The 55,395-nt window shown below is 42.1% G+C and overlaps 2 protein-coding genes across 2 annotated transcripts; both read right to left on the reverse strand.

Annotated features, from left to right (window-relative positions):
* Positions 1 to 962: 962 nt before the first annotated feature.
* Positions 963 to 33,106, reverse strand: LOC117812519 (14-3-3 protein epsilon). Its single transcript, XM_034683341.1, has 6 exons — positions 32,790 to 33,106; positions 17,287 to 17,486; positions 11,786 to 11,892; positions 8,671 to 8,877; positions 7,756 to 7,892; positions 963 to 2,067 (listed from the first exon to the last, which is right to left on the reverse strand). Exons 1-6 carry the CDS (start codon positions 32,851 to 32,853, stop codon positions 2,015 to 2,017), a joined length of 768 nt encoding a protein of 255 aa, XP_034539232.1. The 5' UTR covers positions 32,854 to 33,106; the 3' UTR covers positions 963 to 2,014.
* Positions 33,107 to 35,710: 2,604 nt separating this feature from the next.
* Positions 35,711 to 54,561, reverse strand: LOC117813113 (adapter molecule crk-like). The gene is made up of 3 exons (XM_034684208.1): positions 53,999 to 54,561; positions 49,234 to 49,835; positions 35,711 to 41,081 (listed from the first exon to the last, which is right to left on the reverse strand). Exons 1-3 carry the CDS (start codon positions 54,216 to 54,218, stop codon positions 40,947 to 40,949), a joined length of 957 nt encoding a protein of 318 aa, XP_034540099.1. The 5' UTR covers positions 54,219 to 54,561; the 3' UTR covers positions 35,711 to 40,946.
* Positions 54,562 to 55,395: the final 834 nt, after the last annotated feature.

Raw genomic sequence — 55,395 nt, forward strand, 5'->3', positions numbered from 1 at the left:
TGTTAGCTGGTCCTTTTGTGGCAGGGCTGAAATGCAGTGGAAATGTGTTTTTGGTGTTAAAGTTCATTTTCAAGGCAAAGAGGGACTTTGCAATTATTTGCAGTTGAGCTGATCACTCCTCATAACATTCTGGAGTATATGCAAATTGCCATTATAAAAAATGAAACAGCAGACTTTGTGAAAATTAATAGTTGTGTCATTCTCAAAACTTTTGGCCATGACTGTATGCACCAACGGAGCAGTGCTCTGAATTTCATTGTTTGCAAGTCACGCAATGACAATACAGGCATTCTATTCTATTCTCTGGACGTTAAAACAGAGAGCTCTCTGAGTGTTTCAAAGTAAACTAAAGACTCACCTTTTTAATCTGGCTTTTAATTTGGAGTAATTAATTTTTACCCTAGAATGCATAATTATAATCAATATATTAATATTTATTGATCCTATCTTATCCATTTATTTATTGTATTTATCTGATCCTTTTAACTTTAAGTGATTTTTAATTTTGCTGAAGTATTTCATTTATGATTATTTTATTTTACCTCTTGCTGTTGTTTTCTGTCTCAGTTCTATTGTAAAGCACTTTGAGCTGCATGCTTGTATGTATGAAAGCTGCTAAATAAATAATGTTGAGTTGACTATTATTAGTCAAAGTCACAGCTGACACTTTTCAACAAAACTGTGCATTCTAGGTGGGTTGTTCCTTTAACTTAAACCTATATAAGTTAGATACTTATGGAAATGATCACATTCTCTTTAAGACTATTCAACACCTTTAAACTCTGTGATTTCATAGTTATCTGAGCTTTTCTGGAGTCAAAGGATTTGAGTTCTTCGCAGAGTCACTGCGTCACGTCTCCCCTACAGAGGGAGTCAGTTCTGCTGCAGGCCTGCACTGCCCTCTGCTGGTTCACCACACATTCAAACACACTTCAAGGAAAAAAGACCAAACCTCAGACGTGTTGATTCAACATTTCTCAATTTGAAGTTTAATGTTAATTCCATGCTGTGTTTCAGTAAGAATACAGATGGTACTTGTGGCTCCGGTGAGAACATCCAGTAGTACAAATCAGATTCACGTTACACATACTGAACAGAAGGAAGAGAGGACGAAGAAGAGAGAGGAGTCAGAAAGAGTGGAGACGAGGAAACCTGAAAGAATCAGGGGAGTAAAGATACAGCAGGCCTCTATTTCCCAAACTGTGTGTTTCTTATAGTGCCAATGCAGAAACTGCATCACGTTACAATCAAAGAGTGTGGAGCATTCCCCTCCCACGCACACACGCGCACGCCTCGTCTGCTAAAAAGCCTTTACTTGACTATCTGCCGTTAGCTAAAGCTCTACAGCCTCGCAGCAACAATACTTGGTCCGAGAGTGGACAAGGATAGAGGTCAGAGCGATGCTCGGAGAGGGGGGACATTCTGCTTGTTGTCGACTGTATTTAAAAAAAGAAACACCGATGATGTGTGCAAGGAGCAGGTTTTTGTAACCACAAAGTAAAGAGGGCACTTAGTTCTTCTTAAAAGCTTTTACACATCCCTTTTAAGCCTCCCATCACTGCTCCATTTCCTCTATTCGCAAACTGAAATGTTTCCGACTGACTAAAGTATGGACGAGAAACTGTTCATAAACACACATACACAGGAAAAACAGCAAAGAATCCTCTTTAAATAAACTCTTGCATATGTGTGTGTTACAAATACAGGCGAGCGTACTTGGCAACGGATGATACAGCAAAGTAAAGCGAAATAAAAACAGTAAAAGAGAGGACAGGGACCTTAAAGGGTACAGGCTTGCAAAATAAAGGTAAAACCCCAGGAGGAGTGGAGGAGAAGACCCGGGAGAGGACGTGCATACGAGGAGGAGAGATGGAGGAAGAGGAAGAGAGTGGGCTGCAGGAGAAGCCCAGCTGAGAACTGTGGCTGGGGACAGGAGAGAAACCATGGAGGAGGAAGAAGAGGAGGAGGAGGAGGAGGAGGAAGAAGAGGAGGGCTTGTCTCGAGTTGTTCGGTCTCACTGGGTCTCTTCCTCCGCATCTTGCAGTGCTTCTTTGTTCTGTTCTTCACCTGAGAAAACAACAAGAACAGGGAACAATTAGAGAGGTAGATATGAGGAAGAGGAGCTGGATGACAGATGAAGCGATCTCCGAGGAGCGCCAAGGTGCCAGCTCCAATTATCAGAGGAGCGCCACACGTCTCTGCTGCTGTTAGAACGCGGAGCGGGTTATTCAGGGCTGATGGAGTCAAGAGATGCAGCTGTCGGTCACGAAAAGGAAAAATGTATCTGCAACTTTTCAGAAAATGAACTGAGACAAAGAGAGCCACATGTCAACCCGTGCTCTGGGTCTACCTCTCTAATCTGTGCCTGCTGATTTGCAATCTGTGGGCGAGGTGTCGTAAATTTTGGGCTCTCTTTTATTAACGTCTTACGGAGCCAAGTCAAACACAACACAGCATCATCCGTTAGAGGAACCACAGAGGCTGTTAACACTAAACGTTTGTATTAGTGTTTTAAAGGAGGACTCACAAAGAGCAGACTAAAAGACTTCATCTCTGACCGTGAGAGTCCAACATCAGTGTGTTCTCTATTAAATGACAAACACTCTGTTAGACCAACAGTCTTCTATCTATGACTTGTGAATGTGAACTAATCATTGGAGAGAGAGTATGTTTGGTGTTTTAATGGAGAGTTGCAGATTCATTTTCTCTGAAGTAACTTATCGTTTCAGCTCTTCAGTGTCAGAACATGCAGTCGTGTTCAGAGAGTTTCTGGGCCAGTGATCATGTGACGTCTCAAACTGCATGCTGGTGTGTTTGATTCACTTGATTTACAGAAGTTGTCTCTGTGCTCTTCCTTTACCCACATCCTGAAAGTCTATTTAATGAAGTGTATGAAGTTAATAGTTAATGCAGAGTTGACTCAGTGTCAGACTAACGACTCTGCTTTGAGCTGCTAGGTTTTCAGTTTTCTTCAGTGCCGCTCTCGCTCATTTGAGCTGTGTTTACATTCCACTCCAAACGTCTTTAAGACCCGCCTACCTCTCACCCTGCAACATGATTGGCTGTTCAATGTAGGGGTGACCCCGACTAAGGATTTGCTTAGTCGAATCTGATTCGTCAGATTTTGCCCATAGTTGACGAATAGTAGAATGTTTGTTGTTTTTCCTTATTGACCCAAAGTCTGCATGATGGTGACCGCATGACAATATTACACATAACCATTTACAATTAAAGCTGGGGTTGGTAGTCTTGGAAAACTGGCATGAATTGAATGTAGCATGTCTTCAGGACTCCGTTTTTTGTGTGGTCCGGTAATCCTTGATCTCACAGCCCTCTTCATGAAGCTGCTCCTCATCTTCATCACTATTTCTAGGATCAACTGAAGTTTTATTTCCTGACATTTTGAGCTGCTATGAACGTAGAAAGATTTAAAGGCCAGCTGAGGTACGTCTGCTCCACAGGTCCCGCTAAATGGTCCACCTTTAATTACCAGGGGAGATTTAATTACCACTTTAAGGAGATTTAACACTTCCAGAGCTGTTCTCAGAATTACATTAAATAAGTTTATATTTATATCAAAATAGGATATATGAGACACTATTTTTAAGGGAAACAGGAAAATAATGTAAAATTAGACATTGAGCACCCCCATGGTTTGAATGGAATGATCCACGTTTCATATGCAAATGTTCGACTATGAGATTGGCAGTCGACTAAGGCTCGTTAGAACGAATCGTCGAATATTCGACTATTTGGGGTCACCCCTAGTTCAATGCAGTCTTCTTCTGTCTAATGTTAGGTGGGAACTAGCGTTTAAGGCTCACTAGCGGCACCCTTTGAAATTTATAACCAACATTTGTCATATTTATATTAAGAAAAATGATATGGTGACATCACATATCCATTATTGTATTATTCATTCCGGTCAATATGACTCATTTCAAATGTAATATTAGTCATAAGTCTTAAAGATATTTCACTGTCAGAGCAAAGTCATGGGCGTGTCACAACTCAGGACGGTGCTGACAGTCATGTTTTAAAAATAAAGAGGAGGTCTGTATCTCAGTGTCAGCACAGATCCTGGTCTGCAGGTGCTCTGTCGGCAGGTACAGAGATGTGGAAAAGATGAGAGCTGTCGAATGCTGATGTATGTTTATTTCAGAGACCGCAGGGTTTACCACAGACCGTGTCAACATGCAGTCCAGTGAGCACCAGTTAATTCACAACAGCCCCAGTCAGATTTAGTAAAAGGGTAAAACGCCTCGGGAACTTGTGCGACGGGTTGCTTAGAAGAGTTACCATAGAGACAGCACAGCCATCCGTGTAATGAAGAATTAAGAGGCAGGACTAACAAAAGGCTGCAGAATCCATCATGATTAAAATAGAGAGCGTAACAGTGCTCATTAGCACCGCTAAGGCAGGCTGGGATGTGAGAAAGCTACAGGTGACGGAGACGCAGCAGCAGGAGTGTCACATGTAGCTCGTCTGGAATAATCACACTTCAGCAGGCTGCGTTCACAGGTTTAAACTGTGCTTTACACACACACATACATACACACACACACTAACACACACAGACACACACACACACACAAACAGCTGAGTTCATGGTGCTGACGTGCACTGTGGAGGAGCAGGGTGTACACAAGAGCTCAGTCAGAGTCCAAGGCTGCAGTGACTCAGAGACGGTTAATGATGACATCATTAACTCTTATCTGATGACTGAAGGTAAACCACGTACCAATCAGGAGTCTTATTTCAAGCTCCTGTTCTAACGGTTCTCCTTTCATCTTTAGTTCTTTATAAATCATATTAAATGTTTATGCTTCTCTCTCAACATTTGTCATGATGCTTTTCATCTCCTTACCTTAAACCCTTCTCTCATCCCTCCCTACGTCAACCCCTTTTTATCCCTCCCTACCATGACCCCTTCTCATCCCTCCTGATCGGAAAACCTCTCTTCCTACCCTACCTCAACTTTACTCATCCTTCCCTACCATGACCCCTTCTAATCCCTCCTTATCTGAAAACATCTCATCCTTACCAACTTCAACTTCACTCATCCTTCCCTGACTTAACCCTTTCTCATCCTACCCTACCTCCACTTCACTCATCCTTCCCTACCATGACCCTTTCTAATCCCTCCTTATCTGCAAACCTATCTTCCTACCCTACCTCAACTTTACTCATCCTTCCCTACCTTGGCCCCTTCTCATCCCTCCTTATCTGAAAACATCTCATCCTACTCTACCTCCACTTCACTCATCCTTCCCTACCTTGGCCCCTTCACATCCTACCCTACATCAACTTCACTCAACCTTCCCTACCATGAACCCCTCTCATCCTTCCCTACCTTGACCTCTTCTCATACCTCTTTTTCTGAAACCTCTCTTCCTACCCTAACTCAACTTTACTTATCCTTCCCTACCTTGACCCCTTCTCATCCTTCCCTACATTGATCCCTTCTCATCCTACCCCACCTTGACCACTTTTCATCCTTCCCTACCTTGACACCTTCTCATCCCTCCTTTTCTGAAAACCTCTCTTCCTACCCTACCTAGACTTTTCTCATCCTTTCCTACCCTGACCCCTTCTCATCCTTCCATCTTGCCCTCTTCTCTACCATGACCCCTTCCCATCCCTCCTTATGTGAAAACCTCTCATCATACCCTACCTCAACTTACTCATCCTTCTCTACCTTGATCCCTTCTCATCCCTCCCCTATGTGTATACCTTTCTCACCTTTACCTTCCTTAACCTCTTCTCTCATCTATCCCTACTTTGACTTCCTCTTACCTCACTTTACCTTGACCTCCTCTCATCCTTCCCTTCCTCAGTCCCCTCTCATCTTACTCCACCTCTCCCCCTACTCTTGTCTTTAAGTTGTGTTGCTGAAATGTACTATACACATGAAATACATTCAACATCATGTTGTCTCTCTACTGGTCGTGTTGTATTGGCAGTTCACAAACGTCCTGAAACACTACCATGCTCTCAAAAAGACAACATGTCCAGAGGATAAGCTTTGTGCAGACAGAGATTGTAAAGGTTTAACCGATTGGAATATTGCTAAAAAATTGTGTTGAGGTTAAAAGACTTGGGTCATGAGACAAAGGATTAGATTTTGAAGGATGAGGAGAAAAAATAAATCCCGTCTTTCGTTGTTTGTTGAGTTTAGAAAGAACATTAACACAACCTTAAAAGAAAGACTTTCACCACCTTGCGAACACCGTGCAGACATAAAAACACACAGCACACCGGTTGGATTTGTGCAGAGACGAGGTGAGGACCAGGTGAGAAACTAATCTCAGCTGTGTGATCCTGCTGAGGGCAAACAGCAAACATCTTCTCCAACCAAACACATTCAACAAAGCTGGAGTCTGTGCTGTGAGGAGGTTAGGGTGGTGAGACAGGTTGACAGAGAGAATGACTTACAACAAAGACCTCTAGAATGGAGGAAGAGTGAAGGAAGAGGGCGGTCCTTAAGACTCTAGAGAGGGACGAGGAAGAGATGATTAGAGCAGTGAGTGAGAGCCTGAGAGAGAAGCCAGGGAGGGAAACCACTGTGATGATGGAGAGTTACAGAGAATATTAGTCATTTGTTCCAAGTTATCGAGACATGCTCAGATTTTCATCATCCTACACACAGTCAGTCCGAATCAGTGACCTCTCAGAGGTTACTTACACACCCTTACCAAGCGCCTATAAGAATCACTGTCAAACTAACGGCGTTTCCGGCCAGAGGAACTTTACCCGGTGGACCCAGGGTCTAAATTTAGTTTAGGGGTAGTTAATCTCCCCCCTGAAAAGCCCCTGCTTGGAGGGTAGTACTTTTCAAAGGTTACGGGACTTTTGGGGGGCAGAGCCTCCAATGCTGAACGTGTCTGATTGGTAGATTAACCGCAGTGTTTTTATTCCGCCCGCCATCCACAATAACATCACACACATCTGTGATTCACTTGATTTCTCTTTCTTTCATTAGTTTTTATTTGTTCTATGTTTCTCCCGGTGTTACAGTTTTAAAAGTGACCCTGTAAACGGGAGACCTTCAGCTGAACGTGTCAGTGTTTGTGGAGTTTACACAGCTGTTGAAACACAGAGGGAGTTCCTGGGAGATATTTAATGATTGTCTAAAGACTTTTAAGAGGGATGCATCCGGCTGAGAGTCTACAGTTAACAGGGTTGCTGTTTAAACCAAAACACCGTCCGATCTCGGCTTTAAAATCCTTTTGAACTCAAAAAGCTGTGGCAGTGTTGAAACATCTTTGCTACTCGCGCTTATCTCCTCTCACGTGTTGATTCAGTGAATCCATCTGTGATGAAATATAGCACCATCTAAAACAGCACCAGCTGAGTCTCTTCATGCTAACAGGCTAACTGTTGTGTTGCTTATAATGATACCTGCCTGTCCGTCTGCTTCTATGGTGTCATCTGTGATGAATGGCATTCCTCTTTGTTTTACTGCCCTCTACTGGTCTGGTGGTGTAGTACATTTACTTTTTTTTCTCCTCCATACGTCACTGGCCTGATTTACACAATCTACCCGGGGCTTCAGTCCGCGGTCGAAATGGAGACAACAATGGGGGCACAGGAACCTTTTAGTTCAGGGGAAAGTAGTTCTGGGGGCTAAAAGGCCCCGGAACCCTTGGTCCAAATGCACCTCAAGAGTATTTCTGCCTGAATGCTGATTCCTTAAAGCAATGATCAGAGGCTACAACAGAAAGGGGATATAGCTATGAGGAAAGGCTCTCTCACCATCTCCCTGCACATCTGAGGTCCATAGTGTCAAGTTGTCACGTAGCAACTGCATGATAAGTGTTGAGTCCTTATAGCTCTCCTCACTCAGCGTGTCCAGTTCTGCAATGGCGTTGTCAAACGCCAGCTTCGCCAAACTGTCAGCAGAGAGGACACAAAGTTACTCACACAGTTAACAGTAGAACATTCATAGTCAGCTGTACGACACAACGTTTAAACTCATCTGATTTGTCTGTTTTGATTCTGTTAATGTCACTCCACTCCAGGGGCAGAGAGCTGTACGTCAGGATGGAAATTAGCAATCTGTTCCCTTTTAGGACTATTTTGAAGTTGATGTATTCCTGAGAATCATTAGACAACATCCTGCAGAATTGTCAGCCAACAGCTGGGGGACACAGTCTCCTTTGATGTGGATTGAGCAACAGTTAGACGGGTAGTTCTTTAAAACATGTGGATGGTCTTTTTTTTTTTAACCAAGCACTTTCCATTAGCTGATTCTGATTTCTGTCCAGCTTTTGTATGCTCTTTTTGAAGTGTTGTATTGTTATTTTTTATGCAAAATCTCTATCCTATCACCAGTGTTGCTCTAAAGTACTCTAAAGTGATCTAACCAGCTCATGAGGGGCTATTTCTTAAGTTTTCACTTATGTAGTTTTAAAGGTGAGTCACCCTCAGTCCTCCTGTGTGTTTAGTTCTGTTGCCCCTCAGATAAATGTCTTGTTTGTTCCCTCTCCTAAATTCCTATCTATGCTCCCTGTAACTGGGTGACCTTTCCTGTCTCTCGTCTGGCACTGGGCAGAAGTGCACAGTCACTCTATCAGGTCTTTCCCTTTAAAACAGCTCCCGTTTTAAAGTAGACGTGTCTGCGATGAGACCAAACAAGCTGAATATGTAACAGAAGTTGGTCACACCTACCCGCATGCACGGTCTGGCGAATTGAGGATTTCATAATAGAAAACTGAAAAGTTAAGGGCCAGTCCCAGGCGGATGGGGTGCGTTGGAGGGAGTTCGATCATGGCGATGTCGCTAGCAGCTTTGTATGCAACCAAACTGTTCTCTGCTGCCTCCTTCCTGTCGTTGCCTGTGGCGAACTCTGCCAGGTACCTGTGGTAATCTCCCTTCCTGAACACAGGACACAACATGTTAGGACAAAAGTATCACAAACATTACAGAGGGGGTTCACATGACAATGATAAGTCAAATAAAACACGACAACATACAGATGATTAGGATTTCAACCTTCACAATCTAAGCATCCCTTCATAGAGATCATGGATAAAAGAGTGTTTTTATATCAGCTCAGTTCATTAAATCAACAACAAACAAGAGGAGTTACTTTATAAATAAGAGGCTTTCACTAGATCCTCATTATTTTATTATAGCTCTGTGATAATGTGGTTTTTAATGCTGGGCCATAAAAAGGGATCTTAAGGGTCGCTGTGTAATGGAGGCGAGACAGTCTGCTAAAGCAGGACTGAGCCCGCTGAGGAGGAGTCCCGTATATCAAGCTGAGAACGACCAGAGGCAGAACAGCATCGACTGTCTGAGTGCACAGAGTCAAGTAAATAAAGAGGAACCCTGCTGCCTGCTGTAGAAGTCAAAAGAGGAGCAGAGCCATCATGAGAGAGCGTCAGTTATATGCACAGAAAGATTTGAGTTGTAATAATTGAAGCATTTCTTAATTATTATTAGTATTATTATTATTGAATAGGCCTGTGGTGTGAGGGTTCCCTTTGAATCATCATGCACAATCCAGTTAATGAGTTGATGCATTATTTCTGTAAGAAATCTTTCTGCCTTTAATTTTAATTACAAACAGATTTTTTGGTACATTTTTTGTACATAAATAACCTTTTCTGTTTGGTTCTCTGTGCAGTTTGTAAACAGAAAACCAGAAAAAGACCACATGTTGGGTGTCCAGGAGTTCATTTATTGATTCTGTAGTATTAAACAGGTGTTGATATTGTTTGATTTTTACAAGAGGTGCATGTTGGTTTAAGTTCTGGTCTTGTGAAAACCCTTGGTGGAGGTTTTTTCTTTGTTTTTGGCACTTAAAGGATTTTTTTCGTATTAGCGAGCTTCTCTTTGGTCAGTCTTTAACATGCCGGCTTGAATGACTTTCACTCCTGAGCCATTAAACATAAACTTCATGGTTAATTTCAAACATTCAACTGTAGGGATGTCCCGATCAGCTTTTTGGCCATCAATCCTAATCCGATTTGTTTATTTTAAATATTTGCCGATACCTAGACCCGATCCGATACTTGTGTTTTCTTAGATAACAGCTGCACAAAAGATAAGGGAGTTGAGCTGCACACTGTTTTTTTCTCCTTTAACCAAAATAAGAAATAAAAAAAATAACTAAAATATGTTTACTCCATTTAACTTAATCCAGCTGGTATTGTTGTAAAACTCATAATCTGTTTAATAAGCTCTGCTGTATAAGACCAAGAAACTGGTGTGCTTCATTACAGCACGCTTAAATCCCAGGGTGCTCTGAACGCAACTCTCACGAGACAGTACGTGATTTACAACGGCAGCATCCGGCTGTGAGACGGAAATATTGGGAGTGACAGCAAGATCAAACACACCCGGTTGCATGCCACAAGCTAGGTATAGAGAACAGCAGCTGCCGCTAGCCACAAGGATGCTAATGCTAATGTAACAGACTGTCCTGTTTTTGGTTTATGTTTTGACCTTTTTGAACCGTATGTCCCTGCAGAGTTACCGTAGGGTGCGTAGAGCAGATGCTTTTTTCTGTGCCGTGTTTGGCGGTGCACATGTGAGTTCTACAATAAAATCTAAATCATGTCTTGAGTTCTACATCTATGTCCCATTTATTATTTTCTCATTGTGTACGAGTGTAGTGTAGTGTTGCAGTCAAGACCACATTAACCGATACCAACACATGTCCGGGACCAGAGTGCAACAAGACCGAGACAAGACCAAGACCATATATATCAATTAAATCATCATGATGAGAGTTAACAAAATAAAAGACTTCTGTTTATTTCATATACGTTTGCTTTAAATACAATTGACAGCAACAAACAAGGTTTGGTTTGGTCTTTGTTACCTTTCTTTTGACGCTCTGAGAGAGACTTTTGACTCCATCAGTTTCATTTTGGTCATCGTTAGTTTAACTTTCGCTTTAGATCTCAGGAGAGGTAGGAGGTTGTAGCGATAGCTGAGCAGGATTATTTTGTCAAGCCTCTTTTTGCTCATTAGTTGTGTGCATTCTCTATTTTCTAATATTTGTAGTGTTTTTATCTGATGGGTTATAGGTGTCGACTGTGGTAATCCTGTGGTAGGTATTTATCTGTGCCCTTCTCTCAGTGTGCCTCCAGAGTTTTTTTATTCAGCGTCTATTTATTACTTAATTAAAGTCTTAACAGACACCTCTGGTCACAGGCACACAGTCTCTCCTCCTGTCATCTGTCTCCATTCATTAACACTTTAGTGCAGGGAGCAGATCACTCACTGTAGCACCGTGAAAATTGTGGCTATAACAGGTGAGGAAAAAATGAATGAATTGAGGGGGGGGGGGGGGGGGGGGGGTTCTGTCTTATCAGAGTAATGACAGGGACACAGAGTGCATCAGTGGTGGTCTCGACCAGTCTTTATATAAGATACGGAGTCCGCCAAGTCCGAGACCGAGTAAAAAGCTTTCGATTCCAAGACCTTAAATAAGCAGTCTCGAGACCAAGACCGGTCTCGAGTACTAGTGTAGTGAACTCACAACGCTCAATTACACTAATGCATTAGCCCTCAGCTGCAAATTGTGTTCAGTGGAAGCGGGTGTAAATAATTGGATGAGATGATCAGCTCGTTTGACGATCACCGATCAATTAAAAAAGGTCCAGATCGGCTCAGATCTGATAGTTGAGATCAGGATTGGGACATCCCTATTTAACAGTTGTTAAAGGAAATGGATTAGTCCAAAAAAAACCATGCAGCATTTAATTTGGCTGCATACTTTAGAACAGAGTAAAACTATAATTGAAATGAACAGGAAACTTCAGATACATACATTTTGTAGTAGAAAACCTTTGACTCTCCTGTCACTGCAGCTAAAATGAGGTGCTTGTCCAGTACATCCAGAATGTCGTTGCAGATTGATTTCAGCTCTTTCTCAACCTGCAGAACAAAAAGAGACACAAACAGTTCTGTCAGGTACATGTGGGCTCATGGAAGACCTCAGAGGGGAGGGGTCTAATGTTTAAAGCTTATTCAGCTGAGGATGGATGTCAGTGTTAAGACTGCTGCTAACTAATTAACATGAATGTCAATATTTCCTCTATTTCTGTCCCAGTATTGATCGTCCCTCAAATATTCTGTCTACCCCACAGAAACCACAGTGAGGAGTTGGCAGAGGTGCGCAGGGCAGCTTCTGGGTCGGTCTCTGTGGAAGCATTTGTCACAGAGGGGATGTCTGGGTTCGGTGTGACAGGGTCTGTGTCAGCTGTCAAAAGTCTGGCATTTCAACATCACCATGTGGAAACATGTCCTGCAAACACAGCAGCTCTCTGAGGAGCCTTCACTAAGTCTGGAGTCAGGGGCAGAGGAAACTGGCACCTCTTCAGTTCTTTAAAAGCCTCACAGAAAAGTAGACTAAGATATAATAAGTTAACCTTTGTTTCAGAAAAACTTATTTCCAGTATTTCAATATAAATAAAACTTGGTTTGTATAATACTGAGGAGGACCCACTGTCTGCGATAGAGACCTCTACTGAACCAGCATAAGAGGCGTTAAATGTTAGGGATGTAACGGTTCAAGGTGTGCGCATGTTCAGTCAACTATACAATTCATCGCTCCCCCCAGTCAGACAATTCTTTTTGGGTGAAACAAGTCATCAATGCTTTTTGTAATGTAGGTTTGAAATGTTGGTCAAATGTTGTCTAACTATAGCGCTACCACCCGCCACTACAGGGCTGTAGCTCCGGGTAATGACAACTTATAATTAGGGGTAGGATTTGCTGGTTGACTCACGATACAGTACCATACGACACGCGATACTTGGCCCACGATAACTTCAATATCACAATACAGTGATAATCGATACATTGCAAAAGAGTGATGTAACAATATATCACGATATCCAGTAAAGCAAATTATAAAATCTGCTCATTGAAAGTTAAAATGCAGGATTCATGTATTTATTCACTTCACTCTGGTTTCACTGAGATGAAACAATGTTCATGTTTTAGTCTGTAAATGAAATTTAGAGCTTCATAACAACTGTTGGTGTAAAGATGACATTTCTTTATTCACCGTGACGTCAGCTAGATCTTTTCAGTCAGCATTCAGCATCTCAGCCGGTCTCAGAGCTGAAACAGCTTCATCTCTTTTCTGATTTAAGATCAGTTAGCACGTTGTAGCTCTTTTTCTACCACTGTCTGACATCGGACTGCCTTCTTCTGCAGCCTGTTGCGTGGGTAAGTTCAAACGTAGCTAAGCTGAACATAATTTCTCATTTAGGATGGAGTTTACACTCTACTATTGTTTTGGTCGTTGCACCAGCTGAGATAGTTCCAAAGTGAGCTGGAGTTACAACTTAATTCTTACACTTAGCTCTGAGTAGGTGTAAAGTCCTCTGTAGAGTACCGATTGACATGAAGCGTCTTTTTGAAAGGTGGGATGATTTGGAGGTTGAGGAGATACAGAGGGTTTGCCCAGCTAAAGTACGTCTGCAATGCGTTATACACAAGAGATTACATCCTTTGGAGCACAAATCTTGGTCATCATATTTTTCCAGAGTATTAACATATGCTGTGACACTTTATCAAGGTTTACATAACTTTTGCTTTTATTCTGCGACAGTAACGGCAGTTTGCGGAAATGTGTCTTTCAGCTGTTAGTCAGTTCAGAGAAGATCAGGCACAAAAGATAAAAATATAACAACCATAGACTGTAAATAAAAATGGACAGCGTTGCTTTGCCTCTTCCCATTATACGGTTCTGAAGCCAAAAAATCCCACTCCTGGGCGCAGCCATTGTGCAGACAGAGCCTGTGAAGCCACTGTAACAAGTCCCGCCCTACAGCGTAGCGTCACAAGACGCTGTGTGTCCTTTGAAGTTTCGTTCTACGGCGGCTGTGAATCAAAGGAAACCAGGGAGTAAAACCCCGTTTTTTAAACTCTAATAACTAACGAAAAATAAACTTTTCAGGAAAAAGAGGCCTTGAACACAAAACAGTCAAATAAGAACGACATGTCACCACAGCATACGGATGTGAGAAACATTCGTGCAACGTGTATTTATTTTTTACAGTTGGACTGCTCCCCCATTCAAATGAATGGAGAGACAAATTTTTTGACCTATACTGCAGCCAGCCACCAGGGGGCAGACACTCCTCTGAAAGCTTCACCACCAGCCGAGGGAGCTGTTCCCTTGGTAACAACCCCTGCATCAAAATTGTTCCTTTCCTCTGATTGGCTGCTGGAAGTGTAAACGTTTTATCTGCAACAATGTTTTGGTTAGTTTGGGGGAAACTAACTAGTTTCATTGTGTGGTTAAGTGTGGACTTTGCACCCTAATGTAGGACACAACTTACACACAGCTGGTGTTTAGCTGTTGTGAACTTCTTCAGCGGTCAATAAACTACTGTTCATGTTAATCTCATTCATGCAATTAGGGCCATCTTATGGGGTCATTAAGTAGTGATGCGGTGAGTCAGATTGACGGGGAAATCAAGTGCTATATTCAGTCCCTCATATTGATACTTTTACACACAGGTCAGGACGACGTTATATTGCCATATTGATATTTTGTCCCAGCCCTACTCTTAATTCTCTGCTGCCTGGATGTTGATCAAGAAAATGGAGACAAAAATGTATGCGTTCAAAGTGTTTCCTTACCTTTAGTCTAATCTAGTTGTCTGAATTCAAATTCTTGTTTACACAACTAAGAAATCAGTTAAAATGGAACTTTTTTTTAATGGTACCTTGAGACTACACATAAGTGGTACACTGCATCTGCCTTTGATTGCTCTGGTTTGTGTTGTCTCACATACGTAGCTGAATAGAGGCGTACAGACAGGGCGGCTCTTCTCACAGACGATGTATCTGTGGGGATGCTCATACAGCCAACTTCTTTTCATTTGATACGTTTTTTAGCTGTTTTAATTTACTCCTGTAACTTAAAAATATCGCAGAAGTACCTTAGCATCCTTTCAAAATAAAAGTACTTTTGTTGTCCTCAGTGCAAAGCTGCAAAACCCTGAAACTAAAAGCACCCCAAAGATCAGGTTCATGGCATCTCTTCTCTAAAGAACACCCTTATTCCCATTGTGAATCACATGGTATCTGAAGCCAACAGCTAAGGCTAGTCAGTATGCTAATCATTACTCAGCATGAAAATCTCTGGATCTGTAACGATGCAGTCTGGCATTAAATGTCATTAAAGCCAAGTCCAGGACAAACAGAAGATGAAGCAGAAAGTCTCTGCACAGTACCAATATGTGGGGACAAAATAACAACCTTCACATATTGGACTGAGGGAGACATCTATTATCCTACATTAAGTCTTGTGAAATGTCTTCACTCAGTCTACGCCTTGGTGCTACCATCGGCGGGGAGCTGGCTGCAACAGAAGGGAAGAAAAATGGATTTAAAGCTGACTCATGGCTGCTGCTGCTGCCTACCTCATTATTTCACTCAGACGAGTGCTGGTGGGCTGTGAAATCTCACCATTTCCTCTCAAAGTGGAGAGGTCAGTGGAGGAGAGTTTGACAAAGTGCTGCCAAAAAAGACAAGAGCATCTCTGGCGATCTGCCCGCTGGATGAGGAAATTAGATTTCCTAAAGAATGAAACGGCCGCACCTCTCCGTGAAGTAGACACAAAACAAGGTAGCAACTTCAGACGTGTCCACCTCATCTAATGGAGGTTTTATTCTCATCACAATGACGAGTTCAGAACTTCTGCATAAAAACCCTCCGATGTTTGATCTCTGACCAAAGTAACATTTGGTCTGATTCCCCTCTAAATGAAAGCAGAGAGAAATCAGTGCATCGCCCAAAAATAACATTGCACTGTTAATGTTGAAATCTGTTTCAGACATCACACACGGATCACAGCTTGGTGACACCACTTCACTTCTTTGGCCTGGAGAGTGAAGAGGCAGAAAAAGGACGAGAGTTCAAAGCGTTTAACTCATTGCAGATTTCTACAGAAGGGAACGTGAACTTTTCTACATGCTTCTCCATCCAAAATAAATAACACAAACAGAAACACACACCAACAAGTTCACAAAGAAGACAACAGGATGGAGATTCATTTAAATTGGTAGGTGTAGTTCTGGTCTCAAGACTAAAATTTGAAAGTGGTATCAAAAAAATGAATGAAACAGTCAAAAGAAACCTGAAATACCTGAATTACTTGAATTAGGCATCATATACCAATCAAAGCAGCACAGCTTTATATGCATGTAATGATTATTGCACGTGTCTTATTGTGTCCCAGTGTGGAGCTGATTCCCCTAACCTGTACCCTGCTGCATCTCTGTTTAACCAAGCATTAAAGATAATGGATATAAAACCCAGGAGATGGCATCACTGCTACAAACTGAAGCAGTTTCATCTGCTCAGCTTTGATAAAGCTTATAGTTAGAGCTGGATCAGGCTTGGACCAGCTCTTAGTTATGCTGCTATAGGCTTAGACTGCCGGGGGAACTGACACACTGGGATCCTATCTCACCCCCTTCCTCCCAACCCACCTCATCACTTACTTTAACTCTCCCTGTCCCATTAAAGTTACTAACCATAGACCTTTCTGGAGTCCCTGAGCTCCATTGTCTCGTAGGTTCCTCTGAGCTGCCGTAGACGTCCTCCAGCTGATATGGACGTGCTGGACTCCAGCGGCAACAGCTACTACTACTCGTCTCATCACTATCACCGCTCCCTCTCTCTTATTCTCCTCTATCCCTCTTTCCAGACCAAACTCAGTCGAGGCAGATGTCTAACATGAGTCTGGTTCTGCTCGAGGTTTCTGCCTGTTAAAGGAAGTCTGTCCTCTCTGCTGTAACTAGCTAAATACAGCGAGGTGCAATGCTCATGGTGGATTAAGGTGGGGTAAGACTGAGTCTTATCCTGTCTTGGTGGTGGGTCTCTGTTCATCTTCTTTTATGTTTTCCACACTTGTTTTTGTATGCATGTTATTCTAGGTTATCTTGGTATCTTTCTATCTTCCTCTATCTTACTAAAAGCCTAAGGAGGGAATGGACTTGGAAACTAGCAGTAGCTTTAAACTCTATAAGCAGCAGTTACTGCAGCTGTTTGTAACAGGCAGAAGTTGTGTAATCTGCATTGTCCCTCAAATAAACTATATCAATAAAATAACAAATAAACATACCGAATGGAAACCTTGATGATAATTAACATTTTATTAATGTTCATCTATTGTTAGGTTCAAAGTTGAGCTCTCAAATAATTCATTTATGTGTTGCAACCAAATCTCGGCATAGAGGAGTGTGCAAAGATGAACTCAGTTAAAAATGTACTCAGCAGGTTTTTGTGATAACAACAGTGTCTGACCGTTTTCCTGTATTCTCGGATCATCTTTAGTTTGTCCTCTCCTCCTTTGTTTTCTTCTTTCTGTTCGAGGCTGCTGATTATCCTCCAGGAGGCTCGTCTGGCTCCGATCACGTTCTTGTACGCTACAGACAGCAGGTTCCTCTCCTCCACCGTCAGCTCCACGTCCATACTGGCCACCTTCTTCATCGACTCCACCATTTCTGAGGGAGACACGTGGAGACAAACGGAGTGAGGCCCAGCTTCTCATACCCATCACAACCAGCAGCACAAACATCAACACTGTGCGGGGAGAGATCTGATGCTGTACAGCACAGTGTGAGAAAATAACTATCTCGCTTTACTGACTGAAGGGCTCATCAGACGTTATTGTGTACGTTTTCTTTTCATCACAAATCCACTGACAAGTTTAAATAAGTAACTGATATTTCATTACTCACAATCAAATCTTTACAACCATCAGGTTATAAAATATGAAATGTGTTAAGCTGTTATTGTTCATGTTCTACATACATTTAAACAGAATTGTGCAACAAGAATCTGCTTCCTGTGTGCTTTTATCATATATATCAGTGGTGTCCAAACTTTTTTCAAAGAGGGCCACTTTTGATTTTGTCAGAATGCCTCAGGGCCAGCGGCTCCTACTGAGACTTAGGGATCATAAAAGTTATATATGAAATCTCCATTTGATAACAATTATTTTAATTTTTTTCTCAATAAATCAGTAACTAGGTAGTCCTCAGTTCTCCACAAGCCATGTATACATTAGTAAACTTTATCTTCTGGAGGAAAATGCTCGGGCAGTGTGAGAAAAATATTGTATCATTATTTTTCTATGGCAGGATCATGATCTGGATTTCATCACACTTCTTTTTCATGTTGTTTTTAAGACTTTTCTGACCAGCAGAAATGATTTTAAAAACAAAATAATTAGTTTCCTGAATTCTGTTAAGTTTAGTTTTATGCACGAAATTTAGCCTTTTCTGCACAATTCCATAATTCTCAGAGCTTTCCCTTTATACAAGTAGTCCATATGAAGCTTTTTGATATGTTTCCGGATTAACTTTAGTTTTGTGTGTGCGCTTGAAAGAAACTACAAATGTACAGATGATTCAGAATGTGATTCATGCTATAATTAACACATTTTAATATGGAAGCTTGGGGCCATAAATAAATGGACCTTGGGCCGCAATTGGCCCCTGGGCCGTACTTTGGACACCCCTGATATATATCATCATGACATCATCAACAAAACAATGAAGGGACCTTGGAACAAACATCTTCTGCTTCTAACAACTGAAGTATCTTGCTTTTATATAGGGCTGGGCAATTATTACGATAATGATAATTATTGTGATATAACTTTTCTCGATATAAATAACAAATGTTCAATACAAATTTGATATAAATAAACATGTAATTACACCCCCACACCACTGGAAAGGGGGGCGCTAATGAGCCTTAAACGATAGTTGCCACCCAACATTAGACAGGAGAAGAAGACGGCGTTGAACAGCTAATCATGTCGCAGGGTGAGAGGTAGGCGGGGCTTAAAGACGTCCGGAGCAGAATGTAAAAACAGCTGAAACAAGCGACACGGAAGAAAATTCAAAACCTCCTAACTCAAAGCAGAGTCGTTAGTCTGACACTGTGTCGACTCTGCATTAACTATTAACTTCATACACTTCATTAAATCTACTTTCAGGATGTGGGTAAAGGAAGAGCACAGAGACTACTTCTGCTGTGAACACGTTTAATGTCCACCATGACCGTAGAATAACAGAAAACTGAACAAGCATGATGCATTCACTGCACTGTGGGAAACAACATCACTCTCCAGTCCCTCCAGGAAGTTGCGATTTCGCGATCGCAACTATCAACGCAAATTCAACCAATCAGCGCGATTTTTTCGCGGCCTTGCAATTTTATACAATCAGCGCAACTTTCCCGCAAATTTGACCAATTACCTCAATCTCAGCCCCTGCACGTCATCGGTTTTGTCATCAATTTGACTTCATTGGAACATAAACACAAGTCCTCACTTGATCGGCACTTTTCAACAACAAAACACACACGGGGAACGGGTGAAAAGAGGGGACAGCAGGCAGGACAAGTGACCATGACAACGTTGTTACAGATTGAGGGGCTCAGTGTTCGCTTGGTCTCTACCTGCAGCAGGTGAGCTTTATGAACCAGCTCTCCTCACCTCCATGCATCTGTCTCATCTTCATACATGATTTTTACCCCCGGTGTGTGTTAGTGACAAAGACACAACCGGGGGACGTCTGTTTAATATTTGAGGTTTGACGTTTTTGCCGCCATTACTGTAAAAAGCTCCACGTCTACAGCTTGATTTATTCCAGTTTGGTGAAACATCAGACACATTCAGTAAGTTTTGATAAACTCATAGTCATCAAAGATGCAGATTCATTTCAGAGTGCGTGAACTGACTGTCAAGTGCCTGTCTCCCTGCGAGGTGCATTCAGGGACCGTAGTAAATGTGAAATACAGCCCTTTAATGGCATTTTTCTGTGAAACAAGAGAATCAAAATACAGTCAGTGGCCACATCAATAATGTTTTCTAAAAACAACTATAATTTAGCATATTTACTTCCCCCTGAGGTGTTATTGGGGGGAAAAAAGCAAAAAAAAAAAAACGCAACTTTCACGGCAATTTTTTCAAAAAGCTGTTGCAAAATCAGGCTTTTTGGGCCGCAACAATCACAAAAAAATCCAGCGAAATCCTGGAGGGACTGACTCTCCCTGTAACCCTTAGTAATCTTAAAGGGGAGAGCACAACTCAAAACAATACTCTATAAACTGACACACAGAATACAGTTTGATACATCTTTGTTGTAAATTTAAATCAAATTATGGAAATAATCTCAACCTGAGGAAAATAAGAATCTACAAACTAAAACTTCACAAAAAACTATTAAAGACCTGCTTCCTGTTAGCACCGTCAGAAATGATTCAAGAAGCTCATCAGTAAACTAAATCCAGATACAAACTAACAAACTGTCTTCAACTTTAACTCAGGAGCAAAAATCTTAAATTTAAATCAAATCATGATTTGATATTTATTGTGATAATTATCGATATCGACTGATGTGAAATATTTTATCATGATAACAATTTTCAACAATCGCCCAGCTCTACTTTTATATATGTATTTTCTTCATTTAAAACAGGCTCATGTTGAAAAACGTCTCTGCTTTTTACTGCTGACATTTCACAAACACCCAGAAGACACGACCAGTCAAATATGTCAGAGATCAGAGAGGCTTCCTTCAGCTGCAGAGATGTACTGTACAAACAACACTCACACATATCACAAGCTCTGAGCTAGGTCTGACAGGCGACAGCATTCTTTACCTCTGACTGGATCGAGAGGTTTGCTGTCTGCATCCTCACAGCAAAGATCAGGAACTCTGCATGCTGCACCAGGATTCATATCTGCAGCATGTTTAATTAAACTAAATACACAGACTGCTCCAACAAGGTATCAAACTACCACCACTCAACCTTTCCAGCGATGATGGACTACTGAATTAGCCTCCAATTGCTCTGATTGGACCGTTTACTTCAAGCAGAGTCGGGTTTTCACCGTTTGACATTTTGTAGATTAAACTATAATCGACATATTGATCGACAGTTAATACACCAAATCTCTGTCGTAGACGGCCTGCTGCTGTGGACGTGCCGGACTCCTGCTGCTACAACTACTACAATCCATCTCACCACTGTCATCTCTCCCTCTCTTCATCTCTCTCGATCCCTCTCTCCAACACGGTCTCAGTAGATGTGTGTCTAACATGAGTCTGGTCCTGCTGGAGGTTTCTGCCTGTTAAAGGAAGTTTGTCCTTGCCACTCTAACTTTCTAAATGTTGCAAAGTGCTCTGCTCATGGTGGATTAAGATGAGATCAGACTGAGTCCTGTCTGTAAGATGGGACTGGATCTGATCCTGTCTTGATGTTGGGTCTTTGTTAATAATAGAACATAGAGGACGGTCTAGACCTGCTCTGTTTGGAAAGAGTCTGAGGAGAACGTTTGTTGGGATTCGGGGCTTTATAAATAAAGATTGATTGATTGAAGAAAATTAAAAATGTAAACTCAAGGATGCACAGAGGGCGGGGCAAAATGGTCTATTGTAGATAGTTGCACACTAAACTTGATTTTAGATTTAAATATATTTTTCTTACTTTCTTAAAGAAAAAATGAATCATAACTGCGTAATGACTTTCCATCTCTGGTATTTATTTCTCTTATTTAAAATATTGGACAAATTTGATTTATTTCACATTTTGTAATTTTCATGAATTCAATTTCTAATTACCAATTTATTACAGTTTTTTTTTCTGTACTAGCGCTCCTATTGTCCTTTTCTCTTCCTTTATCCAGTAGGGATGGACATCTCAAGCCTAAATACTATTGGATAATCATTGGCATCTATTCGACTATTATTCAAATAAATGCACTTTTAAAATGAGAAAATATAGATAGATTTTTACAAAGTGAATGAATATTTGAATATACGAAAATCACTGCCCATCCCTACTATCCAGTCTGTTTCTTTGCATGGCCCAACATTGCCTCTAGAAGAGATCTGAAAATGTTATTTCATAATTTGGTTGAATATTTAGAACAGTCTCAGTTTAAGGACGTATATGAATCCTCTGTCTTCAGAGTTAGTAAGCACACTGTCCTTCCATTAAAGCTTTGAGATCACAGTGAGGAGCCTTTAAAAGCTTCTGTCATCCACAGCATGTTACTGATGGAGTGTCTGGGCCTCTGCCCAACAATACCTCCTCTAATGCACAGATTCACCTCCTATGGTCACGTATAGAGCGATTCCAGGAACCGTTCAAGGGTAGCCGACCAGAGTGCTCAGCTAGAGCCAATGTGACATCTATCTTATGCTTTTAAATCCCTCGTGGTCAAGGTGAAGCAGTGGGACAGGAAGTGGAGAGTAAATACAGAATCCAGAGATTGATCGGCTATGAGGATTCAAAAAACCCTTTTCATGGAGTCTGACATGAAACAGACATTACGGAGCCTCTTCAATCAAGCAACAAGGATCAGCTCAAGGAGGCACGCAGTGGCATACACACTACAATACAAGCTGAATGTGAAATGTCACACGAATGAAAGGAACAATGCTACATAACCTATAAACTACAGACCGGTCACACCTCCTGTGTTAAAGCTAGCCCGGAGGTAAGAGCTGAGTGTCAATCATCTGGCTTTTACCTTGCAGACAGGGTGGTGTTATCTGCAGAGGCCAATAGCAGGGCTGGATGCAGCCCGCTGGAGAAACCTGATACACGCTGGTTGAAAGCCAGGAGGAGCACTATGCTGCTCTGATCACTTCACCCTGCAGCCCAACCTGCTCTCAAATAAACCGCATGACCTCTTTGTGGCTTTTTACACTTTTTCTCAGCATTACAAAGTTTACAGTAATAAAGCAACCAATCACATTCACTACTCTGCGTCCAGAGGAACTTAACTGGGCACAGTGGTTATTATTTAAAGTGGCTGAGATGCTGGGAATCAGGCACGCGCTTCCAGTTGTTAAAACTAAACATGGTTGCTGAGTAGTTAAGATACTGTGCACTTAAATCTCAGAGCAATGAGAAGATCAAACTGTTTGACAGTTTTAAAGCTGCGACCAAATAAAGTTAGACATGAATGGGTTTTTATGTTTTCCAGTTCACAGGATTTCAGTCTCATATTAAAGTGCCACTCATCAATAAACACGGTCGATGTAATAAGTTGCTTCTTCATCAACCTTTATGCATCCATTCATTCATTAGGGATGTGGCACAAACAGGAAAACATACAGTGTGCACTGCAGGGGGTGCATATATACATAGACGACCTACATGTCCTATTTAAGGGGAACAATATCTGCATCCTCAGCTCCATCTGCAGAGTAAAGCCTGATTTATACTTCTGCTTCTAATCTGCGGCGTAGCCTACGCCGGGGGTCTGCGTAGCTCACGTACCTATGCAGAGGCTGACGTGCACCTCTTCCAAAATGTAACTACCCGTAGAATCTACGCGGACCACAAGCCCTGTGCTCTGCTGCATTGTGTTTCCCGTATTTACAGCACATCAGGGATCCCAGCTCATCGGCCGTGTATTTAATCCCCTCCTCTATTCTTCATGTAATCATGTCTGTATGATAAACAGCAACATGTATCAGCTGTAGATTAACATAACACGCTCTGAATCGATGTGGAAAAGTAAAAGGAGATTGTAGTGGGGCCGGAAACAGGTGACCAGCTATCAGAGAGACCACACTGAACTGAATGCTGCGCATCACGGACACGCAAGTATGTGGTGCTCATGTCCGTGTCAGCCCCTGCTGCGTAGGGGCGACGCAGAAGTATAACTCAGCCTTTGATGCCAATAAATAATTTGTTTTATCAAGTTAGATTAACTTAGACCACAACACATGATACGTGGGGGTCTAAAATGTATTTCCTGTATTTACGTGTGCTATTATGCACCGATTCATGGCTTTTCATTGATCAATTCCTGATGTGTCTGGCACTAACTCATATTTAGCACCAGTAAAGGATAATGTATAGTGAATGGGTGATTATACTACAATATACAATCTCTTCAGAGCAGACAAGATCCTGACGCAAAGCAGAGTCTGCTCTGTAGTAAGGATGGGCAATGATTTTTGAATATTCGTTCACTTTGTAAAAAAATCAAAGACTTACTTTAAATATTTTCTCACCTTTCTTTTAAAAGTACAACTTTTCATCGTTTTATCCGGTGCCTGGTTGTAATACGGTATTCCCACCAGACGGTGGCTGCAGAGCGTGTTAAAGCTGTTTGCTAACCGCATTAAATAACAGAAGAAGAATGCTAACTGCTTTAAACAGCAAAAGAAGAAGAAAACATTCGCAACAGTCACAGCGATTTTCTTAGTTTCTGAACCTCACACTACTACACACGTATTTCCAGAGACTGAGCATATGGGGGGGGGGGGTTATTCGATTATTCAACTGATGATGAATAGTATTTTGGCTTGAAATGCCCATCCCTAGGTAGTACGACTAGTTATTGCCACATTGTCAACAGGAAGAGGTGAAATTATACACGTTATAGATTCGTCACACTCTGTGGATTGATTGTTTGGAACAATCAGAATCAAGTATTCAACACAGTCATGGGATTAGTAAGAAAGCAGGCCAATAAACCTGATCAATCTAACTGTAATCATTAATGAAACAATAATAATGTGTATGTTTCTTTAAATTGTGCTAGATGCAGGTTACGACTAATAACTAAATGTCAAGAAGAAGAATGTCTCATGATTGGTTGTCAGTGTTGACCTGAGAACCATTACTTCATTTCAGCACAGTTCCCTCCATCATATCACAGTTGCACGTCCGTCTCTTCCACCTCTCACCATCATTGCGACACTTTTAGTCTCTGGTGTTGTGTTGACTGTAAACGCTCATGTTGCCATAACGCTATAGTAGCTTTTCATTGCACCGCCATGATTCTCACTTTGTTTACTGACAACTGTTTTGCCTGTAATTGTGGCGATGGTTGCACGGGTCATTAAACCTTTAGCATCTGTGTCACTTTCCACTGTCACCATGGAGACAAGGCCGGTCATTGTGGTTTAGAGCAGAGTGCAGGACGGACCGGGGTCATGGAGGGGGATTGTAAGATGTTAAAGTAGCAGGTTGTGATTTTCTCTCTCTCTCATCATTCACATTATTCTAAGCCTAAGGTGCATTTCTACCAAGAGTTCCGGGGTCTTGTAGCCCCCAGAACTACTTTACCCTGAATTAAAAGGTTCCTGTGCCCACATTGTTGTCTGCGTTTCGACCGCGGGCTGAAGTCCTGGGTAGATTGTGCAAATCAGGCCAGTGACGTATGGAGAAAAAAAAATATATTAAATAATATTTTGAAATCCTAATACAAAACTAAACTAGTTTGCATTCCCAGGAACTCCTTCTGTGTAAACTCCACAAACTACTACACCCCCCCAAGCAGGGTCTTTTCAGGGGGGAGATTATCTACCCCTGAACTAATTTAGACCCTAGTTCCTCCGGTCGAAGCACAGGTAGTTCAGGGGTAAAGTCCCTGCGGTCGAAAAAACACCTCTAAACTGTAGTTAGTGACGGTGGTAGCAGATTCTGAGGTGTGTTGACCGGATGTTTCTGGACAAAGTGCACTCTGGGAGTTGTAGTTTTAATACACACAGGCCTCTTGCTTCAGTTTTTTTAATCAGAGAACCAGAAGGGAGCTGTGAATCTTTCATATGATGCTGACCTCAGCTGTAGAAGACCTTGAACTGTGAATAATGTTAAATTGTCTTTAGGCAAAATGAATGAGACTTTCACACCCTGAGCCAGGGATGCCTAAAATAGCTCCTTCTACCGAGCAGCTCCTGAACCCTCTTATGGAAACCAACTCCTTGGGTTGCTACAAAAGAACGCTACAGCCTGTCTTCAGAGCTGCTCCCTGTGAGGTCTACGCTATAAACAGCTTCGCTCTGCACCGGGAGAAAACTGTTCACTGAGCATCAATGACTGATATATGATCATCATACTGCTGCTACAGATTTGTATGCAACTAATGATTACTTCATGGCTGGTTAATCAGATGCATTCAGAATAACAAGAAAACTGATATCTTTGAGTTGTTTACAAAAAAACAAGGCGTTTTAGCACATCATCTTTGTCTTTTCTTTTCTGTCACTGAGGAGGAAACTAAACTACACAATATTAGGCATACGAGTAGCTGGAACCAATGAGTTAAGTGTAGAGTGTAGTCTGGATAGCTCATTTCTTGATTGGCACACACTGTACGGGGGTGAATTTTTTTCATAATGCGGCAATTTAGAAGATATTGAGATTTGAGTTTTCCCATTATGAGGCACAGCTGACTTGACTGAATACTGTAGCTGTTTGCTAGGAGGCTCAAAGCCCGCCTCTTTACGTCACACTCGCTCGACAGCAGTTAGGTCGAGTTCAACATTTCCAATATGGCCGCCACCGATTGGCTTCAAAACAGCTTTTCAGAAACAGATGGGTGACGTCACGGATACTACGTCCATTATTTATAGTCTAATGTTCAAACACCAAGAGTCCTTGTGAATTGATTATTGTCTGGCCAGGTCTCCCTTGGTAAAGAGATCTTTGATCTCAACGGGACCAACCTGGTTAATTAAGGTTAAATAAAAGTTTTTTAAAGGCCCTGTGAGGAGTTTTGAACTGGCTGAGAAACAGACTGAAAATGATACTGATGCCTCTTTATAACCCTCAATAGCAAACAAGTCCATCAGCAGCAACACTGACACCTTCTCTGTTGTAATTTTTAATGCCTGAAACCGCCCTGAGGGGGTAGGTGCCAGACCAGATGATGGACATCTTGCTTCAGAAACAGCCTTTATTTGACTGTTTTTATGGAAAATAATCACATTGCCTGATAAAGTTGACTGTTGAACACAACAGGATGAGGCTTTTGTTGAAAACATTACTTTTGCATGTTTAGGACAAGAGATAAGAGGTATCACTTTGTCCACAAGGGGGGCGCCAGAATTGATACGAAACAAAAGTTCCTCACAGCAGCTTTAAAAATGTCAATATAATGACAAAGTATGCTCATTAATACATCTTCAATGAAAACCTAATGGCATCCATGAGAGAGCTCTGCAAAGCTGTTGTAAATACGACAGCCACAGTTGCCAGTTAACAGGGTCACTCTTTAAACCAGAACACCAGTGAACAAGAACTTCCCGTCTCAGCAGAGCACTTAAGGTATGCATGTCCCAGTAGAAAATCCACAGGAGTTGATAAGAGAATGGATAAAGAATTGGATTGATTAGCTGAATGCATAATGGCATTGGTATCAAAAGAATCTTATCAATTCCGATCCCTATTCTGGTCACAGTCAAACCAAGGACGTTGCTGTTCAAGTACTTCGCTATTCCTCCTAGAAAACAGAACATCCAAGGTGCTGTTAGTCCTGATTTTTAGAGACATTCATAACAGATGCATGTTTCATTGATTCGTGTATATTTTAGGACGAAGAAGCTGGTGACCTTAACAATCAGTATCAATTAGCCGTACCAGCATTCATATTTCTACTATTTCCATGGGCCAACATGTCCAGATCAGCCAAGTGCTGACAAGTCTTTTTGCAATAGTTTGTTTAACAAGCATTTTAGCAAGCAAACCTACGTATGATTAATCTTCAACCAAACTGCATCACTGCTACAGCAGCTGCTCAGCCCTGCAACACAACAGTCCAGACAGCGCTGCACTGATGGAGGTAGTGCTGGGAGAGAATTCAATATGACAAATGTTTGTTAAAAATTTGATTTAAATAAACCTGTAATTACACCTCCTAATCACTGGAAAGGGGGCACTATTGTGTCTGAGATGATAGTTGCCACCCAACATTAGACAAAAGAAGACGACTGCATTGAACAGCCAATCATGTTGCAGGGTGAGAGGTAGGCGGGGCTTAAAGACGTTCGGAGCGAAATGTAAACACAGCTGAAACAAGCGACAGCGACACTGAAGAAAACTCAAAACCTCCCAGCTCAAAGCAGAGTCGTTAGTCTGACACTGAGTTGACTCTAACTTTTAGCTTAATAAACTTCATTAAATATACTTTCAGGATGTGGGTAAAGGAAGAGCACAGAGACTACTTCTGCTGTGAACACATTGAATGTCCACCTTGACCGTAGGACAACTGAACACTGAATAACCGTGATGCATTCACTGCACTGTGGGAAACAACTTCTCATTTTACACAAAAAACCTGCTTCCTGTTAGCGCCGTCAGAAATGATGGATTCAAGTCATTCATCAGAAAACTTAATCCAGACACAAACTAACAAACTGTCTTCAACTTTCACTCAGGAGCAAACATCTGACTTTACTTTTAAATGAAATGCTGATTTGATATTTATCATGGTAATTATCAATATCGACCGATATGAAATATTTTATCGCCATAACTTCATTTTCAATATCGCCCAGCTCTAGGTGGAGGTGGGTTTGGTAAGTCCACTTTGAGAAACAGGTGCTTGGGTTTTACGTGCTCTTCAATGATACAACACAAAGGATGTTAATAGTCAAGAGACCATCGTGACAGACCATAGACTGTATAAAATATGGACGTAGTATCCTTGACGTCAATCATCTGTTCCTGAGCGCTGTTTAGAAGCTATACCGACAGCGGCAGCCATATTGGAAATGCAGAACTCAACCAGGCAAAGTGTGACTAAAGGGACGGGGTTTGAGCGTCCTAGCCAACAGCTATGTGTTCCCGTCCGGGAGTCAAGTCATGTCCTTATTTGGGTAAAAACTCGGAATCTTAATATCTTCTGAACCGTCCCGTTAGAAAACAATCGCCCCCCCGTACAGTGTGTGCCGATAGAGAAACTAGCTACTTAGAGCCAAGCTGTTTTTTGAACCAGGCTGTAAACATGTTTATTTCTGCTCTGAAGATCGTCTTTTTTGAATTGGTGTGTATGTGGTTTCCAGTGTTTCTGCAACCAGCCTCAAGTGGACACTCAATGAACTGCAGTTTATCACACTTCCGCATGGGCTTCATATTTTGAGACCGGAGGTTGCCGCTTGTGACGGACAGTTAATATTGTTGTTCATGACTAAAATCATCAGGTGAATGTGAACCTACAGAAAAGACCAGCCTGAACACAGACCAGATCCACAGTAAGAGTCCAGCCGGCCTCACATCGAGGTGTCACTGATGCTCTTGGATACTGCACAGCCAAAACTCAAACAGCAGTGTGCAGTGGACACCAAGTGTATGACTCATCTATCTCCTTTAACACATTGTAACCATGCCATGCTTGAGACAGGTTAAACAACAACAATTATTCAATGAATACCGACGAGAAGAAATGTGTGAACTTCTGGTCTCAGATGGTTAACACTCTTTGTGGTTCTTTATTTTCACAGTGTTAGGGGAGAGGCTGCAGACAAAACAGAAAGCAGCCCTTGTAGGAAAATAACTCCAAATGGCTGACTAAAGCTACTTCCTGTCCTGCTTACAGACGGACAACACGATATGATTGGTCGATCACTGTTTGGACGTTCCAATATGATTGATTCATTAATGAAGACGGTGCAGCACTGATGTTTGTGGCTCATGCTCAGTGATTGATATTTCAGGGACCTTCAAACCCTGCAGATGTTGACTTCAATATATTTATCTGCATTTTCAAATATTAATCAGACCTAATCACCAACTGAGTATAAAGCTACAGACCGATAAAGGTGAATCACATCCCTTTGGCGTGTGTTTGCGGGGTGTGTTGCCCTGACAAAGGGAGAAGAAGCAGCTTGAGTGAAATGACTTTGTGCTGAGAGATAAATTACCCTGATATTAAAACTTGGCTTCAGAGCGTCTCTCCTGCAGTTTGTTTTTCCTATTACAGATATTGTTCCCTGGTTCTCCACCAGCCTCCTTGTGTACACAGCACATGTGTTATACGGGAATAAATTGATGCGCTGCCATGTTTGGTCTGTGTCTTGCTCTGACACGTTACACAATGAAGGATGTGCCGTTGGGAGCAGCTGTGCACACTTTAGTGAGGATGGAACAGTCAGTCAATTAAGAGAAAATGTTCAATATTACAGCTGATGAACAACAACTGCAGGAAGGCTCATCCATCCCAACGCCATCCTGTCTATGGCTTACACCAGTAATTATTCTATTAGTTAATATCATTTATTACCTGGCTTTCCTACTGAGCTTCCAGCTGTGTTAGATGCTTGATTACGATTGGTCCAAACCCCTTGACAGCGGTTATTAACTTTCACTAACATGATCAACACCAGAGACAAACTAATCACACATCATGTCAAATCAATCCACGGAAAAGAGTTCAGACTAGTGATGGGCAAATGAAGCTTCATGAACCAGTAGTTGTATTTTTTTGACTCCTCTAGATGGCGCTCTCTGTTCAACAAAGGTTTGAAAGCACACTGAATTACCATTCATTGAGCCTTTATTTTTAAACCAAGGGCGCCATCTAGAGGAGTCAAAAAATACAACTACTGGTTCATGAAGCTTCATTTGCCCATCACTAGTCCAGACACATTTAGTCTGGAAAAACTAGTTTCAGTGCTAATGCGGCAGGCTTAACAACATGGATATTTACATCTTGGAACCTGTCCAGCTTTGTTATCAAGGAGAGGAGGAGGTGAGACAAACTTTGAGTTACCGATCTATGAATCATGAGCGGTGGTGATCATAGCAGCAGGGTTCAAAGTTGAGACATTTGCCTCATTTATTTTTAAAGGTGTGTGAAGCGCAGAGCTCGGATCAATAAAATGATCTTTTAATCAAGTAGTTAGAAGTCAGGATAATGTACAGTAAGCAGGTAGTTATGAGAAATAGAATCCAGACAGGGTGAGTGGAAGGGGCCTCTCTGTGTTTCCTGAGGGCAGAATATTCAATACTAGTTGGGAGCTTTCTAAACCAGTGTTGCCAACTTAGCGACTTTGTGCCTATATTTAGCGAGTGTTCAGACCCCTCTAGCGGCTCTTTTTCAAAAAAGAGACCAGCGACAAATCTAGAGACTTTTTCTGGTGTTAAATGGAGACTTTTGGAGACTGACGTGAAAGCATGTATCGTTCTTACTCTACTCAACGAGCAGTGGATGCTGCTGTGAGTCCCTACCATAGACTGTATAGAAAATAGACGTTATCTTGCTCAGGTGGAAGTGAGGCTGCCACAAAAACTGCTCCCCCTAGTGGCTGGCTGCAGTATAGGTCAAAAACTATGTCTCCCCCATTCATTTGAATGGGGGAGCAGTCAAACTTTAAAAAATAAATACAAGTCGTACGAATGTTTCTCTCATCCGTATGCTGTGGTGATATGTAGTTAGTATTTGACTGTTTTGTGTTCAAGGCCTCTTTTTTCTGAAAAGTGTATTTTTCGTTAGTTATTAGATGTTAAAAAACGGGGTTTTACATCCAGATTTACTTTGATTTAAAGCTGCTGTAGAGAGAAACTACGTAGGACCTCGGGATGGTACGCTGTAGGGCGGAGCTTGTTACCGTGGAAACACACAAATTCCCTACTGCGCAGACTCTGGCTGCAGGAAAATTTACATGATGGCAGCGTTCTGGAACCAGATATTATGGCTTCAAAACTGTACAATGGGAAAAGGTGGAGTGACGCTGTCCATTGTGTATACAGTCTATCATCTACACCACATCCTCACATTGATAAGCATGTCATGGTAAACAAGATGTAATGTAAATGTACTTGAGTGAGGTTAGATTGAGCTGATCTGACATGTATTATAAACAAGCAGACTGATAGATAAAAGTAGTATCAACAAACATGTAAAGACATTAGGTAAATAAAGAGTCAAAGACTCACTAAGGTAGTGGGTTTAAACTTCCTATCACTCGTTTCCATGGAGTTAGTTTATTAAAGCTTAACTTCAGTCGGTGACTGTTGTTCAATAACAAATCACATGTCAGCCATTGTTTTAGCCCCGCCCATTCTGGGTCACCATTGTTGTTGCAGTATTAATCAAAGGACCCATTACAGCAGCATGACATCTTATTGAATATGTCCAGTTTAACTGTAGTGACGGTTTGTCCAGCATTATACTAACACATTAAACAAGTGGATAACAAAGCACTCTAAGTCTTAAATCCGGCCTGCACTGAATATCATCCATTAAACTCCATCAAATGTAAGTTTTCATTAGCTTTAACAGGTTGCCAGACTGGACCACTCTACCAAAACACGCGTGGACGCATCCTCACCAGCTGAATCTGTTAGACTTCTCCAACTAAACGACTTCCCATGTGAGAGTTTACCTAAATATATAGCTCCGTTCTCTAAAAATGGATGATGGTAACGTTGTGAGGGAGAAACGCTGCAGAAAGTGTTCGCTTTGCGTCGCTGCAAATCAAATGCAGCATTCTTTGAGCAGCGCGTCTGCCGCGTGCAATACACAATGAATAGGAGCGAGTCCGCAGGCGCGTCAGTTCGCTTTCAGGGGTCTATACGTTGAGAGGGAGCGGTGCATTAGCGTTAACTAGAGACAAGTTAGTAAATATATGTTTCTACAGGGAGCCCTCCGTTGAGAGCTGGTTTAATATATGAAACACGTTCAGAGAAGGTAGAAGTCCTGTCCTCTGTGAAGCGGCACACCGCTGTATTTGTGAATAGTTTGTGTGACGCGTGTCGTGGCTGAAGAAAGGCTATTCAGCTAGTTATCAGTGATATCTCCTGTCAGCTAACTAACATGAGCTGAATGTAAACCTCCACCCAGACAGGAGACACCGACAGCTCCTCTTAACCTCCAGCCGCTACTCCCGGTGAGCTGGAGCCGTTAACTTGAACGGTTACTGGCTCATTCTGGGGGAGAAATCTCCGCCATTTTGTCTCTCGCCCAACAGATCCATGTGAACTGGTCTACCTGCATTAAGCCCCCTGCGCAGAGGGGCTGCAGTGCTGCTCCTTCACCTTACCGTCATATCTCTCCGCTTGCTCGGCCAGCTTCGCCTGGTAAACTAGGTCCTCTCGGTCCGTCATGGTGCTCGTGTGGGGGACTGCAACTGGCGTCCCGTCGTAAAGGGAAGATTAGCTGCTGCTCGGAGGTTCCTGTTGGTGGATCAGCACCAGCTCTGTCGCTCCGCTGAACCGAAGACCCACCGGGAGCTCTGGCGTAAAGATGGCGGCGCTGCTCCATCCGGGAAACCCACGCAGGCAGCGGGTTTCATGTACGCCTACACGCTCCTGGCAAGTCCAGGAATAAACCTCAGGGAGAGTGCCTCAATAAATAAAGACAAACTGGGGGTCAAAGGACTCATACAAAACACATTCATCAGTCTTTGTCTTCAGGTGCAGTAACTCATTTATTCAGGGTACAAAAAATAACATTACATTTAGAATAGAATAGAATAGAATAGAATAGAATAGCACAGAATACAATGAATAGAATGCACTTTATTAATCCCCCAAGGGGAGGAATTCAGGTGTCTGTCAGATAAAATGATAAAAATCACACCAAACAAGTTATTCAGGTGTCTGTCAGCTCATCTCCCATTGGCTAGAGAGTTATGAAGCCTAATGGCTGCAGGGATGAATGATTTTCTGTATCTCTCAGTCCTGCAGCGCAGAGAGACGAGCCGTCCACTGCTGCTGTTTCTCTGGTCCACAAAGAAGTTGTGAAGTATTTGTAGGTTGGCACCGCCTCGATGTCCACCCCTCAAATGTTAACTAGCTGATTTAATATTTAACCATAAACAGGCTCATAATCATACAACCCTCTTACATTCATGAACAACAGTGACCAAGTCCCAAAAACAAATATCTGTTTTACCTGAAAGTAATTTGTTTCACCTGCTATTGTTTCTCCCAGCAAAGTCCTGCCTTTTTCTTTTACAAACATTTCACAGTATCACAACTTTAGATCAGGGGTTCCAAACTTTTCAGCCCACAACCCCCAAAATATAGGTGTCAAAGACTTGCAACCTCACTGTCCCTCAAAGTGACTCAATGTGGCTTCATTTAGCTGGTCTGCAGAAAATGACCCTACCTATATGAGCATGTGTCTATTTTCAAGGTTTTATTTTAAATGTAGCTACTAGTTTTGTGGATATTTTTTACTATAATGGGTAAAATTGACTATTTTTAGATTCTGGAAGACATCTCATGACCCCCCTATTTGTGTCTCACAACCCCCCAAGGGGTCTCGACCAACACTATGTGAACCGCTGCCATAGACCCCCCTCAAACACACACACACACACACACACACACACACACACACACACACACACACACACACACACACACACACACACACACACACACACATATATACAGCTCTTAGTTATGCTGCTATAGGCTTAGACTGCCAGGGGAACTGACACACTGTCACACTGGGATCCTGTCTTTCCCTCTCTCTCCTCTCTCTGTCTGTCTCTTACTTTAACTCTTCCTGTCCCATTAAAGTTACTATCCATAGACCTTTCTAGAGTCCCTGAGCTCCCTTGTCTCGTAGGTTCCTCTGGATCTCTGCTGCTGTGGATGTGCCAGACTCCAGCTGCTACAACTACTACTATCCGTCAGCTCATAGTGCCCTATTACCCCTCTAGAACACTACGCTCCCAACATGCAGGCCTGCTGGTCGTACCTAAAGTCCCTAAAAGTAGTATGGGAGGTAGAACCTTCAGTTATCAGGCCCCTCTCCTTTGGAATCATCTACCAGTCAGGGTCCAGGAGGCAGACACCCTCTCTACTTTTAAGATTAGGCTTCAAACTTTCCTTTTTGATAAAGCTTATAGTTAGAGCTGGATCAGGCTTGGACCAGCTCTTAGTTATGCTGCTATAGGCTTAGACTGACACACTGGGATCCCGTCTTTCCCTCTCTCTCCTCTCTCTGCCTGACTCTTACTTTAACTCTTCCTGTCCCATTAAAGTTACTAACCATAGACCTTTCTGGAGTCCCTGAGCTCCCTTGTCTCGTAGGTTCCCTGTGGATCTCTGCTGCTGTGGACATGCTCGCCACTATCATCTCTCTCTCTCTTCATCTCCCTCTATCCCTCTCTCCAACACGGTCTCAGCAGATGTGTGTCTAACATGAGTCTGTTCCTGCTGGAGGTTTCTGCCTGTTAAAGGAAGTTTGTTCTTGCCACTGTAACTTGTTAAATGCTGCAAAGTGCTCTGCTCATGGTGGATTAAGGTGGGGTCAGACTGAGTCCTGTCTGTAAGATGGGACTGGATCTTATCCTGTCTTGATGTTGGGTCTTTGTTAATAATAGAACATAGAGTACGGTCTAGACCTGCTCTGTTTGGAAAGAGTCTGAGGAGAACATTTGTTGTAATTTGGCGCTATATAAATAAAGATTGATTGATGGATTGATTGAATTCTCTCGTAGTTAACAGGTTCTAGTTTAAGGTTCTCATCTGGGCATAGGCAGAATGAGAGTCTAGATCTGAAAAAGCTGAACCCACTTAACATCACATGTGAGAGTAGAGTGTAACGGGTCATCCTTGATGATCATCCTCCTTTACTATCACCGCTCCCTCTCTCTCTCTTATTCTCCTCTATCCCTCTTTCCAGACCCAACTCGGTCTCAGCAGATGTCTGTCTAACATGAGTCTGGTTCTGCTTGAGGTTTCTGCCTGTTAAAGGAAGTTTTTCCTCTCCGCTGTAACTAGCTAAATACTGTGAGGTGTAATGCTGGATTGAGGTGGGGTCAGACTGAGTCTTATCCTGTCTTGGTGTTGGGTCTCTGTTCATAATTTGACATAGAGTGGTCTAGACCTGCTCTGTTTGTAAAAGAGTCTTGAGATAACGTTTGTTGTGATTTGGTGCTTTACAAATAAAGATTGATTGATTTAGACTTCTCATCATATAAAGACAGTAAAGAAAGCCCCAAACTGACAATTAGGTATATGTTTTATTGAGCAGGTATATTATTAACACAATACATGCTTCAGAAAGTAAAAAACGGAAAGTTTCAACTTCAAATAATTTGCTTTAATAGACCTTTGACACATTGTACAATCTCTCTTCAGAAAAAAACATCCTATTTTGGCTTGATCTGGTGCTCCTCAAAGTAGCAGAATGGCACGTAAGCGACAAAGAAAGACACGGAAAATGCAAAGAAAGGAGGGGCAGTTTTCTCGAGCTGTGGGGGAGATAAGGTGCACATCTTGGCATCATCAGTGGCATTTATGAAAATAAACAAAGTATTCATTGGTCTTTAGCTGCTGTGAGACAGCTGAGTTACAGTTTTAATTCAACATGTCATATGAAAGGATATCACCTGGAAAGAAAACAAATCACTGTTGTACATCTGACTGAAAGACGTAAACACTTTGCATAAAGGCTGAAAACACTGGTCACAATTCAATATCTATGACTCACAATACATTAGAGTGTGTTTTTAATGCATGTCTACATGAATAATAAAACTGGTCATTTTAACGTCACATGAAGATGTTTTTGGAAATATTTGAACACATTTTCAGCTCACTTTACAACTGTTGGATTGACTTTAAGAGTTTTTATCAAAAGGAAATAAAGCTGAAAACATTTTCATAATCAATTAATGTGTTGCATCATTTTTCAGAAATCTATAACAGCTTCTGTAAAGATTTTGTGAGTTTCTCTGTCACTTTTGAGGGTAAATCACGAGCGTTTGGGTGTCAGATATTTTATTTAAAAACAAAGCAGTGTGAAGATGTCATTTTTGGCACTGAAGTATTGTTAAGCATTTACACCCTTTTGTCATTTCACTAACCAAATGAAACATCATGAAAACATCAGCACGGTTCACAGCTGCAGCCTTGCCATCACCCTCAGTTACACAAATCTGTCTGAGCCACACATTCTCACATCGAGTTAAAAATAGAAATATTTGTTCAAAACATAAGATTACAAATTAAAATGTGGACTTACATTAACTGCAAGTATTTATGAATATACAGAGGGCTTTATATGACCTATAGGTGTAGCTCAGCTTTCTCAACATACACATCAAGGTAAAACAAATATGACGTTTATGTGGCATACAAAAAATAATTCCCCTAAATTTGAGTCCCAATAACATAAACGGGGGAAATGTCAACACTTTGTAAACTCAGACTACATCTCAGGATATCATGGATGTGCTGGATAAAAATGTATGTTAGTACAAATGTACATACACTGCACTTACGCCTGTTTTATAAACCTGGTTACAGGAAGAGTCACAGGCTCACTCTTAAATGGTGTCACATTAACACTTCTGGGTTTTTTTCTTCCATCAATTTTAAAATGTGAAAAAAACAGCAAAGAAAAACAGGATTCTTCCATTTCTTTGACATTTGGTGGGATATCATCCGGCACATGAACACCACAGGAATTATAATGACTAAATACACTACCAGTCAAAAGTTTGGACACACCTTCTCATTCAATGGTTTTTAATTATTTTAATTATTTCAACATGTATATTAATATTGAAGACATCAAAACTATGAAATAATCTGGTTTTACCATAATCTGGATTACAACAGTAGTCAAATAAAGCTATCCATTGTGTTCTAACCCTACCTCTGAACAACACAACTGATGGTCTCAAACACATTAAGAAGGCAAGTCATTCTACAAATGAACTCTTGACAAGGCTCATGTTAATTAGAAACCATTCCAGGAGACCACTTCATGAAGCAGACTGAGAGAATACCAAGAGTGTGCAAAGCTGTCATGAAGGAAAAAGGGGGCTACTTTACAGAATCTAAAATAGAAAACATATTCTGCTTTGTTTAACACTTCTTTGTTCATTCAATAATTCCATATATGTTCTTTCATAGTTTTGATGTCTTCAGTATTAATCTACAGTGTTTACAATAATTAAAATAAATGCAAACCCTTGAATGAGAAGGTGTGTCCAAACTTTTGACTGGTAGTGTATATCTCGATTTAATGATTTGCTGTGCCTACGTTTTGATGATTTCGAACTTTCAATGTCTAAATGTGACATTCAGCTCAGGAATGCAAAATTCAAAGATTAATGGAGTGCTTTATTGTGTAGTTTGGTTTTATTATGAAGCTCAGCAGGCTGGGTGACCGTGCTGGATGTCTTTAAGGCACCCATCGAGAAAAGAAGACCATGTGTGTGTGAGTGTTAAAGGAGATCATCCAAAGATATTGGTCAATACTGATGCATCACAGTGTCCCTAATAAAAAGTGTTTGAACAAGGCTTGAAGAGGGCCGGACCTCAGGGCTTCATGTGCTCAGCATCCACTTTAAAAAAGAACAAAAAGAACCAACAGAGGCTCACTGATGGTGTTATCACTACACGAGCATTGGTATCATAATCCTTTCAAATAAAGCTCAGTGTGTTAAAAAAAAGGTGTGTAGCATATGTTCCAAAATGTTGATAAGAAACGATAAACCTTGAGCAGCTTTGGGCGTCTTGTTCGACAAGATGTTACATCATATTGGTTCTGCAAACGCAGCAGCACTAGTGTTCCAGGGCAGGTTTTATCTCCAGATCAAAGCGTCATAAAGAACCTGCTGGATGCCAAAAATAAAACCTCCACCTTTCTCCTCGTCTACAAACAGCCTCAGGATCTTTGTCTCCCTCCTTGTACAGATGCTGAGTTTGTTCTGCTGCAGCTGAAGACAACAAGTCTGCTGCTGAGTAGTGTTTAAAAGAGCACAGAAACAACACGTGTACAGTCTCTGGTAACAAAAAGGACAAGAATAAAAGAATGTTTTGGCATGTAAGGTGTGTGGATATAGTCAATCATCACTTTTAGTACAAAAAAAAAAAGAGGGCTTGGTTTGTAGTGTGGGTGTGGTAAGTTGGAGGAGGAGGACTGTGTTTGTCCTCCAGCAGGCCGAGTCTTGAGGAAAAGTCTTTGCTTGTTTTCACTCCGAGGTTCACCGTCTGGCTCTACAGAAACTCTCTGAGTCATGATTCTGGGAGAGGAGCCGAGTGTTTGGTCTCCTGTCTGTGATCGATTTTTTTTTTCTTGTCTGTGTATGAATGAAAAGAAGTGGGCGGTGATACACAGATACCACTGGAAGGGAAGACCAGACTCTGTGCTCTGTGTGGTGTGTGGTGTGTGGCGTGTGTGTGTGTGTGTGTGTGTGTGTGTGTGTGTGTGTGTGTGTGTGTGTGTGTGTGTCTGTGTGTGTGTGTGAGTAGAGCAGACTTCAATACTGGGCTGGAGGCATGTAAACTACAGATGGACTGATAATCAGTCATCAGCGCTGAATACTGCTGGTTCTGGATTCAAACTGACACTTTACCAATATTTAACTTGACGGTTTCCTTCCTGTCTTAAGTCTTCCATGATATTAAAATGATCCTCTTTCAATCTGATCCACTTCTTTAAAACTGATCCACTTCTTTAAAACTGAGCCACTTCTTTAAAACTGATCCACTTCTTTAAAACTGATCCACTTCTTTAAGATGATGCATCAAAAAGCAGTCCCAAACTTCCCGCCCCAGAGGTCTCTTCTACCTCTTTTCGACCGACGTGAACCAGGTTGTATTTCCTGGCTGGTGCTCACGCTGGTTTGAAGCTGGTTGAACTTGCGAACCAACACGGCACCCGTTTGTTTTTCCGCCCGCTCCAGCCCGTGGAAGAAACACGTCATGATGTCAGATTTACGTGACTGCCCAGCAGCGCTAGCGCGACCTTCCCCTCACAACAACAACAATGGCGGACAACGGCAGCTTGCCTCCTCGGCCGACCACTGCTTTGCCTTGGAATCCATTAGTCTCTTTGATTTTTTCGCTGCAGGACGATGGCGGAAACACGTTCGGTTTGTGTTTTTCATCAAGGCAACCTCGCCCCTGACGTAAGCGGTTCGCAATTCTAGCCCAGCAAAGAGTTGGAGCCGCTCTGGAACCGGTTTTCCCGACCAGGAGCCGGTTCACTCGCAGTCGAAACACGAAAAAATGGATCTCAATTGAGCACCGGCTCCGAACCGGCCCTGAAACTGCCTCGGTTGAAAAGGGGTATTCTACATCTGCAGTTTGGTTCCTTTAAGCCTGATTTATACTTCTACGTTGAATCGACGACATAGCCTTTGCCGGAGGTCCGCGTAACTCCACGCGGCCTACGCACGTAGCTGACGTGCACCTCCTCCAAAATGTTTCTACGCGTAGAATTGACGCAGTCTGCAAACTCTGTGATTGGTCCGCTCGGCCAAATTGAATTTCCGGCATTTACATCACTTCCGGGATTCCGTGTATTTCATCTCCTCCTCTCTATACTTCATGTAATCATGTCTGTATGATAAACAGCAACATGCATCAGCTGTAGATTAACAGAACACGCTCTGAATCTCTGTGGAAAAGTAAAGATCGTAGCGGGGCCGGAAGGAGGCGACCATCTATCAGAGAGACCACACTGCCCTCAAGTGTTTCGGCGGGGAATTGCTGCACGACACGGACACGGACGCACAAATATGTGGTGCACTAAAGGCTGGTTTATACTTCTGAAGAAGTATAAACGAGCCTTTAGTGCAAACAACAGACTGAATTTAACGCTAACTTGAGTTGAATTCATGATTAAACCCTGTGTTCAGCTTAAACACAACTGTGGCACAAGAACTGGACCAGTTCCCAGCTTTGAAACTGGTGAAATGGAGCAAACCCGATCAATGAATCAAGTTTGGTGGGAAGGCGACCTGAAACAGCATCCTGCCTCTATGCCTGCTCTGTCAGGAGACATTAAATCCTCTGTAGTTCTTGAAGATGTTGTTCTACGTGTTCCTCTTGACTCAGCAGAGCTAACTTGTTCCTTTGACAATTCAGCCTCCATACGACAGATCTATAAAACTTTGACATGTAGCATTTATAAATATCAAAGGAAAATAAAATGCTGTTATCTATTAGAAAACAAAGATATATGTAGTTGCAGGCTTGGCGGCTGTAGTGGAGGAGGAAACCAGTAGAGGCACTGTGCTTTGTTCTGACTCTGAAGATAAGATAGGCTAACTGATTGATACCAGTCTGACCTTAGTGTAATCTCTTCATCCAACATGTCTCTGCATGGTCAGGAGCTCCTGACGGGCTCATAGGTCCATACACTGTGTGCTTGTTGAGATCTTTCCCATGAAAAACAGACAGAAAGAGAGCGGGATGTGCTGGAGGCGGAGGTGTGTTCCTCAGCTCTCCTCGTCAGGATGCTGCTGTTCCAACAGGCGGACGTGGGTGAAGGGGAAGTGGCCTCTCTTGCCCTTGCACTCGCCCTCCCACTGGCCGTTCACGTTGATCTTGGTCACTTTCACTTTGTCTCCAACCTGCAGAACGACACAACACAGAGACATGTCAACGAGTGGATCTTCACTCTCTGCTTTGTGTTAATGATCAGTTAATGCAAGTCCAGCTTATCAATACGAGCTCGATGACACTGTTAGCCCACAGAAAGCAGAGGATTGATTGACCCATCTTCTTTTTTACCAACCCACAAATGGACCGATATGTGAAGTACGTGTCTGATTGAGGGAGGGGGATTTTTTTTTGTTGTTGCTCTGGTCGGGAATTGGTTGAATCCTGCAGTCCATGCAGATAGATCTGGGCGATATTGAACAATTTTATCACAATGACATTTTCATATCGGTCAATATCGATAATTTTCACAATAAATATCAAATCATTCTTTCCTATAATTTTAAAGGCAGATTTTTTTCTCCTGAGTGAAAGTTGAAGAAACCAGATTGCTTGTTTGCTTGTATCTGAATTTAGTAGTCTAGTAAATCCCCAAAATATCTTAACTATGAAGTTTAGTGACCTTTCTTGTAGAGCATGTTTTCACTCTGCTTTCAGCTGCTAGGTTTTGTGTTTTCTTCAGTGTCTACACCAAGAGACAAGACCATATCACCCCCATTCTCACATCCCTTCACTGGCTACCGATTAGGTATAGGATTGATTTTGTACTTCTAACTCATCAAAGCTCAACATAGACTCACCCATCATACCTCACAGATCTACTAACACCCATACAAACCCAGCTGCTGCTTACGCTCTTCAGGTAAGGTGTGTTTCAACCAAGAGTTCCAGGGTCTTTTAGCCCCCAGAACTACTTTACCCTGAACTAAAAGGTTCCTGTGCCCCCATTGTTGTCTGCATTTCGACCGTGGGCTGAAGTCCCGGGTAGATTGTGCAAATCAGGCCAGTGACGTATGGAGAAAAAAAAGTAAATGCACTACACCACCAGACCAATAGAGGGCAGTAAAACAAAGACGAATAAATCCATCACAGATGACACCATAGAAGCAGACGGACAGGCAGGTATCATTATGCGCAACACAACAGTTAGCCTGTTAGCATGAAGAGACTCAGCTGGCTCTGTTTTAGATGGTGCTATATTTCATCACAGATGGATTCACTGAATCAACACGTGAGAGGAGATAAGCACGAGTAGCAAAGACGTTTCAACATGGCTTTAAAATCCTTTTGAACTCTAAAAGCCGTGGCAGAGATCGGCCGGTTTAGTTTAAACAGCGACCCTGTTAACTGGAGACTTTCAGCCGGATGCATCCCTCATAAACGTCTTTAGACGATCATTAAATATCTGATGAGGATATTTTGAAATCTTAATAAAAACTAAACTAGTTTGCATTCCCAGGAACTCCCTCTGTGTTTCAACAGCTGTGTAAACTCCACAAACACTGACACGTTCAGCTGAAGGTCTCCAGTTTACAGGGTCACTTTTAAAACCGGAACACCGGGAGAGACGCATTCACGGTGGGCTGAGAGAAGACTACTGTTACAAGCTGCTAAATCAAGAGAATCACAGCTTCTTCTTTTGAAAAGTACACACACATACAAAAAAGATAGAAAAAATAAAAACTAATGAAAGAAAGAGAAATCAAGTGAACAGATGTGTGTGATGTTATTGTGGTCGGAGGGCGGAATAAAAACACTGAGGTTAATCTACCAATCAGACACGTTCAGCATTGCAGGCCCCGCCCCCTGAAAGTCCCGGTACCTTTGAAAAGTACTACCCCCCCTAGTTCAGGGGTAAAGTTCCTCCGGTCAAAAAAACTACTGAAGTCAGCTACTGAGGTAATGATGTGACTGAACACCGGGTAAGGTTCAGCCCTATAGCCCCGCCCAGTGTCAGAATTGAACCCTTTTAGCATCCTCTGTTTGTTTAGCTACAGTTCTGGTGATCTGACCTGATAGAGCTGTTTGTGTTTGCCAATCGAAGACATCCTCAAATCCTGAATTGTTGCACTCAGCAAACTACTTTCACATGAAACATAAAGGCCAGAAATGTCTGATGGTGACACAGCTGCATCGACTCCCTGCTACAACTTCTGTTTTATCTCAACATGATGTCATTTGAATTTAAATGTCTGGACTTTAATGCTTTTTGCAGCCTTGCAGATTTTCTGACTAGCACTGACACAACTCCCAAATTTCGTCGAATCCAAAAGGGGCCTTGAGTGCTCTAAAAGCTTCTTACAAATGTCTTTGAAATAACCTGTACTTGATTTGTGAAGGCTCTTATTTCATTTAAGCATATGGAGGTAATCAAAACACCTTTTTAACATTGAAGTCTTTTCACCTGTCTGTAAGTGCCTGTCCAGAAAGCCTCCTGTCTTCCACCTTTATAGTGATGCTCTCTGGTGTGCTGCTTTAACTGTGAGTTTCATGTGAAGCAGACGCACTGAGGCACAGTACAGCGAGCACATGTAACTCTCAGCTCGTTGTAATTCCAGGCTGTAAACTGTTTGTCAGACAGTAGACTTAAAATATGAATGTACTCAGCGAGCTGTAAATAAGCACATAATAAACAGTCCTTATCTACAGTGACAGTGTTGTGTACAGCACTGTAAATCATGACTTCACTGTTTACTCAGCAGGCTGAACACATACATTGTGACCTTACATTGCAGCAGCAGAGAGTCGTAAACAGAGCTATGTCATCTAGTCTGCTCTGTGTCAGAAGCATGAATATACACTGAGCTCCACTTTTCTGATTTCAAACAAAACGTCGATGTCTGCGTTTCTCTGAACGGAGAGAACACCAAGACAACTGACAGCTGAGGAATATACGAGGTGTGTCTGGGTTTAACATATTCAAGTTGGGAGAGGAAACTCAAACACTGCAATATCAGTACAGACGAGTATTCTCCCTTTGACCTGAATCAGATTTACAAGGTCAGCTGAAAGGTCACGTGCTAAATGTAGCTCCAGAAAACTTCTAAAGCCTGGTTTATACTTCTGGGTCGAATTGACCATGTAGGTCTGTGTTGCTCTTTTTTCAATAGCCTGAAGTGCACCTCCTCCAAAATGCAACTACATGTCTTAACGACATGAACCGCAAGCCCTGTGATTGGTCCACTCGATGTCTTTGTGTTTCCTGCCTTTACAGCACTTCCTGAATTTCCGTCCATTGTCTATATATTTCATTACGTCCTCTGTCTCCTCTCTATTCTACATGTAATCATGTCTGTGTGATAAACAGCAACATGTATCAGCTGTAGATTAACAGAACACGCTCTGAATCTCTGTGGAAAAGTAAACAGAAAACTTAGCAGGACCGGAAACAGGCGACCCGACTATCAGAGAGACTACACTGCCCTCAAGTGTTTCGGAGTAGTACTGCAGAGCTACGTTGACACATCGATGCAGAGGTATGTAGAGCTCAAGTCCATGTAGGGTCAATGCAGAAGTATAAACCAGACTTAAAGCCTTTAGGCTGATTTTTACCTCTGCATTGAATCGACGGCGTAGCCTACGCCGTGGGTCCGCATAGCTCCCGAATCACACAGAGGCCTGCGCACATAGCTGACGTGCACCTCCTCCAAAATGTAACTACACGTAGAATCGACGCGGACCGCAAGCCCCGTGATTGGTCCACTTGGCGGCATTGTATTTGCAGCACTTTGGGGATCCCGAGTATTTAATCTCCTCCTCTCTATTCTTCATGTTACAGGGCTCTACACTAACTTTTCCACTGGTAGCACTGGTGCTGCAAACTTTCTCAGTTGGTCGCACCAGAACATGATTTGGTCGCACCCTTTTTTTGGGGGGGGATACAGCATGACCATGCATGCTGATGAATAGTTATCTTAATTGGCATACTGTAGTTTTGTATGAAGTAAAGATTGACAGTGACTTTGATATTTGCAAAATATTTTACTGTGAATATGAAGTTTGTCTGCAACAAGCATTGGCTGACAGAACAGGTCATTTCTTTTATATAATAAAAAAAAAAAGGCAACAAAAATGTTTTCAAATAAAACTGGCATGCATGTGTTTCCATGTATTCTGTTGTTTTACTTTTCATAAATGCTGTACTTAAATTGACTTAACAGCAGCATAACTTTAACTTAGTATCAGCATTGCTTCACCCCCTGCAATTCAACTCAGAGGGGCCAGCTCTTATAGTGGGGCCTCCTAACCCTCTTCTCCTGGGAGAACCACAGCTTAACATCCTGCCTAGCATCATAATCCATTAATTCTGGCCCCTCAACACTGATTCAGATGAGGTCCTCCTCCACAGTATCAGTGTGCAGACTTGCCCTAACATCTGACTTCATTCTGTATGTGTTGAGAAGCCTCTCTCACAGACTGCTGTTATTGTCATTAGTCCGAACTGTAATTAGTCAGTGGAAACTTGGGTTTAAAAAAAAAATCTTTGAAAATATATAAAATATGCTAAATTATTGCAATTATGCAAAATTTCAAGTGTCTTTTATTTTGAAATGACATATCAGATCTTCTTTTGTGTGGCAGGATTACATCATGAGGCTGTCCACTATCAGTCTGAACTGAAATTAGTCTGTGGAAACTGGGATTATTCGAGGAATCTCACTTTGAAAATATTATAAATTATTGCAATTATGCTAAACTTCAAGTGTCATTTATTTTGAAATGACACATCAGATCTTCCTGTGATGGGCAGGATTAAACCATGATGTTGTCTACTATCAGTTTGAACTGAAATTGGCCAGTGGAAACCTGGATTTTTAATATAATCTTACTTTGAAAGTATCCAGATTTATCACTTTTTTTTAAATTTCAATTGTCTCTTATTTTGAAATAACACATCAGATCGAGCTGAGATTGACAGGATTACATTATGAGGTTGTCCACTATCGGTCTGAAGTGAAATTAGTCGGTGGAAACTGGGATTTTAAAATTATCTCACTTTGAAAATATCTAAAATCATCAATTATTTAGAATGTAAAATCTGTGTTTCCGCGCTATTACCATAATGCCTGTTCTAAACACACACAACAGAATACAGGGGTTACGCTTCAGAAGTTGAGGCTGGCTTGACCGCAGTCTGATTTGGCACCTTTTTCTGGCTCTCCCTCGCAGCCAACCTCCTCCTCTCACTCTCCTCATTCTGCTTTTAAAATAATCAGTGATAGACCGCTTCATTTGTGGAAATAGTGAAACACTTGTTGTCAAGTTCTGTCTGTCTTTGGTGTGTGATGCACATATGCACTGCACGTGTACGCGACAATGCTCTCTCTTCAGAACAGGAGAGAGTGAGCAGTTGACGTTCACACTTCCTTTTTTCTTTCAAAACTGTAATAATGCGTTCACACCAAACGCGAACGATCGTGCTAGACGCACAAATATGGACGCACAAATGATTTGTGTCTACTCGCGCAAATGACTCGCTCAATTCGCGCAAATGACTCGCTCAATTTGCTCAAATGACTCGCTCAATTTGCGCGGATGACTCGCTCAATTCGCGCGGATGACTCGCTCAATTCGCGCGTGTAAACGAGTGCCAAGACGCGAATATACGCGAGAGGGAAGGGGGTTCCCATGCCACAGCTGTCTGTTGTTGTCAAACAGAAGACAGTGGAGGCTGGCTTGACTTTCGTTTCAGAAGTGGAGGCTGGCTTGACCGCAGTAACAAGGTTAAGCTCGCGGACATTGAATGGGGAAGCCGGTTATACTAAAGTGGGCAGAGATAACTTCCTTCTACAACAACCGATAGCTGACAGACAAAGTTTTTCACAACTCACCACATATTCCTCCTCCCTCTCTGTCCTCACAGTCAGCTCCTGTTTATTCCTCATCCCATAAGAACAGGTAGAGTCACAGAGTTTGGGGAACGGGGATTCCAGATAAGGGAATCCCCGTTGGAAACTCCGCTGGTCCATACGTCACACAACACACGTCACCGGGGGATCTGCACGCCGATTGGCTATCGCGCCGCAATTCATTCGCTTGAGTTCAGATATTTCAACTCTTGTGAATCGTTCGCGTGAATGAATTCGCTTCATAAGCGCAAATGATGCGCGCCATTCGCGCCGCCAGACCTCTACTCGCGTCTACTTGCGCCTCTGCATTGACTTTACATGTACTTCATTCGCGCGAATGATTCTTTTCACGTTTGGTGTGAACGCACCATAAGAGCACAGTGTAGGGGGGGTGGGTTAAGATCCTTCTTTAGATTGCTACTGCACTCAGGGCGGCTGTGGCTCAATGTTAGAGTCTGTCGTCTCTCAATCACAAGGTCAGGGGTTGGAACACAGACACTGAACCCCTACCTACCCCCTGTGGCTGTGCCATGGGTCTGTGCTTAGTTAACACTGATTGGCTTTACACAGCAGCCTCTGCCGACAGTGTGTGCACGCCTTCCACTCCACCCACAGAGCTGCAGATTCAGATTCACTCCGTTTCTGTTAATATCACTTCATGTGAAAAGGAGCCTTCACGTTATGATTGTAGGAATCAAATAAAAGCTAAGAACAGAACAATGGGAAATAGAACAACTCTGCCTCCTCAGCATCAACGAGTGGTTCCTACATACTGACATTTCAAGGCAGGATATTAGCGCCACTGTAATGCCTCGTCTGCAATGTGTAACACAAATACTACGCTGTTGGGGGGTTAAATGTGTGAGTATAAAAACATGATGATGGCGTTACTTTGTAATGGTCATATGTAAGCGGTTATTGTGATCACCTCAACAACTTGCTTCTGTGAATATTCAGGACTCTTACCTCCTGCTTTCACCTCAACTTTGCAGGACGTCTCACTTAAAGAGCTCATAGTGCCCTATTACCCCTCTAGAACTCTACGCTCCCAACATGCAGGCCTGCTGGTCGTACCTGAAGTCTCTAAAAGTAGTATGGGAGGTAGAACCTTCAGTTATCAAGCCCCTCTCCTTTGGAATCATCCACCAGTCAGGGTCCGGGAGGCAGACACCCTCTCTACTTTTAAGAGTAGGCTTCAAACTTTCCTTTTTGATAAAGCTTATAATTAGAGCTGGATCAGGCTTGGACCAGCTCATGCTCCTATAGGCTTAGACTGACACACTGGGATCCTGTCTTTCCCTCTCTCTCCTCTCTCTGCCTGTCTCTTACTTTAACTCTTCCTGTCCCATTAAAGTTACTAACCATAGACCTTTCTGGAGTCCCTGAGCTCCCTTGTCTCGTAGGTTCCTCTGGATCTCTGCTGCTGTGGACGTGCCAGACTCCAGCTGCTACAACTACTACTATCCGTCTCACCACTATCATCTCTCTCTCTCTTCATCTCCCTCTATCCCTCTCTCCAACACGGTCTCAGCAGATGTGTGTCTAACATGAGTCTGGTCCTGCTGGAGGTTTCTGCCTGTTAAAGGAAGTTTGTCCTTGCCACTGTAACTTGCTAAATGCTGCAAAGTGCTCTGCTCATGGTGGATTAAGAGGAGATCAGACTGAGTCTGGTCTGTAAGATGGGACTGGATCTGATCCTGTCTTGATGTTGGGTCTTTGTTAATAATAGAACATAGAGTACGGTCTAGACCTGCTCTGTTTGGAAAGAGTGTGAGGAGAACATTTGTTGTGATTTGGTGCTATATGAATAAAGATTGATTGACTGGGAGTGAATGCACCCCAACCTGACAATGCTGGAAGTTTTCAGGAGCAAGCTAATAAAATAATTTTCTCATGGGAGCCCAGTAATGAGTGATCCCTCACAGGGAGTCCCCTAGAACAGTTTGGTCCGAACATGCCTGCTGTGCTCTCAGATCAGTGCCTCCCGGCCTCACAGACCCAGCTGATGTCAAACAGTCTTTATTCACCTCCAACAGTGTTTGCATTTTATGTACTAATCCGAGCAGACACTGTTTGTTTCCCCGATCCAATTAGACAACAATCAGCGCGCCTTGTTCCTCCGGGCTCCACTGGTAATGAATATATTAATTCAATAGACCCCCATGTGTACATAAAGAGAGGCCACTGTAAAGGATCTGTGTCTGTGTGTATAGAGCCATCCCCGCTGTGAGAGTCTTCATGTGTCAGCCTGAGTTTGTAAAGACACTTTGTGTGTATTCTCACATGCATGAGTGAGCCATTAACATTCAGGACAATCTCATGGCCACAGCTGAGCCAGGGAACAGAAGAAGAAGACAACGACAGACACTCAAAGAGGGACAGGGAATAGAGGGAAAGTCTTGGAGGAGATAAATGGGGGGGGTGGGTTTGTTACCTCGAGAGCGAGCGCCGTCTTGTCGTAGGCATTAGGCACCCTCTTCTGAATGGCTCGGGCGTAGACCGGCCCGTTTTGTAGGTTAGGCAGCTGAGCGTTGACCACAGGCTGAGCGTACTGGCCTGGGTCTCCCAGAGGGTTACCCTGTGGGGCCCCCGTTCCATCTGTACTACCCGGAACCCCTCCAACAAGCCCCCCTTGTCCAGTCCCAGCAGCAGGGGGACCCAGGCCAGCAGCAGTGGGCGAGGCAGGCCGGTATTTCTCCACATAAGGGACTGGGATCATCCCTGCTCGGCCCTCCTGGTTCGCAGCGTTCCACCACTGATCCTCGGGCTTCTCCAGAACCCTCAGGATGTCCCCCCTGCGGAAGGGGAGGTCCTCCTCATCGTTACCCGGGAAGTCAAAGAGCGCCCGTACAAACTCGGCCTCCTCAGACGGCTGTGGGACGCCAGCGGAGGCGCTGATGAACCCTGTGTGCTTGGCTTTGTTTATAGGCTCTATTAGTGTGGTGGTGTCCAGGTAGTGGATCTTATAAAACTCCAGCAGGGCCGGAAGCGCCTCAAACTCCTGGTCCCCAATCCTAAACCGAGGGGGAGCCAAACCTGGTGGAGGAAGCAGAGACCTGGTTAGTTCTTGTAAGGTAGAACATTCCAGAAATAAACTCCAATGTGGATGGAAAGATGGACAACATGATGAAACTTCACTCCAAGATTAGTCCCTCCCTTAGAAGTCATATTTTGGAATGACACAGTTAAGATCCCGACAGGTCAACACATGCCAGCAGTACTATCGCCTGCTCCAATCTAAATATATGAACTAACGAGTGCCAGTGACCTGCATACTTTGGAATAACCACAGGAAAACATGAGAAACAGTAGACACTGATTCAGACTCAACATGAGTCACTTATGGTGGTTATTTAGGCAGACAAAAGCAGTAGTACGTGTAGCCACTGCTTAATGATATCATAATATAGGTACATTTGGACCAAGAGTTTAGCCCCTAGAACTACTTTACCCTGAACTAAAAGGTTCCTGTGCCCCCATTGTTGTCTGTGTTTCGACCACTGGCTGAAGTCTCGGGTAGATTGTGCAAATCAGGCGAGTGACGTATGGAGAAATAAAGAGTAAATGCACTACACAACCAGACCAGTAGAGGGCAGTAAAACAAAGAGGAATGCCATTCATCACAGATGACACCATAGAAGCAGACGGACAGACAGGTATCATTATGAGCAACACAACAGTTAGCCTGTTAGCATGAAGAGACTCAGCTGGTGCTGTTGTAGATGGTGCTATATTTCATCACAGATGGATTCACTGAATCAACACGTGAGAGGAGATAAGCGCGAGTAGCAAACACGTTTCAACACGGCTTTAAAATCCTTTTGAACTCAAAAAGCCATGGCAGAGATCGGCCGGTGTTTTGGTTTAAACAGCGACCCTGTTAACTGGAGACTTTCAGTCAGATGCGTCCCTCATAAACGTCTTTAGACGATCATTAAATATCTGATGAGGATATTTTGAAATCTTAATAAAAACTAAACTAGTTTGCATTCCCAGGAACTCCCTCTGTGTTTCAACAGCTGTGTAAACTCCACAAACACTGACACGTTCAGCTGAAGGTCTCCAGTTTACAGGGTCACTTTTAAAACCATTACACCAGGAGAGACGCATTCACGGTGGGTAGAGAGAAGACTACTGTTACAAGCTGCTAAATCAAGAGAATCACAGCTTCTTCTTTTGAAAAGTACACACACATACAAAAAAGATAGAACAAATAAAAACTAATGAAAGAAAGAGAAATCAAGTGAATCACAGATGTGTGTGTGATGTTATTGTGGACGGAGGGCGGAATAAAAACGCTGCGGTTAATCTGCCAATCAGACACGTTCAGCATTGCAGGCCCTGCCCCCTGAAAGTCCTGGGACCTTTGAAAAGTACTATGCACCAAGCAGGGGTTTTCAGGGGGGAGATTATCTACCCCTGAACTAAATTTAGACCCTGGGTCCACCAGTCGAAACGCACATAGTTCAGGGGTAAAGTCCATTGTGACAGGGTGAAGTTCCTGCGGTGGAAAAGTGCTTTCGAATTGCATGTGCATATATCAAAATTCTGGCTCCACTTTTATTGAATCCTTGTCTTCAAAACAGCCAAAAAACAGGGTACTGCTCCTCCACACTGAGACCTTTCCTTCTGCTGATTTCAAAGTATCGTTTGGCCAAGTTCACTGGAATATTCAAACTTCTCGGACAGACCGGGCTTTGTTTCCAGACTGGTTCACTTTATATTTTTTCATTCTATACAGTCAAACCAAAAGTTATTCAATGCTAACCAAACTCATGGAGGACAAAGAGCTACAGGCACATCAGCAGACCTGTAAGCAGCAGGGCTGTGTGTTTGCAATGGGGCAGGATCACAGACATTCCTGGAACGCCAATCCAACCAGTCATCCCCCAGTAGTGACAGCCCAGCCTGCCCAGTTCCATTCAAATCCTGCAGCAGCAGCAGCAGGAGCAGTAGCAGGAGCCCACCTCCACACCACCACCACCCTGCTTCCTACACAGCCCGCCCTCACAAAGATAAAGACTTGATCCCAAGACCTGAATGATTCAGGACTGACTTTACATTGGTGGCTCGCTAGACAATTCTCCAAACACTACACTCATCTTTGTGTTGCTCATTCATAAAATATACAGTTTTCACACAATGTCTGTTACTTAAGGTTCACTTCAGTTCATACGGATACATCTGTGGAGTCAGGATTGCCTCCAAGAAAGTGACCCACGTTTCATCTTTGCCAAAGTGTGAAACCTTTAGTCTTTAAAAAGGGGGAATATGGTATATAGAGGAGATATTCTACTGTAGACTCTAAGATTTAGGGGTACATGTGTTACATTTTCTCTACCACTAACCTTAATATACCTAACTAAGTGAATTATCTAAAAATTGATATCTACCCTTGTAAGGACTTTTTAGATTGGAAATACAGCCCTAATCTGAATAAATGAACAGTCTGTAAATCAGGGATTATTGCAATGAAAAATATCATCGCAGAAACCTTTTATCTCCTATTCTATTTTTTTTTTCCATTAATCAATTCTATTGATCTTCCGTTATGTCTGTCAGTATTCTTTTTTAAATATAACAGATGAAAGTATTTTGAAAAAGCTCAGGTTGAATCTCATGCAGTGTTTAGGTGTGTCAAAAAAAATGTTTTTTTAACTTCCTGAAAACTAGTGGTTTTGGAGATACAACAGTGAAGATGTTCTCCTTTCCTGCAATACAGCTAGATTATTATTATTATTATTATTATTATTATTATTATTATTATTATTATTATTGTTATTATTATCATTAGCAGCAGTTTTCACAATTTGATTTTTAAGAAATGGTTTGATTACAATAAACCCAAATGTATTAATGTAGTGTATGTATGTATTATAGTAGAGGAATGGAAATTTTACATTTTTATAATCTGAAAAAACTTAAACTAAATATTTTCTACACAAATATAAACTCTAAATGTAACCTCAGGTTTCACTTTTTTAAATAGAATTATCTGTACCTTTAGATTATTTAAAATTGATTAACTTCTTCTTTAAGTATAGCATCTTTTTTTTCTTTTAATGGTTTAATATTTTAGTGTTACATATTCTTAGAAGTGTATTTTATTTTGGTGAGTTTAATTTCCTGTGTTGAGTTTTAACAATTTATTTCACCTCCAGTGTTTCTTCATTAAGATATAACAGTGTTTCCTCAGTTTGTTCAGAAAATTCTTTTTATTTTTATTTTATTTATTTATTTTTATTTGTATAATTATTATTATTATTATTGTTGTTGCATATATTGTGTTCTCCACATTAGGATTGAGGGTGGGTTGGGGTCGGGATTGAGGGTCTTTTATTTTATTTTTTTAAAAAATATATATTTTTAATCTATTCTATTTAAAGTTGTTTTTATATACAGCATTTATGTTAAATGTCATTGTATGAAAACGCTTTATAAATTAAGTCTGATTGATTGATAGTAATAACCTGAGCCTCTTGTAAAACTTACCATTTATTTATTTCAATATAATTTTGTTATTTTTATAGAAGATACTTTGCTTGTTAAATTTTTATTGTACCATAAAATAATAAAAAAGTGACACCGTCTCTACAATAATACATATCATATATCTTATTAAACCTTATTATTGTGACCCTTTTGCCATTTGTCATAATCACTTTCCAACCATTTACACCATGTGTAAAATTTGTATAAATGATATTCTTATTGTATTTGTTTATCTATATATATATTTTTTACTGTATTAAATGATATGTTCTCCATGTGTTCTTCATTATTCTTGTATCTGTCTCCTCTGTCTGTGTTGCTGCTCTAACTGGATCTCTCCATGAAGAGCTCTCTGCTGTTAGCCATGCTCGGTGTGGAGCTAACCCTGGATGGGCGGATCGAGCAGGTGAGCCTCATTAAAGTTCATTTATTGATCCAGAGAGGAGATCTTACCTCATCATACCTGAGCCGAATCAGAGAGAACCCCTTCAGAACCCGGACTAATGAAACACTCTGTGATGAAAGTCTCTTATATGAACAGGACATCGAGGAGAACTAAACCTGATCTTTATCTAAGGGGGGTTTGGCTCTGTGAGAGAGGAGGGGAGCTAACCCTTAGCAGTGCAGGATCAATAAGAGACTAGGGGATCCTAGAGACTCTCAGGGGATCCGCAGACCCAGCTGAGAGGTGGATTATGGACCCTTACCTGAGCCAGACTGCCGGTTGTTGCTGATGCTGTTGATGATATAATGGGACACTTTGGAGTTCTCTGACACAGACAGCACGTAGTCTCCAGGGCTAGTGATCGAGTCCCGCACCAGGAAAACCCCATGCCTCTGCCCCTGTAGGAGAGAAACCGCCTCCTGACGGCTCAGCCTGCCCCAGTACCAGCTCCCTCGATCTTCGGCATCAAAGTTACCCGCCATGGCTGTGAAATCCTGCCCGAGGCTTGAGGCCTGTCCCCTTCGCCTCTCCCTATCCGCGACTCATACAGAAACTTTGGTAGACTAACTCTGCCCCCAAAAACTCTTTATTATTCCAGATCCAGAACCTTCTCCGAGTTCTTGTTCCTGTGTGGAAGTTACCCCGACTTCTGCTGCTCCCCGAGGTCTAACTCTGGACTCTGTGGGTCCTAAAACAACAACATAAAACTAAAATCTAAACTAATGTGCAACAAGAAAGTCCGGGACTGAAATGGCGGATCTGGGGAAAAGTTGACCTCATCTACCGGAAGGGAAGCCCGGTCACTGGGAGCGCTGCATTCAGGGACCATCCGACCACACAGTGCTCACAGAGGAGCGCTGCGTTCACGGATCGTCCGACCACAGAGTGCTCACAGAGGAGCGAGGCAGCTCCAAGAAACAATCAACCCTTCTTTAGCAGCTTCATACAAGAGTTAAACACATTTTATCATCACTGAACAAATGTAACTCAAGTAGGACTGCAACAATAAAAAAGGACAAAATTAATACATTCTACTTTCTCTGTTTTCTCAAGATCACAAACTTTGTTTTAGATGACAAGAAAAATAAGAGGACAAAACTGAGAAAATAAAATGTATTTAATTATGTTCTTTTAGCTGAATTAAATACATTTTATTTTCTCAGTTTTTACAGAAGCCCTAAAAGGACATGATTAAATAAATTTTATTTTCTCTGTTTTCTAAAGATCTTGACTGATTTATTTATTTATTTTATTTATTAGTTTATTTGACAGGGGCCATGCAAAACAAAAACTGTCCAGCCAGAGTTAGCTATAAGCTAATTTTCATCTGTGGTCCCTGGGCAGGAAGATGTAAACAAATGTACAATACAAATGATAAAAACATACTAGCATTTAAAACAATACATAGGCTACTCAACACAGTCCATCACTAATAACAACACATTTAGAATTTGTTTCATTATCTTGAGAACAGAAAACAGAGAAAAAATAAAATGTATTTAAAATAAAATGTATTTAATCATGACCTTTTAGGGCTTCTGCACTAAACATAAAAGGAGCGCATTTGTACATATGGTAACAAGTAACTTGGGGTTATAGGAAAGGCCTGTTATCATTTATCTGTCTTTGGTTTTTTTTACACAAACATTGTTTGGAACA

This window comes from Notolabrus celidotus, chromosome 5, assembly GCF_009762535.1.
Source record: "Notolabrus celidotus isolate fNotCel1 chromosome 5, fNotCel1.pri, whole genome shotgun sequence".
Taxonomy (NCBI): Eukaryota; Metazoa; Chordata; class Actinopteri; order Labriformes; family Labridae; genus Notolabrus; species Notolabrus celidotus.

Excerpts from the sequence above, each read along its gene's own strand:
- LOC117812519 (XM_034683341.1), bottom strand. The coding sequence starts at position 32,853 with ATGACGGACCGAGAGGACCTAGTTTACCAGGCGAAGCTGGCCGAGCAA. Across the intron at positions 17,487-32,789 it reads GCAAGCGGAGAGATATGACG|AAATGGTGGAGTCGATGAAG; the intron begins GTAAGGTGAAGG and ends TGTCTCCCTCAG. Across the intron at positions 7,893-8,670 it reads TCGCCAGACCGTGCATGCGG|TTTGGCGAAGCTGGCGTTTG; the intron begins GTAGGTGTGACC and ends CTCTGCTGACAG.
- LOC117813113 (XM_034684208.1), bottom strand. The coding sequence starts at position 54,218 with ATGGCGGGTAACTTTGATGCCGAAGATCGAGGGAGCTGGTACTGGGGC. Across the intron at positions 49,836-53,998 it reads CAACCGGCAGTCTGGCTCAG|GTTTGGCTCCCCCTCGGTTT; the intron begins GTAAGGGTCCAT and ends TTCCTCCACCAG. Across the intron at positions 41,082-49,233 it reads AGACGGCGCTCGCTCTCGAG|GTTGGAGACAAAGTGAAAGT; the intron begins GTAACAAACCCA and ends GTCGTTCTGCAG.